General features: G+C 37.4%; 1 protein-coding gene and 1 pseudogene across 1 annotated transcript; one reads left to right on the top strand and one right to left on the bottom strand.

The window, feature by feature from the left end:
• Positions 1-38722: 38722 nt before the first annotated feature.
• LOC142348281 (UDP-N-acetylglucosamine transporter pseudogene) lies at positions 38723-40050 on the top strand (annotated as a pseudogene).
• A 12337-nt stretch (positions 40051-52387) lies between these two features.
• Positions 52388-57486, bottom strand: LOC142339108 (uncharacterized). Its single transcript, XM_075388884.1, has 2 exons — positions 57327-57486; positions 52388-53640 (listed from the first exon to the last, which is right to left on the bottom strand). The coding sequence occupies exons 1-2, from the start codon at positions 57484-57486 to the stop codon at positions 52388-52390; spliced, it is 1413 nt and encodes a 470-aa protein (XP_075244999.1).
• Between the last annotated feature and the right edge of the window lie 3462 nt (positions 57487-60948).

Consider the following 60948-nt stretch of genomic DNA (forward strand, 5'->3'; position numbering starts at 1 on the left):
GCGCTATGAGCGTTTGTTTGCAGCGTTTTTTTTGTTTAGGTCAGCGTAGCACTACAAAAAATATTTTGTTGCTATTTTATTTCTTGAAGTTAATTACAGCTCTTGTTTCATTATTTTCTGTTGTTTTCTTCCTCTTCTACGCTTTTATTTTCTTAGCTGGATATGATTATTCTATCCGATTATCAATTGTTTCATCGAACTCAGTTGATAATTAATTATATCGAACACAATTTCTTATGTTTCATAGAACTTAGCGCAATACGCTAACACTCTGTCAAGAAATTGTGCGTCAGTTGGTTCGAATCCCATCCTGTTCCAGCCATTTTTTTGCAAAACTCCTCGCTCAACCAGAAAATGGGTTCGTGCCCCAGCCATGTACATCCATTCAATATTTTTTTTTAAATTTTCATCTGTATCTCTTAATCATCTAAAGAAATGGGAAAATGTCAATCACATCTGGAGTAAGTGTAATTTGGATACGCCAAGACCGGACAGTAGAAGTCCTTCATGGTACTTGGAAGGCCTGAGTGCACCTGAATTTTTCAGTTAAACCAAACTAGCAAGTTTTATAAAAAAAACATGGCAAAAATTTTGATAATTAAAAGTTGAAAATTATTCCCTGACCAATAAAACTTTTCAGTAACTTAATATTCAGCCCTAAAGGAGGTTTTCTGACTCCTGAAGCTGAAAAAACCTGAATACTGACAATGACGGTTAAAAAAACCAAGTTTTGAAAAAAAAACGCTAAAATTCATGATGCAAAAATGTTGAAAAACAATCCCTTCACACTAGACAATATGCAGTAACCTACTATGAAACCCTAGAGGACGTTACTTGGGACTGGAGAAACCTAAAAACTGAAAAAAAAATTAAATTGAATAAAATTGCAAAAATGGAAAAAAATTGAATAATAAAAATTTAAAACTGTTTTGTCAAAAATTGCAAATACTGTTTGCAAATGTTTACATCAACTCCAATGCCACTAGAAAAGTTGCACTAACCTATTATGGAACCTTAGAGGAAGCTCTTGACAGCTGAAAAACTAGGGCTGCAATTTTCAAAAACCTTAAACAAAATGTAAAAATTAAAAGTTTGCATGTTCTTGTTTGGAGTACCTCCACAGATTAAAAAATACTTATGTCATGCAAAAGACCATTACCAGCCCCAAGTTGAGACTGGTCCGACAGAAATTCAAAAAAAATGACAAACACGAAAAATTTCAACATTTTCGGCTCCATAACTATCAAAAGAATTTTTCCTTACCAGTGATTGGACCACACGGGGCACTTGTAGGACTACAAAACCCGATTAAGTGCCTCTAATGAAACTTAATGCCCGCTGGGCGCCAACTGTTTATCTGTTTTTAAGGGCGAAAAATCAGATGGTTATAGAAAAGTCGTCCACGCGAAAAATCGTAAAAAACAAACAAGACTAATGTGATTGATACAAACTTCATCTCAGAGCAATTAAATAGAGTAGTTTCACCTGATAAGTTCGCAACTCATGTTTCTTCAACGAAATAAATCAAATAACGGCCAAAAATAGCAATACCCTCTTTTTGGATCTATTTCTTAGACATTTTTTCGGTGAATGACTTTTCTTGCATACCTATATTTTTGCGGCGCATGAACTTTTTGGCAGCTGGATTATCATTCATTGACTCTTTTTGCATTTAAGTTAATGACATTTTGTAGTCTGCGCTTTTGTAGACAATTGACTTTTTAAGAGAGTAATTTTTTTGGTCATTGACCACTCGCAATCTGTCCTCTTAACCATGCTTCTCGAGAAATCTTAAACATGCTCTTTGATAGTCCTTACTTGACATGCTCTTCAGAGGCCTCTTCAGCATGCATTTTCGTCTTTTGTTAAACACGTTCCCTTTAAACTCATGCGTTTAATGTCATGCATTGAGTCCCAATAATAATTTGGTATGTATACGATCGCAAAATGTATACGATCGCAAAAATCCGGCAAAAAGGAGAATGAGCGCAATCGTCTCAAATGTTAAGATTAAGCAGGACTGTTAAAGCTTTATTTAGAAAAGTTTTGTGTTCTGTTCTGAGGACAATGAAACATCCGACTACTATCCACAGAAACACTCTCGAAAAGAAGTAGGTTGCTAAATCCAACCTGCGTTGGCGGTAAACTAAATTTTTCTTCGAGCGTCTTAGAGCATTATCAGAACTTCTGATAAACTTTAAATAATAATAACTTGGTGCACATTCCACCTCACTTTTGAATGAAAAAATGGTGCTGGAAAATATGAAAATAGTGAATAAAAAGGCAAACCAGTAAAAACATTGCTTGAAAAAATTTGATTTAAAGGAATTAACGGGTACATTATTCGACCGCGAGCGAAAAATCTTAACTCCCTATGCCAACAAAACCTACTTCGCAAAAGTTGCAGAATAACCAACTAACGTCTGGCGAATAGCTCTCAAACGACCGGCGAGCCGTTGGCTCCGTCAGTAGCTAACCCGGTTTCGTGAGGCTAGCTTTAGCTTATTGAAGGGGCGTGATGTGAGTTGGGGGTGCACCGCAGCGGAGGGGGGCAACAGTGGGGGTGGGGGAATGATGTGAGGGGGTTTTTGGCTGCATGGGGCCCTGAACGGCCCGAGCAATGTGAAGGGTTGGGGATTGATGGGGGGCTGAAGTTAAGGGCGTGGTGGGGGATCAATTTAAAAGAATCGCCCCCTTCATGACAAACATAAGTCTCCCAAACAATTTGTGATTCGCACAGTTGAGAAAAACGAGCTCAAAAAGAACCTAATACTCACTGGGCGCTACTTGTTTATCCTGTTTCGGAGGACGAAAGTCAAATGGGTCTGAAGAAGAATCGGCGCGGCGAAAACAAATAAAAAGAATAGGATTAATATAATTGCTAGAAACTTCGTTTGAGATAGTGTGAGAGATAACACGTGAACGAGAAAGAGAACGAAAGATAACTCAACCCTCAGAGAGAGAGAGAGAGAAAGAGAGAGAGAGAGAGAGAGAGAGAGAGAGAGACAGCTTGAATATTTTCCATGATGAGATTCGACTCCGCAATTTCTAGTTTAGCTTTGACTCCGAAAAGCAAATTTTTTAACAAGCAAACATCAAATCTTGCTAAAATTTTTGATATCAAAATCTTCAGAAACTTTTTATTGTCTCATGAGACTATCCAGTATCCCTATTTAAAGCTTTAAATAGTTTCAGCGGATCATAAAGATCCATAACCTTGGAACATAATAATTTTCTGAAAACATGACTTTTTTCCGAAAAAAGTTTTAATTTTATCAGAAATTAGTAAAACTCGAGTCAATAAAGTATTTATAACCCTTCCATTAACTCCAGAAACTATGCAGTAGCTTATTGTCAAACCTTAGGTCCCTGGGATCCGAAAAATTCGAAACGATTCAAAAAACTTGATATCTAGAAATTTTACAGTAAGCTATTAACAAATCCTAGATGAGGTTTCTTGGCTCTTGAGGTTGAAAAAACTAAGAAAAATTAAAGATTTTCAAAAAACTTGAACAAAAAAGTACTAAGTAAGTCTAATATTAAAAAGTTGAAAACTATTCCATGGCCAAAAAAACTTTCCAATAATTTTTTATTAAACCAAAAAGGAAGTTTTTTGACCCTTGAAGCTGAACAAAACCTGAAAAATGACAAAAGTTAAAATTAGATTTGCAAGTTTTATCAAAAAATTGACGAAATTCGTGATTAAAATCTTGAAAAACATTCCAATACATCTTGAAACTATGCAGTAACCTATTATCAATTACCAGAGGAGGTTCCTGCGCTGTTGAGGCTGAATAAACCTAAAATTTGAAAAACAAGAAAGCTCGGGGAAAAAAGCAAGTTTTATGCTAGAATTTGTGATATTTTAAAGTTGAAAACTTTTCCCTGGTGAATAAAAATTTTCGGTAAATTATTATTAAACACTAGAGGTTTTGAAAAAATAAAAATGCTAAAATGTTGAAAAACATTCCCTTCACACTAGAAACTATGCAATAACCCTTTTCAAACCTAGAGGAGGTTACTTGGCTCTGGTAAACCTAACAATTGAAAAATATCAAAACTTGAATAAAATTGCAAAAATTGATTAACTTGAATAATGGCAATGTTAAAAAATTGTAGATACTACAAGTTTTGTTAGAAAAATGCAACAGTTCGTGATGTAAAAATGTTTACCTCAATTCCAATGCCACTAGAAACGTTGCACTAACCTATTATGAAACGCAAGAGGAGGCTCGTTGACAGCTACGGCTGAAAAACTCTGGGGCTGCAATTATCAAATTTCTTGAAAAGAATTAAAATTATTATAAATTTGCGTGTTTTTGTTTGGAGCACCAACACAGTTAGCTGTTGAAATGGTCGTAAAAGGTACTTATGTCTCGCAAAAGACAATTACCAGCCTCAGGTTGAGACTGGTTCAACAAAAATTCGAAAATGACAAGATATTTAACATTTTGGGCTCCAAAAATCTCAAAGTCATTCTGCCTTCCCAGTGGCTGCACAACACGGGGCACTTGAAGCACTACAAATCGCGACTAAGGGCTTCTAACGAAACTTAATTACTGCTAGGCGCTACCTGTTTTTCCGGTTATTCAGGACGAAAAGTCAGATGAGTTAGACAGAAACTCGGCCCAGCGAAAAATCGCAAAAAACCAACAGGAATAATATGATTGATACAAACTTCATTTCAGAGCAATTAAAAAGAGCAGTTGAACCTGATATGTTCGCAACTCACATATTGTCAACAAAATATAAAGAAATCAAATAAGGGCCAAAAATAGCAATATTTTTGGATCTATCTTATTGACATTTTTTTGATGACTTTTCTTGCATCCCTGTATTTTTTGCGGCGCGTGAACTTTTTGGCAGCTGAATTATCGATCAATGACTTCTTGCATTTTTCTCAATGACTATTTTGTAGATTGCGCTTTTTCGGACATTGACTTTTTACAAGTGTAATTTTTTCGGTCATTGACTTCTCGCAGTCTGTCTTCGACTTTTTACAAGTGTAATTTTTTCGGTCATTGACTTCTCGCAGTCTGTCCTCGACTTTTTACAAGTGTAATTTTTTCGGTCATTGACTTCTCGCAGTCTGTCTTCTTAACCATGCTTCTTAAGAACTCTTAAACATGCTCTTCAGAGGCCTCTGAAACATGCATTTTTGCCTTTCGTTAAACACTGTGCCTTATAAACTGTCATGCATTTAATGTGTGGGATATTGGTTTGTTAACGGATATGGACGGATGGATGTAATATGTTGTTTATATGTTAATAGGTTTCTTTTATTCGAAAAAATTTGTAGACCGGTATACTCAAATAATCCAAAAAGCAAATTTTGCGGAATCTTTTTGTATTGTCATTGAGAAGGATTGCTTTTTAGCAACCTTTATTAGCGTTACAGTGATGCTCCAAATAGCGCAACAACTATAAAGTGGGAGTTCAAAGTTTGGATCTATGAAGCCAGGCAACCGTTAGATAAATTGAATCTATTCTGTTTTGTCCTTTCCAGTGTTATTTTTATTAACCCCAAATACAAATTGTGTTGTTATATAGCACTTTACTATTTTAAAATAATGGTTTAGAAATTTTCGGTTTTTAAACCGAAGAAACTGTCGGTATTGTCGTTTTTCGGCCAAAAACGACTAACTTTCCGATGATTTTTTTCGCTGGTCTCGTCGTTGTTCAGTATTTAACATAAGGTTCGGTATCGTCGTTTTCAAACGTACGAAGTCAAACTCAAACACAAGCTTCGGTATCGTAGTTGTTAAGATTCGGTACCGTTGTTTTAAAGATTCTGTATCGTTTAAAGAAACACCAGGTTTTTTTAAATATGGTCTAAAATCAGATTAGCCCAGCAGAACGAACACTAAAAACAATCGGCAATAGACGTTTTGAAAGGCAACCAACCGTCAAAAATTTTGCTCGCAAATTACAATAAAATATGTAAAAATTCAGCGAATGCGAATTAATCAACAGAATTTTCTTCAATGTTCAAGAATAATAAATTTTTACTCGTTCATGTGTGAATGAGTTGAAGAATTTTCAAAAAACGTTTGAAAGTCAAATTTTCTAATGGAAAAACCGACAATTTCTGGTGTCTAAAACCAAACATAACGGTCTCTTACGTTTAAATACGGAACATACCGAATCTTCTAAAACCGTCGTCTCTTCTAAAACCGAGTCCAAAATGACCATAACGAATCTCTCGAAACCGACGTTCGAAAATGACAATACCTAACAAACCGAACATACCGAAACTTTCATACGTTTGAAACCGAAGCTACCGATGATTTCGTACAAATTTTTGTCGTTTTTGTTCGGTCTTCAACTAGGGTCGGCATGCTCATTCCAGGTGTACCGTTTATGATGTTACAGTTGACGAAGGGATGTGGCTAAATCTTCAACATTTTATTTCGCTTCGCCTCTAGCAACTGTCGTCCTGTTTGTTTAATGAGGTACGCAATCAGATGTTAAGCAAGTTAACAATCGTTCCATGAAAAAGAACTGTCTGCCAATTAGGGCTACCTCGTATCTTCATAGCATAACCTGCTGCCTAAACCCCCCCCCCCCCCCCCTCACTCGCTCTCCAGTCTCTATTTGTTTTCAGACACTTCCTTTAAGGATCGTTCAATTGGGTCACATTTCAATACAAAGAGTCACGCTTGGAGTCAAGGGCACGATTGGCTTTCATGTAAGTAACAAGACCGACAGATGTGCGCCAAAACAATACTATATACTTCCAACATCAAAATTACGCTCTGGCCTGTTTTGGACAAGCATGTTGGTTTATTTTTTGCTCTAAGTCCAAAATATATAAAATATCAAATATAGATTCAGTTGCTACACAAGTGTCATTGTTACCTCTTTTTGAACTGAACGCCAATTCAGCACATTCTGTCCAACGTCTTTAGTGCGACAAACATTTGACAGGCTTGTCATGACACGGTACAAAAGTCTGCTTCAGTTGCCACCCGCCCATCTTAAATCTGCAAATTCCTTTCCAGATAGCACATTGCGCTGAGATTCACGCATCTTCGTCAGCTGTCTTGCTGCTCCCTGAATCTAGTGACCCGCATTTGCTCAGTCAGCCCGGCACTACTGTCAATCTGCAAACCTGAAATGTTCCTCCACGGTATATCAAAACCCCTGGATACCCAGGATGCTTACGATCTTGTCTTATACACTGCAGGGGAGGTATATACTTCTGTAAGTTTGTGTACTTGCCAGCCCTTTTTGTTGCGATCAATTGCGGATATTCTAGAATGGCATCAACGTTGTGTTCTATTTCAGTTAATCTTTCTGTTTTGGAATTTTAAATTAGGACCTTATTGTTTTAATTGCCCAATGAGAAGTTAATATCGCAAAATTCCTGTAAGACTTTAGCAAGACTAATTTTGTCTCGCAAGATCTTGCAAGCTTAGATTAACTTGATTTTTCTCGACTAGGGAGTACATTGAGAGGGCATTTGAAGTTAATTATATTGGTGCTTGAACTTAATCAGTTAATGACTCGCCTTAGTTTCAGAATGGGTAACTGGTGACAGCCATGGCTAAGGCAGATAAGTTCTCACCGATCCTCGAACATTCTCCTTGCGTTCAAGATGAAGATTACGGGTTACTTCGTGAGATTGAAATTTGCTTGGATGAAATGTTGGATATGGGGATAGCTCTCTAGACGTGATAACATCAAAGAAGACAGGAAGCGGTACCCCAAAAGGATTGTTTCGCGCATGATCACGAGTATTATCAATCCCCAATCAACTATAAACTGTCCCGTAAAGTTGCAACGTTAAGTGAACGGTAAAAACTCCAAACTTTATATATAGCGTGTCCCATAAAGTTGAAATAAGCGAACGTTTCAAAAGCCACAGGTTAGAGTTCAAAGTTCAATTTTAAAACATGTAGAAACAATTGATAAATGAAATCCTAATGGAAAACACGTTGACATTCAAATGACCACATTGATGCTCAATTGCACGTTTTTGGAGCTTTTCGAACGTTCGCTTATTTCAACTTTATGGGACAGACTATAGTAAGTCCCATAAAGTTGCAACGCAAGCGAACGTTCGAAAAACTCGAGGCATGCGAATGAGCATCTTTTGGCCAGATATCTGCATGTTTTAAAATTGAACTCGAATCAAAAGCTCTGGGCATGCAAATGGACAGTGTTTTGCTAGATATATGCACGTTTTAAGTTTGAATTTTGACCTTTGAAACGTTCGATAACGATGCAACTTTATGGGACTGACTATAGTGTCCCACAAAGTTGAAATAATCGAACGTTTCAAAAGCCACTGGACTGATTTCAACGGTCAAATTTCAAATTTAAAACATGTAGAAAAAATTGATGAATAGAAGCTTGATGGAAAAAACATTGACATTCAAATTACCAATTTGATGCTCAATTGCCTGTTTTTGACGTTTTCGAACGTTCGCTTATTTCAACTTTATGGGACAGACTATAGTCAGCCCCATAAAGTTGCAACGCTATCGAACGTTTCAAAGGTCAAAGTTCAATTTTAAAACATGCAGATATCTGGCCAAAAGATGCTCATTCGCATGCCTCGAGTTTTTCGAACGTTCGCTTGCGTTGCAACTTTATGGGACTTACTATACTGCACTAACGCCCAAATGTGCACTTTAATGCTCGTTGGCATGTTGAAACTAGTGTTTAAAAATGATCAAACGTTTATTCAAATTTTATGGGACCTAATAGTATCTTTCCCATTAAACTGAAATAATCAACTTTGCCATATGCTTCCATCTATCTAATTTAAATATGCTATGACATTACTATGACATTAGCAATTTTATGCTACCAGCTATAAAAACCTGAAGTCTGATGCTGAAACAAAAATCGATCACATGCAAATGACATTGGATTCGGTTTTTATACATCGTTCACTTATAAATTTTAACTTTATAAGACAGACTTGTAATGTTGCACTTCGCAAATTGAACAGAATGGGATAGGTGAACAGAAAGATATGACCATTCGAAAGAAGAGAGAACAACAGCATCTGTTACCACAATGAGGCGCTGAAAAGTGTTTTCATTAGATCAGCAAGAAATTAAATGCAAGAGCAATAAACTTTTCGATACGAATGACAAAGAAGTTTTTTGAGCAAACTATTGGTCAGCTCCACTCCATTTATAGTAGGCCCAAAGTTGCGACGCAGCCGAACAATCTAGAACCGTTTAGCTGTCAAAAAGAAGATGAACGTGCTCATATGGACGTCAGTAAAATATATAGCATGTCCCATACGTTCAAACAATCGAACGTTTGAATACTTCAAAAACATGCTATTGAGCATCCATGTGGCCAATTGAATCTCATGGCATTTCTTTCCAAAATTTTCAAAATGGAACTTAACCTTATAAAATTGTCAGTGGTTTTTGAAATGGTAACCTATTTACTGTGTAGGAAACGCTGTATAGTTAGTTCCTTAATGATCCTCTACTTGGCCTTAGAGCATTTCAACGCCTAACCAACCTTTTTTCAATTGCCTAACCAAAACTCAGTTCGCAAACTTAGCGTATCAAGTGACTTTGACGCGTCTTTATGCGCAGTTTGTCTTCATTGTGGTTAAATTGAGGTCAATGAGTTCACACAGGCTAAGTTCACCATATGTATAGTTTGCAAGATTACACATGCACGGCCGTTAAATCACCAGCATCATTTTTTGGTAAGAAAACAATTTGGCATGACTCACGCAATGAGTGGGGAGCCCAAATTTTATGAATTATCATACTAGTTGTACCTCAGTGGCGGGTGAAATGTGATTGCCCAGAACAGGAAGTTTTACCTCAAACATTTTTTCCAATAAGGAAACTATTGTGATTGCATGGGTGATTGCATGGGTTGAACTGATAACGATGATCGTTTATGAACCAAGATTTTCTTATTGTAAATTTTAATTATAAAAAAAATTGTTTCAGCAAATCTGTAAAACTATGGGGGTTCAATTTATTCTTGTTATGTAAAAAAAAATTTGAAATTGGCATGAAGACAAATTATTCAATTATAACTGCAAGTTGTTGCCTATTGAAATTTCAAATTGATGTGCAACTGTTTTTAAACTAGTACTACTTAACCCAACGTTTCATAATTCTGGTCAATGTAACGATATAACCGTATGCAATTTTCAATGAAAAATGCTTGTTTCTGCAATTGTGAGGAAAGAATTATTAACAACTTTTGTCTGAAACTGATCAAAGAGTCTTCAAAAATTGTCTGAGAACTAAATAACATAGCAGCACAAATCTTGGCGCATCTCAAAAAACTATCTGTGACCTAAAAGAAAAACAATACCTAGATTGGACTGTGAATAGAATGGGTAAAGCATTTAGTAAAAAAAATAAAATCGAAAGAATTAAAAAAAATAGTAAGCATCAGTCTCAAAGTGTCACATATGAAAAGAAAAATGTATATGAACAGACAAAAATGTGAAATGTTCTCAGAATTAAAAAATATAGCAGGGCAATTCTTGAGGCAAATCAAATAACATCTGTGACTTATTAGAAAAACGATACCAAGAGCTGACTATGAATTGTATGGGAAAACCAATAAGAAAAAAAAATTCAAACAAAAGATGTGAAAAAAATAGTAAGAATCAATCTCAAAATGTGACATATAACCAGAAAATTATAATTTGAGAAAGCGATGTTTTGTCCAAACCCATTTTGTTTCTGCTTTAAAATTAGAGCAAAAACATTTCACGCCGGAAGACCACTTGTTTACTTGTTCCACTTCCTGTTTTGGCGTGACCAAAATCATCTCCTCAATTTGACTTCAAAAATAATGAAAATGTTTGTAAAATCTTCACAAAAATACAGACGCTCAATTCAATTAAATTTTTTTGAATTGCAGCAAAACACTGCTCCTTAGAATTAGTAACAACGCAGCACTGTAAAAATGATTGCGCGTTTTTAAAAAGCAGAAATCATTTCTCAACAAGAGAATCAGCGAACCGTTTTGCTGGCATTTATTAACAAGAGGATCAGCAAACGGTTCTTGTGGTAATCTCTAACAAAAAAAATAGTTCTCGCCTATTATGAAGGTTTCATTATCTTACTTCCTGGATACGAAATGAAAGTTTATGCAAAAAAAAATTACAATAGAAAATGCAATATCACAGTTCGACAATTTGTCATTATATTGATGGATGTTTTTTGCTCTCCGTCCTTGATTTCTTTTTTTTCTACTTTATTTTCATTTTTTTATCAATTGTTTTTTGTTTTTCTTTGTTTTTACTCAGATGGTTTCTCCGTGAATAATCATTTCTTATTTTTGGTAAATTGGGTTTCTTAGCACTGTCTTTTCTTTTTCGGACGTACTTGTTGGTATTAACATTGCGTTCATGTGCTTGCATGGAACTACACGGAACAATAAAATTTAGTAGCATTGCTGAAAAAAAACATTTCAGTGGTCGTCCAAACCTGGAAATTTGTATTACTTTAAAATTTTGCAAACACAATAGTGGTGACGGTGCTAATCAATGATTCTCCTGGCACTATCACTACACCAATAGACAGTTATAGAACCAGCAGCATGTGCAAAAGAGTTTTCGGCCTATTTTGTTTCTAATAATCAAGAGTTCATTAAACATCATCCAATATTAGTTGTTTCTATGGGCACCATTGTTTTTTAATGTGCTAAATTTTGGCGCTTTACCTCAGTGAAGTTTTGCTGAAGTAGGTCACAGCCCGTTCAAGGGAAATTAAAACTAAAAAAAAGTGAATCAAGAACGTCTAAATTGAGAATAACAGTCACAGTTCACTTCCTGAAAATGCAGAATGAAATAATGTACTTTAATTTAAACGCGTAAAAATTAACGTTGACAACGAAAGACTTACTTTTCTGTTTATTTTCAAGTCAAGCGTTTTTGAACTTTAATTTGCTTTGCATGTTTACGGGACTTACAGTAATTATTAAGACAAAAAAGATATGCAAAACTTCGGCCCAAAGTTGAACCACAAAGTTGCAACACAAAGTTGCAATTGCCCAACCAAAATTCAGTTCCAAAATTCTGCTCATCAGGTGTATAGTTTGAAAGATTACTCATGCACGGACATTAAGTTAGCAGCAAAACTTTGGGTGAAAAAAAACTGTGCATGAAAAATAATATGCAATTGTAATTGCAAGTTGTTGCCTATTGAATTTTCAAATCGACATGCAACTGTTTTTAAATTATTAACTACTTAATACAACATTTCATATTTCTGGTCATCGTAACCATATAATTGTAGGCAATTTTCAATGAAAAACGCTTGTGCAATTGTGAGGAAAGAAATGTCAGCTGCTGTCTCAGAGTTAAAAATCATAATAAGACAAATTTTGACGCCAACCAAAAATTTATCTATGACATCTCAAAAAAACATTACCCAGAACGTAAGATGAATAGAATGGGGAAAACCTTTAGGAAAAAATCAAACAAAAGATGTGAAAAAAATAGTAAGAATCAATCTCAAAATGTGACATATAAACAGAAAATTGTAATTTGAGAAAGCGATATTTTGTCCAAACCCCAATTTGTTTCTGCTGTAAATTCAGAGCGAAATTTTTTGACGCCGGAAAACCACTTGTTTGTTTGTTCAACTTCCTGTTTTGGCGTGATCAAAATCATCATCTCAATTTGACTTCAAAAATGATGAAAATGTGTGTACAATCTTCACAAAAAGACAGAGGCCCCATGCAATTAAATTTCTTTGAATTGCAGCAAAACACTGCTCATTAGAAATAGCAACAAAGCACCACTGTAAAATTGATTGCACGTTTTCAAAAATCAGAAGTTATTTTTCCACTAGAGAATCAGCAAACCGTTTTGCTGGCAATCTCTAGCTTTAGATAAGAAATAGTTCTCGCCTATTATGAAGGTTTCATTAGTTTTTTCCGGTATACGAAATGAAAAATTTTGCAAAAATACTTTAAACAAAAAATGCAATATCACAGTTCAACAATTTTTTATTATATTGTTGGACGTTTCCTGCTCTCTTTCCTGATTTAAATTTGACTTCTTTCTATTTTTTTCTACTTCATTTTCATTTTTTTCTTACTTGTTTTTTTTTCTTTTTTTTACAGAGACCGCTTTTCCGAAAAATTAACGTTGACAACGAAAAACTCAATTTCGTGTTTACTTTCAAGTCAAGCATTTTCGAAGGTTAACTGGATTTGCATGTTTACGGGACTTACAGTAATTATTAAGATAAAAAAGATATGCGAAATTTCGGCCCAAAGTTGAACCACAAAGTTGCAACACGTTTTTCAATTACCTAACCAAAATTCAGTTCCAAAAATTTGCATATCAAGTGTTTAGTATGAAAGATTACTCATGCACGGACGTTAAATCAGCAGCAAAACTTTGTGTGAAAAAAAAACTGCGCATGAAAATAAACTATGAAATTGTAACCGCAAGTTGCTGCCTATTGAAATTTCAAATTGACATGCAACTGTTTTTAAACTAGTAACTACTTAATCCAACATTTCATATTTCTGGTTATCGTAACGATATAATCGTAGCCAATTTTCAATGAAAAACGCTTCCGCAATTGTGAGGAAAGAATAATTAACAATTTTTGTCTGAAACTGATCAAAGAGTCTTCAAAAAATTGTCTGAGTACTAAATAACATAGCAGCACAAATCTTGAAGCAACTCAAAAAACTATCTGTTACTTAAAAGAAAAACAATACCTAGATTGGACTGTGAATAGAATGGGTAAAACATTTAGTAAAAAAAATAAAATCGAAAGAATTAAAAAAAAATTTAGGCATCAGTATCAAGGTGTCACATATGAAAAGAAAATTGTATATGAACAGACAAAAAATTGGCTCAGATTTAAAAAAAACATAGCAGGACAAATCTTGACCTAAATTTAAAAATTATCAGCGACTTAACAGAAAAACCATACCTAGAGCTGACTATGAATTGGATGGGAAAACCAATTAGAAAAAAAATTTAAAAAATTGAAAACTTAGTAAGCATTAATCTCAAAATGTTGCATATGAACAGAAAATTTTATTTTAAGAAACCGATATTTTGTTCTAACACCACTTTGTTACTGCTTTAAATTTAGAGCAAAAACATTTCACGCCGGAAGACCACTTGTTTACTTGTTCCACTTCCTGTTTTGGCGTGATCAAAAACATCACCTCAATTTGACTTCAAAAATGATGAAAATGTTTGTAAAATCTTCACAAAAATACAGACAACCAATTTAATAAAAAATTTTTTAATTGCAGCAAAACAATGCTCCTTAGAATTAGTAAAAACGCACCACTGTAAAAATGATTGCGCGTTTTTAAAAAGCAGAAATCATTTCTCAACAAGAAAATCAGCGAACCGTTTTGCTGGCATTTATTAACAAGAGAATCAGCAAACGGTTCTTGTGGTAATCTCTAACTTAAAAAAATAGTTCTCGCCTATTATGAAGGTTTCATTATCTTACTTCCTGGATACGAAATGAAAGTTTTTGCAAAAAAAAAAATCAAATAGAAAATGCAATATCACAGTCCGACAATTTTTTATAATATTGTTGGATGTTTCCTGCTCTCCGTCCTTGATTTCTTTTTTTTCTAATTTATTTTCATTTTTTTAATCAATTGTTTTCTGTTTTTCTTTGTTTTCACTCAGATGGTTTCTCCGTGAATAATCATTTCTTATTTATGGTAAATTGGGTTTTTTAGCACTGTCTTTTCTTTTTCGGACGTACTTGTCGGTATTAACATTGCGTTCATGTGCTTGCATGGTACTACACGGAACAAAAAAAAATTAGTAGCATTGCTGAAAAAAAAAACATTTCAGTGGTCGTCCATAACCTAAAAATTTGTATTTCTTCAAAATTTTGCAAACACAATGGTGGTGATGGTGCTAACCAATGATTCTCCTGGCACTATCACTACAACAATAGGCAGTTACAGAACCAGCAGCATGTACAAAAGAGTTTTCGGGCTCATTTGTTTCTAATAATCAAGAGTTCATTAAACATCATCCAATATTAGTTGTTTCTATGGGCGCCATTGTTTTTTAATCTGCTAAATTTTAGCGCTTTACCTCAGTGAAGTTTTGCTGAAGTAGGTCACAGCCCGTTCAAGGGTATTAAAACTAAAAAAAATTGAATCAAGAACGTCTAAATTGAGAATAACAGTCAAAGTTCACTTCCTGAAAATGCAAAATGAAATGTTGTAATTTAATTTAAACGCGGAAAAATTAACGTTGACAACGAAAGACTCATTTTTGTGTTTATTTTCAAGTCAAGCGTTTTTGAAGGTTAATTTGTTTTGCATAATTACGGGACTTACAGTAAGACAAAAAAAGATATGCAAAATTTCGGCCCAAAGTTGAACCACAAAGTTGCAACACGTTTTTCAATTGCCCAACCAAAATTCAGTTCCAAAATTCTGCGCATCAGGTGTATAGTTTGAAAGATTACTCATGCACGGACATTAAGTTAGCAGCAAAACTTTAGGTGAAAAAAAACTGTGCATGAAAAATAATATGCAATTGTAATTGCAAGTTACTGCCTATTGAATTTTCAAATCGACATGCAACTGTTTTTAAATTATTAACTACTTAATACAACATTTCATATTTCTGGTCATCGTAAACATATAATTGTAGGCAATTTTCAATGAAAAACGCTTGTGCAATTGTGAGGAAAGAAATGTCAGCTGCTGTCTCAGAGTTAGAAAACATAATAGGACAAATTTTGACGCCAACCAAAAATTTATCTATGACATCTCAGAAAAACAATACCCAGAACGTAAGATGAATAGAATGGGGAAAACCTTTAGGAAAAAATCAAACAAAAGATGTGAAAAAAAAATAGTAAGAATCAATCTCAAAATGTGACATATAAACAGAAAATTGTAATTTGAGAAAGCGATATTTTGTCCAAACCCCAATTTGTTTCTGCTGTAAATTCAGAGCGAAATTGTTTGACGCCGGAAAACCACTTGTTTACTTGTTCGACTTGCTGTTTTGGCGTGATCAAAATGATCATCTCAATTTGACTTCAAAAATGATGAAAATGTGCGTACAATCTTCACAAAAAGACAGAGGCCCCATGCAATTAAATTTCTTTGAATTGCAGCAAAACACTGCTCATTATAATTAGCAACAAAGCACCACTGTAAAATTGATTGCACGTTTTTAAAAAATCAGAAATTATTTTTCCACAAGAGAATCAGCAAACCGTTTTGCTGGCAATCTCTAGCTTTAGAAGAGAAATAGTTTTCGCCTATTATGAAGGTTTCATTAGTTTTTTCCTGGATACGAAATGAAAAATTTTGCAAAAATACTTCAGACAAAAAATGCAATAGCACAGTTCAACAATTTTTAATTATAATGTCGGACGTTTCCTGCTCTCTTTCCTGATTTAAATTTGACTTCTTTCTATTTTTTTCTACTTCATTTTCAATTTTTTCTCACTTCTTTTTTGTTTTCATTTTTTTACACAGACCGCTTTTCCGAAAAATTAACGTTGACAACGAAAGACTCAATTTTGTGTTTACTTTCAGGTCAAGCATTTTTGAAGGTTAACTTGATTTGCATGTTTACGGGACTTACAGTAATTATTAAGATAAAAAAGATATGCAAAATTTCGGCCCAAAGTTGAACCACAAAGTTGTAACACGTTTTTCAATTACCTAACCAAAATTCAGTTCCAAAACTTTGCGTATCAAGTGTTTAGTTTGAAAGATTACTCATGCACGGACGTTAAATCAGCAGCAAACTTTTGGGTGAAAAAAACTGGGCATGAAAAAAACTATGCAATTATAACTTCAAGTTGTTGCCTATTGAAATTTCAAATTGACGTGCAACTGTTTTAAAACTGGTAACTACTTGACCCAACAATTCACATTTGTAGTCTCGCAACAAAAAAATTGTATGCAATTTTAAATGAAAACCGCTTTTGCAATTGTGAGGAAAGAAATATTAGCTACGGATATTTATTCTCAAAAATTGTCTCAGAATTAAAAAACAGAGCAGGACAAACTTTGACGCAATTCATAAAATTATCTATGCTTAGCAGAAAACAATACCTAGAACGTAATAAGAAGGGAATGGGGAAACCCCTTTAGAAAAAAAATCAAATAAAAAACTTGAAAAAAAATAGTAAGCATCAATCTCAAGATTTGACAAATAAAGAGAAAACGATATATGAGCAGATAACAATGTGAGATTAATATATGAACACAAAATCTGACATATGAACAGACAAAAAAGTGGCTCAGATTAAAAAAACATAGCAGGACAAATCTTGACGCAAATTTAAAAATTACCTGCTTCTTAACAGAAAAACCATACTTAGAATGGACTATGAATTGAATGGGGGAACCATTTAGAAAAAAAATGAACAAAATAGTAAGCATCAATCTCAAAATGTGGCATAGAAACAGAAAATTGAGAGAGCGATATTTTGTCCAAACCCCATTTTTTACTGCTTTAAATTTAGAGCGAAAACATTTGACGCCGGAAAACCACTTGTTTACTTGTTCCACTTCCTGTTTTGGCGTGATCAAAATCATCATCTCAATTTGACTTCAAAAATGATGAAAGTGTGTGTACAATCTTCACAAAAAGACACAGGCCCAAGGGAAGTGAAACTCTTTGAATTGCAGCAAAAACACTGCTCATCAGAATTAGTAACAAAGCACCACTGTAAAATTGATTGCGTGTTTTCAAAAATCAGAAACCATTTCTCCACGAGAGAATCAGCGAAACGTTTTGATTGGCATTTTAAACAAGAAAATCAGCAAACGGTTCTGCTTGCATTCTCCAACTTGCCTATTATGAAGGTTTCCTTATCTTACTTCCTGGATACGAAATGAAAGTTTTCGCAAAAAAAATTCAAATAAAAAATGCAATATCACAGTTCGACAATTTTATATTATCTTGCTGGACATTTCCTGCTCTCTGTCTTGAATCAATTTTGATTTCTTTCTCCTTTTTTTCTATTTAATTGTCATTTTTTTATCAATTGTTTTTTGTTTTTCTTTGTTTTTACTCAGATCGTTTTTTGTTTTTGGTAGCTTGGGTTTCTTAGCATTGTCTTTTCTTTTTCGGACGTACTTGTCAGTATTAACATTGAGTTCATGTGCTTGCACGGAACTACACGGAACAATAGAATTTAGTAGCATTGCTGGAACCAAGTTTTCAGTGGGCATTCAAACCAAACCCAATTTTTTATTAACGTTAATATTTTGCAAATACACTCGTGTTGACGATGCTAAAATTTGATTCTCTTTGTACTCTGGTTACAACAATAGGCAGTTTTAAAACCATGAGCATGTACAAAATAGTTTTCGGCCATATTTGTTTCTAATATTTATTCGGTCAATAAATACCATCCAGTGTTGGTTGTTTCTCTGGGCCCCATTGTTTTTAACTGTTCTATATTTTAGTGCTATATACGTCAGTCCAATAATGCTGAAGTAGGTCACAATTCGTTCAAGGGAAATTATAACCGACAAAGAGTATCAAGAACGTCTAAATTGAGAATAACAGTCAAAGTTCACTTCCTAAATATGCAGAGTGCAATGTAGTACTTTTATTTAAATGATGCGGAAAAATTAACATTGACTCATTTTCGTGTTTATTTTCAAATCAGGAGTTTTTTGAACGTTACCCAGGTTGAGGTCCAGATCAAAATGGCTTCTGATCAGACCGTCCCAGACAAAAGAAAGAGACCTCTGATCAGACCGACTCAGACTGAAGTGTCCTCAGATTAGACTATCGTGCGCTCGAAGCCCCGTGTACGCTTAAAGCGCGCTCGAAAACCTCTTCTGATCAGACTATTGTGCGCTCGAAAGCAATGCACTAATCAGTCTGAGTGCGCTCGAAATAGCCTCTGATGAGACGCAAATGCGCTCGAAAATGACCATGATTAGACTAAAGTGCGCTCGAAATCACCTCTGATCAGACAAAAGTGCGCTCGAAGTTGCCTCTGTTTAGACTAAAGTGCGTTCAAAATATTCTGATCAGAGAATTATTTTGAACATGAACAAATCTCTCAATATCGTTATAATATATTGATTTCATGAAAATCGATGTTATCATTCTTATAATCACCTAACGAAAAGCCACTCCTAAAATTATTGCTAATGAAAAAAAAACCAAAAAAAAATGCTCAAAAAAATTTATTATGTATGCTATTTATTTATGCTTTTAACCGAATAAATCAACTTAGACAGCTTTGCATAAAAACGTCTCGATCTACTTTGATTCAAAATGTTTTCTTGAGGGGACCGGAACTTGACATCAGTTGGACCCCTTGCTTCTCAAAAAACCCATCAGATTTTCAGATGGAGTTCTAATCAGAATGCTGTTTTACTGTTGACTCTAACCAGAGACAACAAATGTCAGTAAGAAAAACAAAAAAAACTTGTAAAAAAAAGTACTCGATTTGGTCTCTGAGCAGACTAGTGTGCGCTTGAAACTGCCTCTGATCAGACCGTCCCAGACCAAAGTGACCTCTGATCAGAACGTCCTAGACCAAAGTGGCCTCTGATAAGGCAGGTTCCAGACCCTTGTCCCGACAAAAGTGCGCTCGAAGCCTTTTACAGACCATGTAATTCGAACGCACCGAGAACATGTGTGCGCTCAAAGATGGTCTGATCAGAGCTCAATTCGGTCTAGCCACCTCGACCTGGGTAGCGTGTTCTGAATGTTTACGGGACTTGCTACAATTATTAACATAAAGAAGATATGCGAAACTTCAAGCTCAAAGGTGAAACACAAAGAAACTCAAAGCAGATTTGACGTAAAAAAAAGTTGAACCTTGATCACATGATTCATTTTTAAGGTGAGCCTTTGAAATTTGACTACTTTTTGAAATTTTTGTTTACATTTCAGTGTTGTGGGTTGCTTTAGAAGCTACACAGATATCAGCATTTTGACGCATATTTGCATGCCTGAGGTTTTTCGAACGTTTAGATTGCATTAGGACGTCTGAGACTAACTATAGTTGATTTCGCTATAACATGAGTCATTGCACAGTGCTGAGAGATTTAAATTAAATTTAAAACTTGTGACTATAGTTAGCCCCATAAAATTGCAACCCTATCGATCGTTTGAAGGGTCTAAGTTTTAATTGAAAACAATCAGACATCGGGGCATTTTAATTATGTGCATTTTTGCTTGCGTTGCAACTGCATTAGACCAACTATAACAGCAAATGAATAAAAGCTAAAATAAAGAAGCGTTGGCATTCAAATGCCCATAACGGTATGTCTTTTTCATCGATGCTAATTTAATTTTTTGGCGCTTTTTGAATGTTCTGTTTTTGCAACTTTATGGCACAGAGCATACTGAGTACGATAAAATTGCAACAATCTTTTAGAATTTAAAATTCAGCAACGGTGGTTCGGGGCCTTAGCCTCTAAATTCCAACAACAAGTTTTAAAAACAATTCATACGTATTGTTTTTCACTAAGTTAGCTCTCCAGCCGACTTTATTTCTCTTGAAGACTTTCTGCCCTAACTAACTTATGAAGAAAAACAGGCAGAACCTCATATTTAGAAAAAGTTACTAGTGCATATGCCTACTAAGAAAACTATATCAAAACCTGCAAAAATGAAGATAATTAAACCCGCAAAAACCCGAAAAAGCCTGCAAAAACCCGCAAAAACCCGAAAAACTTCTAGTGCATATGCCTACTAAGAAAACCATATCAAAACCCGCAAAAATGTAGATAGTTACTCTCTGTCCAATCAAAAGAAATGAAAGACTTCACTTACGAAATTAAACTGGAAAAAAGCTCTGAAAATACACAAAACTCAGGTATATACTCAAATAAATAATAGATATATAATTGTGCGATTTCTTTCAATAAACTAATCTTATGCAAAACTCGTAAAATTCACATGCACACAAGGTTAAAACAAGTTTAACCCAATTTAGTAAGTAACCTCCAAATTGTGCTGAGAAACCTAACTTCTTTGAAAGATTCTCAATCCGTTCAGTTTAGACAAAGTCAGGACTGCCATTACTTATCAAGATCAATATTTTTTGAATAAACTGCTTTTAAAGTCTTGACTTAATTAGCCCTTATTATTTCCATCTAATATAACTCTAAACTTCTGAGAAATAACCCAAGGTTAGTACTTTGCTATAATTTCTCAAGATTTCTTAAATTTCCTGAGATAGCTGATAGTAGAAATGCCATTTCTACAGCACCGACTTGGAATTAACTATTCTCCTGAATAACTTGAAAAATATAAAGTAAAAGAACTAGATAAGCACAAAATTTACACTGTACTTTAATTTGAATGGTTTGGAGAACAGTTATCTCAATAGTTCTCTCATCTTGTGTTGGTACTTATTCCAGCGATCAACAATCAACAGAACTCAAAATGTCAAGCATTGCTCAATTAAAGTTCCAAACTGTTCATAGAATCATATGGTTGATCTAGCTTCATATTTCGGCGAGGAAATTCAACTCCAATGATTCACAACCCTCCATAAGGAAATCTCCAAATGTGTATATGAGAGCTTTGAATTCCCACCTTAGTTGTTTTTGACGGTTATACTGGCTTTTGAATAAAAATGAATTTTAAAGTGTTAGTTTGACATAGTGTTCAAAGAGCCATCGTAAACACTTGCCCTGCATTGCGTTAGCCCACATGGCAAAGTTGTGTCTCGTCTTTCACTTGAAGCGACCAAAGCTTCTGTCGGCGAAATGAATGGAGTTAGCGGCGCACCACCGTTTTTTTATTTTGTTTTATGTGTGATCAACATGAGAAAAAAAATTCATTGCGAAAACATAGCAGGGTTAACGTACACGGAAAACAAAACTTGATTTGCTTCCTTAAACAGTTATCACTAAAAACTGTTTCTGGCTCACAAAAAGGTACAGTTTTTGAAATATATCTAGGTAAGGAACTATTGCTTGTTGATTGATCTCTCTGTAGTCACCTAAATTTTCCTGATTAGCTCATGCCTAACTCTAACGTCAAAAAACTTATTTAACAATTAAAAGATTGCGAACTTACTACAGACCTGCTTCCAATTAAAATCATAATTAGAAGCAATCAAAGTAAACTGTAGAGAGAGTCTCTTAGCTATATTCCATTTCCCTATTCAATCTGAGTTTACACCGACTCTATCAAATAATCTTTAGAGCTTTGAAGAATCGAATCTCAGAAAAGCCTATTACCAAAAAAACAACAAAAATTGTAAACAGTTAGGTGATATTAGAATCAATGAATTGGGTCGAAAACTACTCTAAAGAAAATGTTCATAACAAAAGCCGTCAACAATTTGCCCTTTGGTTAATTGTGCCCGGACATCTATCATTTTAACCGATTATATCAATCGACGACTGATATAAACAGGAATCTAGGGTTTTGCTATGATGAAACATTCTAATAATAAACTGGTAAATAAAGATTGAGAAAAGAATGAAAAATTAACGCTTCGCTACGAGAAATCATAAACTGTAAAAAAATCTTTTCAAAAAAAATTATTTCTTGAACACCTCACGAAGTGTTCACAAAGCTCTGAAACTTTATCAGCAAATAATAATATCCTTAAAAATGATTCGGATAAAAATTTCTTGAATCCCTATATAGTTGCCACTCAAAAACTTAAAATTCAGCAAAGGTAGTTCAGAGCCTTAGCCTCTAAATAAAAACGGTTTTAAAATCAATTCTTAATCATTGTTTTTCACAAAGTCAGCCCTCTAGCCGACTTTAATTCTCCTGAAGACTTTCTGCCCTAACTAATTTATGAAGAAAAACGGGTACAGTCCAATACCAGTTAATTTACACCACTGCTTATGCCTACTAAGGAAACTGTATCAAAAACACGCTTAAATATAGAAGTTACTCTCTGACTTAGCAACAGAAAGTAGATGCTTCACTTACAAAATTATATTGGAAAGAAGTTCTGAAAAAAAAACAAAACTCAAGCGGTATATACTCTCTGGTAAAGAAAGAGGTATAATCAGGTCCAATTTTTTTCCTATAACTAATATTATCCGAAAAGTCCGCAAAAACCACATGGTTAAAACAAGTTCATCCCACATTTAGAGAGTGACCTCTAATTTGAGCTGCAAAATCTAAATTTCAAGAAAGGCTCTAAATCTGTTCAGTTTAGTCAAATTCAGAACTGCCATTACTTATCAAGATCAATATTTGTTGAATTAACTGCTTTTGAAGTCCTAACTCACTTAGTCGTTAATCTTTCATTCTAATTTAATTCCAAGCTTTGTAGAAATAGCCCAAGGTTAGTACTTTGCAATAATTTTTTAAGTTTTCTAAAATTTCCTGAGATAGTTTAAGGTAGAAGCTGAAGGTAGAAAAAAAGCGTTGGCATTCAAACACCCCTAACGGTATGTCTTTTTCATCAATGCTAGATTAAATTTCTGGTGCTTTATGAACGCTCTGTTATTGCAACTTAACGGCAAAGAGTATAGTGAGTTTGATAAAAATGCAACGCTCTTTTAGAATTAAAAAATCAAGAACACGCCAACACGTAGATAGTTACTCTTTGTCTTACCAACAGAAAGGAGAGATTCCCCCTACAGATTTAAATTGGAAAAAAGTTCCGAAAATATACAAAAATCAAACGGTATATATACTCCGCAAAGATAAATAGAAAAATATTCAAGTCCGATTTCTTTTTATAAAATAATCTCATGCCAAAAGTCCCAGAAAAACACATGGTTTAAAACAGTTTCTCCCACATCTTGTAACCTCTATTTTGAGCTGAAAAATCAATTTTATGACAGGTTCTAAATCTGTTCAGTTTGGTCAAATTCAGAACTGCCATTACTAATCAAGATAAAAATTTGTTGAATAAACTGCTTTGAACGTCCTAACTTAATTAGCCATTAATCTTTCATTCCAATTTAATTCCAAACTTTGTAGAAATAACCCAAGGTTAATACTTTGCTATAATTTTTCAAGTTTTCTTAAATTTCCTGAGATAGTTTAAGGTAGAAACTTAAGGTAGAAAGAAGCGTTGGCATTCAAATGCTCATAACGGTATGTCTTTTTAATTGATGCTAAGTTATTTTGTCGCTTTTCGATTGCTCTGTTATTGCAACTTTACGGTACAGAGTATACTGAGTACGATAAAATTGCAACCCTATTGCACATCTCAAAGGTCAATGTTTGATTTTTAATCATGCATATATTAGAACTTCCGTGTTCATTTGCAGTTCCGTTATTTTTGCTGCGTTGCAACTTTCTGGGACTACCAAATAAAAGCTGAACTTCGCTTCGATTGCTCATGAACAGGATTTATGAAGAACGGGATTTAAAGTGGAAACAGTACAGAGAATCAGCGGGTATCAAAGTTGAAATAAATGAGCATTAGAAAAACTCAGTATTGTTTGTCTCAAAGTTTCAATGCAAATGAACGTTCGAAAAACTCCTGACATGCAAACGAACATGAAGTGCGGTATTTAAAAGCCTTGATTTTGAACTATGACCATCGAAATGTCGGATAGCGTTTCAACTATATGAGACTAACTGTAGCATAAAATTGAATTGTACCATATTGAAGGTCTCATGGGTCCATGTTCTTTCTAAATTTAAAACAAGCAGGTATTCAAATATTGGTCTTCATATGCACGTCTCGAGTTTTTCAAACACCGTTCACTTAATGAAACTCACCGTAGCACTATATTGCATGTTTTTAATTTGAGCTTTGATCGTCGAAGTGTTCGATAGCGCTGCAATTTTATGGAAATGATAATATGAAACTCTTGGACAAAAAACAATGAATTGGACTTGAAGGGAAAAGGCGTTGGCAATCAAATTACCGTATTGATGCTGTTGCGTTGCCTGTGGTTGATTTTCGAAAGTTCGCTTATTTATGCTGTGGTTATTAACATAAAGTTGCAAAGCAATCGAACGTTCGACAAATGGACGTTCAAAAACAGCAAGTGATCAAAAACAAACAACTCAATTTCTTTACAGAGAGCTAAAACTCCGTGGTACAAAAAAGATCGAAATTTATGTCGTGCGTATTTTTAGTGAGTTAAGTAAAGTTGAAGCGCATGCGTACGTTTTAAAGGCTCCAGCCATGCAAAAAAAATGAAATATTGAGTTTTAAAATTTGACCTTTGAAACGTTCGCTAGCGTTTCAGTCCCATAAAGTTGCAACGCTATCGAACGTTTCAAACGTCAAAGTTCAATATTAAAACATGCGGATATCTAGCAAAACACTGCCCATTTGCATGCCATTAGCTTTTCGAACGTTCGCTTGCGTTGCAACTTTATGGGACTTACTATATAACTTGAAAGATTCTACAACCTCGTGGACACGGGATGTGAATCAGAACTTCAAAACTTCCCTCCCATTCCCTCCCTCTCAGGTAGATTAGGATCGAGGATGGCATTCATTGCATGCATCATCGCCATTGTAATTATTAATGGCAGAGCGCTTCTGTCCATTTATAAGACCGCTTGTGAATGAGGCTCTCAGACAAGGTTGTGTGAGTTAATTTGGGATCAGCTTCTAGCCCCCTAAATTGGTATGAGGGATTGATTGGGGTTAAACTACCGCTGTCCAAAAGCTGACAGCTGTCTAGGGCTGAGCAGACCAGCATCAAAATGCACTTAAACTTTTATGCGTACATGTTTAAAAAGGGGCATAAATTGCTGTCAATTTGGGAACCCAGAAAATTCTGAAAAATTACATAACATTTATAGGCAAACAGTGGGATCCGTTTGTGCCCCCCCCCCCCCCCCAGTACGTTATGTGCCCCCCGCAGTTACAGAGCACGTGCAATTACATAGTAAATCATTATGTAAAAATATGGCACGTGCGTCTGGGGAGTGCAAATAATATGCACCCACTAAACGGGGGGGGGGGCACAAACGGAAAAGATCCCAAAACTTAGATCTATTCTGCTTCAAAATTTGGGGGTATTTACAGCTGCTGCTCTGCCAATTGTTTCCAAGTCGAAAACACTTGCAAAATATGAAAATATGGCAAGAATTATTCGAGATTACGCATGGATCTTTTCAGTTTACGAACTGAATTTTCGTAAACTGAAAAGATCCATGCGTAATCTCGAATAATTCTTGCCATATTTTCATATTTTGCAAGTGTTTTCGACTTGGAAACAATTGGCAGAGCAGCAGCTGTAAATACCCCCAAATTTTGAAGCAGAATAGATCTAAGTTTTGGGATCTTTTCCGTTTGTGCCCCCCCCCCCCAGTTTGGTAACAAGGAGATTTTCCATTGTAAATTTACATTGAGTAATATAACTAATGGAAGCTAGAAGCAGTGACGCTGAACAGCCTTTGGGGAGCCAAGATGACATAGGAGCAAGAACTCCTCTGAGCTATGAAGGTGCCGGAACACCAAGAAATGAGGAAGAGCAGGCCTCTACGCCAATTTGGGCAAGAGAAGACGTGGATGTCGACACCGAGCCGAGGAGAGCACGGTCACCTCCCTCTGAGGCTCCCACAACACCAACGGGGCGGTTTCCCACTGGATCTCCCGCAACTCCAACAGTTGGAGCACGGACGCGTCAACCCCTTCGACCGCTGAACGGGCGCAACCTGTTCAACAATGCGCCAGTTTCGAGGACTCGGACTCCGCGGAGCCAAACTAGAGGAGTTAAGTAAGTGTTAGATGTGAAGTACTACTGTATTTCTGAGATGTCTTTATATATTGGTGTGAGTTTAGACCACGACGTAGTCAAACGAAGAAGAGGTTGAGGAGGCCCAAGGTCAGCCATACTGCACAGAACATGGGTGTGAAATGGAAATTCTTCGAGAGGAAGGCGACTAATGAAAACGATGAGAATTAATTGCTGCTTAACTAATTAGAAACAAATTTTAGTAAATTAAGTCTTAACTGAAAACAATTTTCCTCTGACAGCTTAGTATAAGATGTCAACTTGTATCAATAACCAACGGCCTCGAGAACTTAAAAAAATCGGTACCAAAAAATGATTTTGACATTTTGGATCACACCTAAAATTGATTGAACTTGCGGTCCTTCACTATTATATCCTTCCACAAGAAATTCTAGCCCCCAACTATGATATAATGAATATTACCACACGGTTGTTATCGCCACCGAGAAGTTATCAAACTCCGAGGCGAAGCCGAGGTTTTGTTTAATAGCCGCACAGCGATAGCTGAGGCTATTATTGGCCTTCTCTTGGTTTTTTACAATTCAAAGAATTTGAATTGTATTGGGGCGCTGTCTTTTTTTTTAAGATCTGTTCACACATTTTCATGATTTTTGAAGTCATATTGGAGTAGTGATTTTGGTCACGCCGAAACAGGAAGTGGAGCGAAAAAGCGAGTGGTTTTGCGGCGTGAAATTTTTTCGCTCTAAATTTAAAGTAGAGTGAGAAAACGGGGTTTGAACAAAAATTCGCTTTCTCGCTAGTGGTTTTTTGTTCACATGCGGCAATTTCACTTTGATTTTTACTGTTTTTTCGATTTTTTGGATCGGATTTTTTCTAAATGGTTTTTCCAATCCATTCATAGTCCGTTCTAGGTCTAGTTTTCTGTTTAGTCAATGAAAACTTTTTGAATTGTACGTCAGGACTTGTCCTGCTATGTTTTTTTATTTCGTCGTCATGATTTTTGTTGCGACCATATGACGTCACAGCCACTTTTTCATTCGTTCATGCAATTTCAACTGAATTGCATGTGTGACGTCATTTTTCGCTCTTAGTGGAGCGAGTTGTTTTGTTCATGCGCGTGATTAAATATTTGGTCACACTTGACTTACCTCACTCTCAAAAATGACTTCCTCAATTTGAAATTGACTTTTATTTACTTTAATTCAAAGAGATAAGGTCAGATGGGTGTGTGTCACTCTAAATGAAGGTTATTCGAGATCAGCTAATAGAGGCAGCAATAACTTATACAGATTTTTAATCATAATATAACAGATCAGCCTTCAATGAAAAGACGAAATTTTTTGGTCTGTCTTTTCTACTGTTTTTTTAGACTGCCGATCTACGAATCAATTGCGGCTTTTTGCTGGCAATCTGCCAGCTATGTTTTATGATAACTTCGAGGGTGAAAACAACCGCGTGGTAATTTTTTAATCAACACCTGTTGCGATCATTTCAAAATTGGACAGTTTTATTGGTTTCATTTCAATTTTCACATTACACACACACACACACGCACATTACACACAACACACACACACACACACACACACACACACACACGCACCACATACACAACACACAACACCAAACACACACACACACCACACGCTCCACACATCACACCCACACACCAAGTACACAACACACACACGCCGCACACACACGCGAACACATAGGTCCACGCTCACACACAAACACACTTACACACACACTCACAAACACACGAGCACACGCACGCGCGCACACACACACGCACACACAAATCACACACACAACACACACACACACACATTACACACACCACACACGCGCGCGCGCACACACACACGCACCCACACACAGACGCGCACGCACGCAAGCACACACACGCACAAACACACACACACACACACACGTACACACACATCACACCCACACACCAAGTACACACCACACTCACGCCGCACACACACGCGAACACATAGGTCCACGCTCACACACAAACACACTTACACTCACACTAACAAACACACGAGCACACGCACGCGCGCGCACACACACACACGCACACACAAATCACACACACAACACACATACACACACACATTACACACACCACACACGCGTGCACGCACACACCCAAAAGCACGCACACACACACACCACACACACACACGCCCCCACACACAGACGCGCACGCACGCAAGCACACACACGCACAAACACACACACACGCGTACACACACACCACACACACACACCACATACACAACACACAAACACCACACACTCACTTTACACATAAATATTACACACCACACACACACACACACACACACACACCAAGTACACACCACACACACACACACACTTAAACACACGCGCGCGCGCGCACACACAAACACTTCCACACACACCCACACACACACGCACGCACAAACACACATCACGCACACCACACACACCACATCACAGATTTTTTTAGACTACAAATTTATCAAACTGTTTCCATCATTAGACTACGAGTTTAGCACCACTCTTTTATCGCCACCGTTTACTTAGTAAGAGTGGCGATAAAAGAGTGTGATAAACTCGTAGTCTAATGCTGAAGTGTTCTTCCAGTGTCGATCGGGCATTAAAATTTATTACACTGGCAGTTTATTTAACTGCTGTTATCGCAACAGGTGTTGATTAAATACCATGAGAGGGGGGTACAGTTTAATTGACCGCTAAGCTGGAGGGGAGATAATGGGAAAGGCCTGTTCGGAATTTGGCTGGCATCTAACAGAGAAGGGTTTGAATACAAAACTTGCTTGGAAACCCTAAAGCAAACCTGTTTATGGCATGACCTCTAAAACAAAGATGAACTTATATTTGGGTCTCTCACATTGTGCCCCTTCGAATATGCTCATGCAAACAGGAAAAACGGGAAAATGCACCCGAATTTTCTTAGCAAGCCATGATGCGCTGGATAATATTTTAAAATAATTGGATCTTTTCCGTTTGTACCACCCCCCCCCCCCCCCCAGTACGTTATGCTCACGTGCCATTACATAGTAAATCATTATGTAAAAATATTGGGATCTATTCTGTTCCAAGTGTTTTTTATGACCCCCAGTTACAAATTATATATATAAGATGCACAAACCACTGAGCTTGGGGCTCAAATAGAAAAGATCCAAATAATCTTTATAATAATCTTAGGATCTTTGTTGCTCCCCAACTTTTTGTAGGGGGGGGGGGGGGGGGTTGAACTTAGTATAAGCGCACCCACGAGCACGTACTAAATTTCATGCAATTTTACAATGCTGATCGCTCATCACTTGGAGAGGAGGGGGAATAACAGGGGAGCAAAAACGAGTTAAATAAAATTGAATTTGCCGATTTTTCAAAATTTTGCTGTGTCGCGCACACAGGCAAAAGTAATTGAGTACGTTGCCATTTGTAATCTATGCACTCAGACCGCCCGCCCAACCGTAAAAAACCACACCAAAAATTTTAAGCTCTTGAAAAACTGTTCGAAGGTGATTCTTAATTTTAAAGGGCTCTCAAATGTAAACACGAGCCGTTCACAAAAAGTAAAGTGGATCTTGCATTTGTGCCCAACTCCGCTCAGTACACTATGCATCATCCTCCCGTTACAGGGCGTGCAATGACAGAGTAAATCATATTAAAAGAACAGTTGGGGTCACATAACCTGCACACTAAGCGGGCACAAATGGAAAAGATCGCAACCGAAAAAAATTTGTGGAATAGGAAACATTTTTCAGTTTGTCATTTGAAGCTTGTGGCGCATATAACAACATCCAATGCCCCCCAAAGCAAATTATTTGCAACCCTTTACAGTGGAAGAATGATTGTAACTGACCGTATCAGGGGGGGGGGGGCATTAACTGAAAAAAATTGCCAATATTTTGTCATAGCGCTTAAACTCTTCGGCCTAAGTCTTGGTTACAAGCATTATAATTTCTGCGAGTCGCACTTATATAGAACTTGATTTGCTATCATAAGTGCGACTCTCAGAAATTATAATACTGGTAACCAAGACTTAGGCCGAAGAGTTTAAGAGCTATGACAAAATATTGGCAATTTCAACCCAAACCTTCATAATTTTCCGTCCCCTAACCTTCATTTTTGAAACTTTTTTATTGATGCTGGTCTTGTTGAAGACAGAAGGAACTTCCCGTATTCGACAAGAAATTGTTTCCCCATAGCGCGAATAGTAAGTTATGATAGCAAATCAAGCTCAATATAACTTACAATTCGCGCTATGGTGAAACAATTTCTTGTTGAAAACTGGAAGTTCCTTCTGTCTTCAACAAGACCAGCATCAATAAAAAAAGTTTCAAAATGAAGGTTTGGGGACGGAAAAGCAAAAAGTAACACAAATAAAAAATAGCAGAAAAATGAAAAATTCAAATCTTGAGGTGGAATTTTTTTGTTTCCATGAACTTGTTTCAGTGACCCTCCGGAGCACCTTACAAACGTGGGAATACACCGCTGAGGGTCACTGCTGATCTTTGGACTATTCCTGTAATCCAAGTTTACAAGGAGTTTTAAACATGTGTGGTCTGCAAATGAAGTGATTAGGAGTAAATGGTTCCTCATCTGAGCTGCCACAGCCCAAACCGTGTTAATGTTGAGCCAATTGCAGTCTGGTGTACTCGTTGTCTGGCTTGTAGTTTCTCTCGAACTTAAATTTCATTGCCTGGTTGGCTCCAAAGAAATTTTTGCCATTGTCACTCACAATGAGGTCAGGGTATCCACGTTGTGATACAAATCTGCAGATGGACATAAGACAAACGGTTGAGAGGCCAAGGCATGCTTCTAAGTGAACAGCTCTGATGACCAAGCATGTGAACAAGCAGACGTAGTACATCTGAGTGCCCTCTCCTTTGCCTTTAATATAGAAAGGTCAAAACAAGTCCATTCCTGTATTGGAGAAAGGGTACTGCTTGTTTACATTTGGAAAACTGAATTCAGGCAGATCAGCCATCTTCGGTCTCACGTTGTATGCCCCCAATGGTCTACAAATGAAACAGTATTTCCCCCAGAGTTCACAGCACTTTTCTCAGCCCAATCATGAGGAAAAAATGTTGCAGGTGATCCTTCACGTTCCACGCCCTGATGGCCACAGTCATGGTGCGCTTTTTCAATCAGCAGTCTTGATGTAATTTTGTTCCTAAGAAGAACCAAGCGATGCTTCCCACTGTTGGTTAGTGATGCCTTGCTGATTCTGCCTCCCACCCTCAAAGTCTGTCGCTGTCTAGAAATAGCGTAAAAGGCATGAGCTTGTCTCCTTTTTAGGTTTGCTTCTTTTCATCAGTAAGGAAATGGTTCCTGAGAAACTTTTTGGGATATCGTGATGTAGAAGCTCATTGCGCTGGTCTCATCTGACGCAAATTCCTGAGTGTGGGAGGTTTCAGGTAATTCGTTTTGCCTTCTCCTTTGCAGTTTTGCCTTGCAGCGTCTTAGTTGTGTTGATGTAAGCTCATACGTTGTAAACTGCCTGAAGTTGTTTTGTTTGTAAAGCTCATACGTGGGATAATTGTCCCCGGAGAAGTTCTACGAATCTGGAGGTGTGCTCAGACAGTCGGGAGGTTCCGGCAACAGCTGTCTGATAAGGTGAGGCCACGTCTGCCGTGGTAAGCGGGGTTGATCTCTCCAGGGACGTGTCTCCAGTTGTCTGAGCTGAAACTCTCCCGAATTTTGGTCAGAATACTGACAAAATACGTCTTCTGTCTCTGCTCGGATTGCATCTATCTACGTGTAGCAGTGCTGTCTGTCCAAAAACGATTTGAAATGATGGTTATTGCAACCTTGGTCTAATAAAATCCCTTTAATTCTGCTTTAGCTGATCCAGTTTTGGAATGCTTAACTAGTTGATCGGTGCCAATTATTATGCTGGTCACATATCGTGATTTGGAAAATCAATCGACGTTGGTTCTCAAAAAAAACTATGGCAGCAGTTGCAGTCATCGAGGCGTTAGTGAACGTGTGAAGCTGATGAGTTCCGTTGATGTGAATCAAGCATCTAAGAATTTGGAATAAAAGCATGCTGTCAGAGTCTTGCATCCACTCTTGCTGTTCTACTCGGTAGCTTCTGACACTGGCTGATCGTAGTTTCCTCCTTTTTCGTTGATTTTCTTGAGAACGCTTCTAATTCCAATGGCAAACGGAGAAATCAGCCCAACTGGATCAAACAGAGATTCAGGCATTAATAGCACCTTCCGAGTCACCTGCTAACCTGTGTAGAGAAGCGTGGGTTTCACAAACGTCAGCTTGCACGTCTTCTGGTACCACGTTGGACCAAGGTTCGTTCGAGTAATCAATCCTTCCTTTTCTTCCAGTAGGTTTTCTAATGTGGTTCGTTTGTTGTTTAGGAGTTCTGTCAAATTGAATCCTCCTATCTGCAGAACAGTTTTCATCTCCTCTGCATTGTTGTGGGCCTCCACTTCAGAAAGAAGGCAAGTCTGCAAGAAATTGTCAATGTACAATTCTGCGGCATTTATGTGCTTTTGGATGTTCTTGTTTGTGCTCAGTTGAAAATCTTTCCAGAATAAACATAGCGCATGAAGGTGATTATGTGGCTCCAAAAATGAGTCGATTTTATTTGAAGATCTGCAGTGCCGTCCTCGATCCACAGAAAACGCAAATTGTCCTCGTCTTTTGGTTGTATGCCAGCCTGCGCAAAACTGACTGGACGTCCCGCTGTGACTGCTACTGAGTACACTCTGAAATGACATCCATGGAAATCCAATCTGGTATCTATCACAGGGTGTTTTTTGGTATCGTTGAGGGTGTACCCAGCTTCTTTGTCATCTGAACACTCTTCCTTGGAAGAGCACTATTGAAATTCTTTACCTGAATTATCCGGAAAAGCTGGCAAAGGTCTTCGTCGGGATTGTCTCGATGTCTCTTAATATGACTGAAAAGTGTTATGTTTGTGTTAGATGATTAGCCAACCCTCTTCGCTGTATACCTCTGGGGAACAGGTCCTGTCAGTGTCCGTCCAAGTGGAGTGTTAATTCCATATCGGGTGTCAACTGGTCCAGTTGTGAAGTGTCTGAGAATTTTGCTAAGAATGCAACTGTTCCAATCAGTATATTTACCAGGTTGTCCCTGATTGTTGGAAAACTTGTGTTCAGGAGATAAGAATGTTCTCTGCAGATTCATTCATATTTACATTTTGAACTTTTGGCATCCGGAACGCCTCCCTTGTACACAGGGATTCTGATCACATAATTGTTCTACAAAAGTCCTATGCGATAATGACATCTGCTGTTTTAATGGAGCGTTCACCATGAAGTGAAGCTAGGGGTAGGGGATTGTGAGCTATTGAATTTACAGTGCGACGCAACCTTCTGAGTTATTTAAGTGCTGTCAATGCGCTGTCCAGCAATACGTAGGTCTCGATGCGAAGATCTGTTGAATAGTGTTAATGGTATCGCTTTCAATTGTATCTGAGTTTGATCAAAAAATTTTCCTGTTGATTTCTGCAAGTGCAGTTTTTTTTGCGAAGTAGTTGCTTGCTGTTTGGCTAAAGTGCGGTGATTATTTTCCGCTGCTTTTTGTTTTTCTGAAGATTCATATGCTCATGGTGAAAACCATTTTGATTGCAGTTGCCCATGTGTGCAATACTGCTGTTGATCCACATTGTCTGTTCTGGTTTCCAAAATTCTTGTTGATTGTAGTTCGAACTTGACTGTTGCTTTTGGTTTTCATTATTAAATTTACGTCCATGGTTTGACTGGTTTTGGTTTGCATGGCTTCTGAAGTTATTTTTTTGTAAAATTTAATTTCAGTTCGCACTTGGTTGTGCATTTTGTAGTTGCTGCCTGCATCTGTCCTATGTAGTGTAAAGTGCTGGCAGCCACGTCATCTGTCCACCAGACACCTTGTTTTTGTTTTGCAGAGACCCCATTCGTTGAGCTCTTAAGCAGCTAATGCAGAGGTTGAACCCTTCGCACAACCCTGCCGGTCATACACTGATTTTTCTAAGTAAGTGGTACATCGACCAATGTTGTGATTTTGTGAGCTTTGTTGACATGGCACATCCGTTGGCCACTTCTAGAAGAAATGTTCACTCTTTTTCCTGATTCCATTGTGGGCAGATGTCTTCGCACGCTTCACTTCTGTATTTGAGTCAATACAAACAGCAAAGTAGTTAATGCTAGGTTACGACAAAGCATGGCTTACTGTGCGTTGATTACATCTGACTATCATGTTAGCCTTCAGTTTCTCTCTCACCATTCTCAAAACTGCTGCAGACTTGAGATCAGCTTCAAAGCTTTGAAACAAGAAGGTTTGTACAAATGTCGTCAAGAAAGATGCGAACCTGAAAGAAGTGTTTGGTTCGTCTAATCGGTGCTTAGTTCTCCTCGCCAACTGACCCGGGTATCCAGCAAACATTGTGTGGTTAACCAAATTTTTTAATGAAATCAACCATGGACTCATGGTAGTACTCCCATTGTAGGAGTATCCACTTGTATAATCTCTTGCTCTGTATAGAAATTTGAGGATGTCATTTTTTGGGCATTTGAGAGGCCACTCAGAACGTTGTGAGTTGTTGCTTTGAGGAGCTTGAAACAATTATTCAAATTCATAGGTTCACTTAGGCAAACTCAGTGTGTTCTAAAAGATCACTGCGTTTTGTTGCATCTAGTCTGGTGGAGAATTCGGGAACTGCGAGAAGCCACTGAAAAAGTTGTTGTTGTCACCATTGCCTAAGTGTTCACCAGGTCCTGGACAACTGTCAGTGGCTATTGATTTTCTTGGTTTTGTACTGTTGGCTCATTGCCAGATCAGCTGTGTTATCGTTCTGGTGAAAAGAACCTGGTTGTTGGGATTGCCCTGCTCTGTTATTTTAACTCGCATGTGGCCTCCGTCCACTTAATTGGTTCTCTACCCTCAATGCACTTGAATTTTGCCAGACATTGTTTTGTGCCCCTGAGAAAAACTCTCTTCTGTTTCTCTATGTTTGCTGTTCAGAAGGGGTTGAGAACTCTCGGTCTTCTGAGTGCGGTTGGATAGCAGTGTTAGTCTTCTGATTAGTGCCGCTTTGGGATTTCATTTCTCTATTGTGTAAGGGGTACTGTTTTTTCTGTAGATTAGGGGAACGCGCTGTTGGTGTGTTGAGAGCAGATTAGGTATCACTTGCGTCCGTTCTGGTTGCGTTTGCTCTCTGTTTACAATTCAGCATGATTGTATCGTTCAGCAGATTCATTAGCAAGAGTTTTCAACTCTACACTTGTTAGCTTTAGCTTCATGTGTTCACCGCAATTTCTGTCCCAGTTATTTTTCTGTGACTTCAAGAGTTCCAAAGTTTTGCGTAGCATGCTTTGACCTCCATTTCTAGTGCTTTGCTTTTCGAAGATTTCTTTTACTGCGTTCCACTGTCACCTTCAGCTGAATTTTTTTCTAGGGCTGTTCTTTGCTATTGGTGAAAGTTTGGACTTGTTTGGCATGTTGAATGTCTTAGAAAAGAGTCGCAGTTTTTAATTTTCAAACTTCTCTATTACAGCACTAATTTTCATTTTAGCCGCGCTACTCTTTTTTGTTCTTTTAAATTTTTTATTTTAATGAGGCTGCTGTCTACTGTACTTGCCTAAGGCTTTTGCTTAATTATTGTTTGCTATGATTTTGCTTGTTGCTATCACTAATCATTGATGTTTGATATAGATCTGATGCTTCGCTAATCGAGATAAACGTTTTCACTGACCAGTGAATATCATTTAAACTTTCAAAATTTTTATCAGTGATGTTTGGCTGGCTGTTTGTTCTTGAGCACGACAGAGGGAACCCTAACCTGTGCTGGCGAAATTTTGATTAATATATGTAGGTAGCGACACTGGTGTGGGATAAAGACAAATTCACGTTCCTATTATCTTTGCTGTAGCGAGGGCAATTAATCCTAAGTCAATTAGTCTTAGCGGTGCTTTGATTTGGATCCCGGACGAGGACCCACTCCTCGCAGAACTTGTGCGGAATTGAATATATTTTTATCCAACGATACCTAAACACCGAATAAAGCCCGTGCTTTGAAATGAGACATTTAAATCTGAGAATGAAGCTAGCCCATATTTCGTATCCAGCCATTCCACGCAAGCATCCTTTCAGGACAACTCATCGCAGTCTCACTTCTAGGGACAAATAAAAAATCAATTAGATCGTTTGTGAATATTGTTTTTACACAAAATTTGCAAAGTTACCATCAAAATCAGAGTTTAAATGTGCTAAAGTGTCAAATGTCTAACTAACATCTGTAAAAAATCAAAAACTCCTAAATCTCAGTCGAGCAAATTTCAAAGCCCTTTTTTGACCCGAAAACACGCCAGGAATCTAACCTCCTTGTCCGAAGTCTTGCATGCCAAGAAAACACGCAACAATATTTTAACTTCTGGGAGATGCACTCATGGTAACAATTAGATACATTTCACCTCAATAGATACATTACAAATTGCGCCATGAGCAAACAAGTTCTGTTCAAAAAAACGAAACCGCTTACTATAAATAATATTGGAAGTGATGGTCGATCAATTCTGAATTCTTCAATAAAAATCAAGGTTGATCGGGAATTAAAGCACTGAGCAAGAAAAACGAAAAGGTTTGGGGGACTGAAAAGTATAAAGGAACTTGGTTCCTTTTCAACATCTTCAAATCACAGATTTCAAATTTCTAAGAGCTATGATCTTTGACAGCTTTTTAATGGATACTTTTTCACAAAACGAACAGCAAGGGAGAATAGCAATCCAAGTACCCGGGTCAAGGATTTTTCTCAAACATAACGGAGAATAGAAGGTACAGATTGTAAAAATAATAAAAATTACACTCCTATTTCTCTTCTCAATTGTGGAAGAGTTTAACTATGACGTAATTTTTCAAAATAAGAGTGCAAGGGTGTAAAACTATTTTACTCTAATAATTACACTTTAAATTTTTACCTTGCATTACTATTCCAGTGTTTATTTTTTCTCTCATGGAATACATTTTTTCATTTTCATAGTTTTTCTGCCAAATTTTTCACTGAATCAAAATTTCCATATGTTTCATCTACACTTTGTAAAATAGTTATCCTCAATCGATTATATTATACTATTGCACCCTTAAAAATTGGAGCGATAGGCAAAAGCAAAAGGAAACAGCCCTTATCCTAACTTTTTGGCCAATTTTAATGTCTCGCGCCTCATCCAGCAAAGTTGCGCGTTTCGTTTGAACCAAGTAAAGTTTGGTTTGAATCAAAAGTTTGGTTTAAGTTATAACCAGCTTGAAAAGCAGTTTTGTTTGCTAGTTCGTTGCCTTAATTATCGACGGCTTTTTTAAGCAGGCCTCAGAGTTGTACAATCGTATAGTTAATGAACGGAGGAGTTAAATTTTAGTTTTGATTGCAACGCAAAAACAGTTAGCGGTCAACCTTGTCTAGATTAAAAGTTTGTCTATTAGTTGTTGGTGGCGTATAGTTGGAGTCAGTCTTCTTTCTTGTGTACACTTATAAAGAAACAACAAGGTTGGAAGAGTTTAAAAAATGATACTAAGCATAAGGATGGAAAAAAGTGTAATCTTTTATCAGTCCACTCTAAATAACACTGAGTGGAATATGCATTACAAACTAATATTTTGCTAATTAGGGGTGGATCAAAGCTAAAACCTCGGCCCTGGGTTGAAGTTTTGATGTGTTAGTTGTCTTCTCGCTGTTTGACATGCGAACTGTTGTTCAATTTTTGTTTGCAACCGAATCAGATTTTAAGTTCTTTTCATTTCTGACTTCGTGATAATAGCTGTTGCACATCATTCAGGATCGCTCGAGAGTTTTGTTAGTTCTTATAACAAAAATTGACATTAAAACATATCCGGCTCCATTTAATTAAACACAAAAATGTTTACTTAGTTCGAAGAAAATCGGAAAAAATTACCGCGCTGCTGCACAGTAGAAAAAAACATATCTCAATGCCCAATATTGAGCTGAAGAAAACCGATGCAACCTTGGCCATTACAAAGCCGAACAGAAAATATATTCAGCTTTGATCAACTAAAGGTTAAAATTGTTTGTGTCATCAAATAACAATTTTAAAGAGTTTTTGTTGAAAATATCTAACAAGTTGAAACTTATCAATGCATTTACAAAACTGATGTGTATCTTGATTATCAAACTTTCGATAAAAGGCGAATTACTTTTACTGACTAAAATGCACATGTTATTGATCGTTAGCCTCGTGTTTTACAAATAAACCATCTAGTACAGAAACTGCATGCATAATAGACTATATACAGAACTGTCAGTTATGAGTAAACAACAGAATACAGATGACAAAAGTGACTGGGTTGTTTTTATTGACGCCGACGGCGATGCTCAACAAATACAAACAGAAAAATCTTCATCTAAAGATGAAGACCGAAAAGAACTTCCCACAATTTCAGTTGATCAATCGTCACAGCGCAAGCGTTACATGTCTTTGATCATCCTAGCTGGTCAAAACGCCATTTTGGTTTTGGTCACACGGTACTCGCGAATCCTGCCCGGAGATCGCTACTTCTCAACAACTGCTGTTTGCATGCAAGAACTGGTGAAACTGATTGCCAGCATGTTGATGATCATATTATATGAGGGCGGGCTAAGGGGGTTGACTGCACAGATAAACAACCACATAATTAATGACCCCTGGGACAATTTGAGAGTGTCGGTGCCCGCAGTTCTTTACGTCGTTCAGAACAACCTGTTCTACATTGCAGTGTCAAATCTACCCGCGGCAACATTTCAAGTACTTTTTCAGACCAGGATTCTCACGACAGCACTGTTCGCGACATTAATTATGCAGCAAAAGCTCTCGGCCAAAAAATGGATCTCTCTTTTTATTTTGACATCCGGGATCGCTGCTGTGCAGTTAGAAGGAACTGTGTCCAGCGAACCAGCAGCAGAGGGGAATTCGGGAAATCATAATGCAATGATTGGATTTGGAGCAATTCTGGTCATGTGTTTAACGTCTGGATTTTCTGGCGTCTACTTAGAAAAGATCTTGAAAAGGAGTGAAGGTTCACTGTGGCTTCGAAACATACAGCTTGCACTATTCGGTCTTATACTTGGTATGGGTGGTGTATTAATCAATGATGGGCGTCAAATAATGGAACTTGGCTTCTTTTACGGCTATAACCGATGGACAATAGCTGTCATCTTTAATCAAGCTCTGGGGGGACTAATAATTGCATGTGTTGTGAAATATGCTGATAATATCCTTAAAGGGTTCGCAACTTCAATGGCTGTAATTATTTCATGTCTTGTTTCGGTATATTTGTTCGATTTTCAACTCACTCCAATATTTCTCGTTGGTGCTGCTATGGTCGTTGGTTCCGCTTGCTTGTATAATGTTTCCAAGTGAAGAGCAGATACGTTAACGTTGTAAATTGTCACATTTGTAAAGAATATTTTGAATTATGGTAAATCGACCTTTTAGTGTTCAAATACCAGCACTTTTGTCTGAACGGTTGAACTCAGGAACCGTAGATATGTTCGAGGAAATTAAGTACGTGACGGCTTATGATTCGCAAGGTGTTTCCTGCATCATTTCAGTATCCAAATGATTCCACCGATGTTTAGTCTTTTATCGCTATGTCTCGCCATGCGATTATAGTTGGCACTGCTTGTCAATCGTTCACATATTTGTCCAAAATGAATAATATGAGCACGTAGATGCGTGTTTCCGGAAAATATTTCCGTTGTTCTAAACGCTACTAAGAAACTGATCAGAAAAACACTAATTCGATTTAGCCAAATTCAGCTAAATTTTTTTTCCAATTTTTAGCTTCATAACAAGCCACCTACCATGGCTTCAATAATATGACTTGTTGTGCAACAATCAAGTCAGGAGTGAAACTTGAAAAAACATTGACTTTTGTCCTTATCGCAACCAAAACGAGTTGGTTGTTCCCGCAAATTAAAACTGATATAAAAAAGACTTAACAAACTGTCTAGAACAATGTAATTGAATCCCTATCTACATTCTCTTACATTTTATGGTTTACCCCTCGTTCAAAGAAGAAAACCTTCTTTCCCCAAAACAATTTTGAGGACAAAAGTCTCCCCTGTTACTGGCAAATAGTTTCTTTGTTCCACAACTTGTGCGACGCACTGAAGAAAGCATCAGCGGTCAGTGCAACCATCAAGTGCCGAGCACAGTAAACGGAACCCGAAAGCTGGCAGCCGGTCAAGACAAAGAAAAGACACAGAAAAGACACAAAAAAAGACAAGCAATTTTTTCAGCGACTAAGCCAAGTTTGGGCTACCCCGACGAGAGAATCTATTTTTTTACTGGTTTAAGACTACACCAGCAGAAGTCCGCCCGAGGTCTCAGACGTTACCTCTGATGTCCTGTTCCCCGGTTAGAGCCATCCAAAATTTCTATTTTTTTAGACAAAAAGCCTCCAAAAAATTAATATTTGTCCCCCGAAAAAACCTTTTTTGTTACTATAACACCGCGATTCATGAACCCTGACTAGTTTCATTATTTTCAAAGCGAGTAAAGGCAATTTTATTGCTTTTAAAGAAAAATCTGCGGAAAAACAACACAAAAATCAGAGAAATGTTCCTTATATCAGAAAATTCAAAAGACACAATTTGGTTTTCTGACTACATATCCGTTTGAAATGCGGAAAAAACTATTAAACCACTCTTCTGAATTTGTTTTCGATCAAACAAAAGCCACTTTGATCGATATATCACATCGGTATCATATCAATAAGAAATGCCAGAAAAAATTTTTTGAATTCAGAAAATTCAAAAAACTCAATTTAGTTTTCTGACTACATATCCGCTTGAATTGCGGAAAAAACTATCAAACCACTCTTCTGAATTGATTTTCGATCAAACAAAAAGCCACTTTGATCGATATATCACATCAGCGTCATATCAATAAGAAAGGTCAGAAAAAATTTTTTGAATTCAGAAAATTCAAAAAACACAATTTAATTTTCTGACTAGAAATCCGTTTGAATTGCGGAAAAAACTATTAAACCACTCTTCTGAATTAGATTTCGATCAAACAATAAGCCACTTTGATCGAATATTACATCGGTATCATATCAATAAGAAATATCAGAAAAAAATTTTAATTCAGAAAGTTCAAAAAACACAATTTAGTTTTCTCAATCCATATCCGTTTCAATTGCGGAATAAACCAATAAAACACGCTCTTGAAGTCATTTGCAGTCAAACAGAAAGCCATTTCCATCGATTTATCCAATCAGTATCATATAAATGAGAAATGTCAGAAAAAATTTTTTGAACTCAGAAAATTCAAAAACACAAGTTAGTTTTCTGACGACATATTCATTTGAATTGCCAATTAAACCACTAAACAAACCCCTAAAACAAGTCGTTTTAAGTCGGTTTGATAGTTTCACCTGTATAGGGAAGTAAATAGAAAGTCTTTAGGCGCCACACCAAATATCAAAACTTTCATTTGACGAAAATAAATAACATTTTAATTTTTATTTTGGAAAAAATCTCCGAAACTTGATTTTTTGCAGAAGTCCTCGGTCTCAGACGTAGCCGTCTGCAAAGTCCTTTTATCCTTATTGGTTTCAGACGTTACCATAAGCAGAAGAGGAGTTTTCGAAGAAAATTGGTTCCAGTAGTCACCAGGAAATTTGATATTTTTTTCCTATTCTCAGTTATTTTGAAACGCAGATCTCAGACGTTATCTGTCGGAAAGAGCTTTGAAAGTTTAGTACAGTCAATGCATATTAAAGATAACGAAGAAAAAGTGAAAAATAACAGATAAAGTCACACAGTTTTAAAGAAAACGAAAAAGTTTTTGCAAAACCCGAAAAAAGACAATACACTAAAGAGTTCTAAAGATTTCCACAATATGACTCGTCTCTCCAATTTTCTAACATTGAGTAGCCCTTCTGTAACTCTTGTTGCCTAAACGTATCGCATTTTTACAAATTTCTTTTCTTTAGCCGTCACAACAACAATAAACTCCTAAAAAAAGAACTGGTTTCAAAGTTATAAATTCGGAAAAAAACTGTGAGATGTATTTATTAATCATAGTGCTCGGTTAGGGTTAAAGAGCTAAGAAAAGTTTCTTGGGTAGCTTTATAAGCTTTCTGGTAGGTAATTTATTCGTATTTGAGAGAAACAGACGAGTTTATTGAAGTTTTCAAGAAAAAGGAGTTTAATGTAACATTTATTCGAGTTCGGGTCTAATATTGGTTCAACTGCATAATTGTAGCAAGGCACAGTTTTCCTGTAAACCACAGTAGCCACACACACACACACTAGTTCAAACAGTTCCCAGCTATTGAAGCGAAACTTGTGTTACTTCAACAAAAAACAAGCAATTATTTAGGTCTTGAACGAAAAACGGTTAAAACGCTCGAACGTTCGGAAAAGCTTTTAGTTTTTTTTTAGAGCAAAAAGCTAGATTTAGCACATAAAACACATCCTAGGACATAACTTTTGAGCAAAGTAGCGGCGCTGGTCTTTTGAACAAGAAAAAACTAGGATCATTAGCATTCAAACCTTAGACAACCATTTTCAAATCAAAAATTTGCGTCGCTCCGGTTCTCAAAGCCGTTTTTCACCTTCAGTAACGAGCTTCTTCACCAACAGCATCAATAATCAGCTTCAACAAAGCAACAGCCACCAAGATGTTGAAGCAGAACAGCGCTGAATGTCAGTTTGCCATCAATATGTTCAAAGCGACAGAAATGTCAATGAAGAAACTGCTCGATCTCCTTGAAAAAACTGTGGAGCAGAAAAGGAGTTTCCGATCATTGTCCTTGATGATCAACAAGATCAAAGGCCAGAAAGCGGAGCTCAGGAAACTCTCAGTGGAAGTGATGAGACAGCAGCCCCATCAAAGCACTGCATCATCAATTTTGAATAGGCAAACGAAATTAATAACTCGACTCAATGAATTGGAACTGCAAGTCGATCTGTTGAACAATGATGGCCAGCTCAGTCAGTCTTCTAGTCGCATTAGAGATGATGTCAGCACAATCTCCAGCAGAATAAACTTGTCTCGGCAATCAACACCTGCGCCCAGTGACGACAAGGAACGAATCCAGCATCAGCGCGATTTAGAAGAAAAGCAGACCAGCAGAAACATCATCAATCAGCCGCCCCCAATACCACCACGGCCAAGACAACCATCATTGTTTCTACAAACATCTAATGAACCAGGACTTCCAATACAACATGTGTTTGAAGCCCACCAAAGAAGTCCTAAAAAGGAAGTTCGTGAAAGTCTTCTAAAATCGAAAAATAACCTTGAAAACCAAACAAATGCTCGCAATCCTTTTCTCTACTTTGACAAATATACCAGCCAGGAATTCACATCTCCGAAAAGATTAGGGAAACTCGAAATTTCCTCCAATCTGGTAAATAGAGATGTCCTCGAAATCGAAACGGCTCAAATCAACTTGAGTGACAACTTTAACACGTCGCAGAACCTTTTGCCTCCAATCCAAAATTTGAACCTTTCAAGTAATCACTCACTTTCAAACCCCTTCAATTTGGCAGATCCAACTATTCAATTACGTGCAAATGGTCTATTTGACCAAAACTGGGCATTGGAGGAAACCTTTAATTTGCCAAAGCAAAGAACAATCAGGATTCAAATGCCAACAGAAATCCTCAATGTCGTAATTTTCCCAATCTGCAACAGAATTTTGGACCTTCTCGAGTTCAAAGAGGAACAAATGGATACCTCGATAGTCAACTGTTGAACTGTGATCTGCAAAAACTCCCCTGCTTACCCACAGTGGCAAACAGAACCTCACATCTTCCAAGTAAAACTGATAAAATAGTCGCAGAAAACAATTGCCTACAATCCACTCAATGTATTAATCCTATAACTGGGGTACACTCCAAAAGTGTCCCTCCAATTACCCTGCAACTCATGGAACAACCGCATCAAATTACCGTCCTAAATCCTGCAGCTCCTAATTTTCTGCCAAACCAGGTAGCTTCACAATCAAACGTAATTGCAGCTCCTCTGCAATTTCCACAAACTATGAACAGTCAACACGGCCTCGTCAGCAGAGGCCTCTCAGTTTATCAAAATATGGCACAACCCAGTCAGTTGTGTACCAACCAGTTTGTTCCTGGCTCTCAAATTCAATCAAACCTTCAAGCCCCAGTAACTTCCACGATCCATGGCCCAATGTGAATTAATCAACAGCTAAATCCTGTTGGACAAAATCAGCTCAGCCAGCCTTTAATCAACCAGAGTTTACTCCCACTGTCAATAAACATATTAGCTCAGTGCACTCGAACACTAATGTAACACGGGAAAGAGGAAATATTGATTTCAAACATTCAATCAAATTGCCACCTCTGAAACTTCAGAATTTCAATGGTAACCCTATCCACTTTCACGAGTGGATCAATAACTTCAACACAATGATTCACAACAACACTTCCATTACAGACATGCATCGTATAACCTACATGCAGAATTCTGTAAGTGGGAAAGCAAAGGACTTGATTCATGCTTACTCCTGCGATCCATCTTATTATCAGACAGCACTGAATGAACTAATCCGAAATTTCGGTGATCGTACTATAGTTGTCATTGCGTTCATTAACCAGCGCGAAAACTGGCAAATGAACTTCCAAAACAAGCAAAGCTTCATTGCCTTTTCCTCATTTTTGAAAAGACTTGTGCAAGTCTTCCAATACCTTGGCTTTACAGCAGACCTCCAGTCTACAACACTCATTAAGAAAGCCAAAGAGAAAACACCACATCATTTGGTTCTGAAATGAACTGAACATTGTCTTACCGAGCTCAGCTCAGACCCGACTCTTATGGATTTTCAAAAATGGTTAGAGCTCCAAGCTCAAATCTACGACAAAGTGGGTCGAGAACGCAATCAAAGAACCATCAGTTCTCAAGCCTCAAAGTTTGTCAACCCGAACAACCTGCAAACCAAGCCATACAATAGCAACCTCCCATTTTCAGTCAACAACGCATCAGCGGGAAACAGTAAAAAAAAACATTGGAACTTTGCGCCTCAGCAAAAACAACCGTCAACATCACAAAAAGTTCCGATTAAAACTTTTAACACAAAACGATCTTGTGAGAAGTGCAAACAAGAAGACAGCATTGCCACATGCCCTGAGTATCAGTTGTGCTCACCAGGTGATCGATACAACCTTGTCAGCCAAAACAATTTGAGTACAAACTGCTTGCGCAACAAACACCACAAACAATCGTGCCCATCGCAAAAACGATGTCAGGTTTGCCGTGGATTCCACCACACAACTCTTCATGATCCTGCCAAGCAAAAATCAAACGCCCTACAGCAGCCTTTTCTACTGAAGTTGTTTCTGGTAGCAACCCAACAGCTTCGTCTAGTAGTAAAGATTCAAGTCAAAATCCAAATACATCTTCTCAACAGAAAAGTCAAACAAACAAAGCCCCCAACAGCCGTTATGGCCAAACTTTCAACAACCAAAGCCATCAAAACGTACAACAACGTAATTTAAACGGCAATGCAATTAACCAATCGTTCAGCATTAACCAGTGCTCAGAAACACCGAAAAATTAGTATGAGCAATTGCGGCTTATTCCGGTTTCATTCCTCAAGGGGGATAAAGCATTCGATACCTACGCCCTCATAGATCCCGGTAGCCAATTCAGCTTAGTATTGGACGCCAGAGCTGAATTTCTTGAGCTTCCCTGTGAAACTCAACAGTCAGTACCACTACAATTTCTCAATACAGAGAACAGCATGTCCCTCTCAAAAATTGTTGAGCCAGTCACAATAACTCCATATAAGTCAATTGAAATATCGTTTGAACTCTCTCGAACGTTCAGCACGCCGTCCCTGAACGTCACAGCTGCAAAAATGTTTAAACTTAATCAAATTTGTGATGCCTTCAACAGTTTGCGCCACATACATTTCCCTAATATTGCAAATTTCCCGATGGCAAAATCGGCGCCCTCCTCGGTGTTAATGCATTCGCATTCACCTACCCTACTCATGTTATACCTGGCAATCAAAATCAACCGTTTAGTGTGAAAACTAAACTTGGTTGGACACTCGCCGGTGAATATGAGAACTGTATCTCAGCCACCACTCAGCAGCCCGCAAGTCAGCGTAAGAAGAAATTTTTTTTCCATGTGTCAAGAAACAGAAGAGATGAACCCAGACTTGACGAACTTGTTCAACAGTTCTGGAGTATTGAAGCCGATGGCATTCAGAAGGACCGTGAACAAGTTCACACAAAACAAGAAGTACAGTTTCTTGATATTTTGAAGAACTCTATCAATCACAATGGTGAGAGATATTAAATCAAACTGCCCTGGAAATCAGAAATAAATTTGGAAAACAACTTCCATTCTGCACTGAAACAAGTCAAAAGCCTCAACACACGCATTCAACGTAAACCTTTGTTGCAAGAAGAAAACAGTAAGACTCTCTTGACATTGACAGACCTTGAGAAAAACTATGTCAAACCGGTGGAAACGCAAGATCCTCAACCAGACAGAATTTGGTACCAGCCACACCATCCTGCGGAAAATATCAATAAGCCCGGAAAAGTCCGCCGAGTTGCAAATGCCACTTCAAAATTCCGCGGCCAATCGCTTAATTCAAACCTCCTTAAAGGACCCGATCTCCTTAATAACCTTTTAGGTGTCCTGATGAGATTTCGAGAACATCCCGTTGCAGTCCTTGCGGACATCGAAGGCATGTATATGTAAATCGCCATAAATCAGATTGATCAATCCGCTCATCGATTTCTCTGGTTAGCAGACAATCAGATACAACAATACCAATTTACCAGACTCATCTTTGAAGCAAATTACTCGCCTTCGTGCGCAATATACGTTCTTAACCAGTGTGCCAAAGAGAACATTCAACATTTCCCAGAGGCCCTCGAAGCCGTCAGAAAGCTTTTTTACATGGATGACTACATTCAATCACATGCAACAGAAAAAGACGCTTGTAAGGCAGTTCTTGAAACAAAACATTGTCTAAAAACAGGTGGGTTTCGACTCATAAAATTTGTTTCAAACAGCTCTATAGTCCTAAACCAAATCCCTCCAGAAGACAAAGACTACCAGACATATATTGGTCGAGTTCTTGGTGTTAAATTGAAGCTTAAGAAAGACTGCTTTCTTATGAAACCCCTCACTGATTTCCCAAAAGATGCCTTAGCGTACACTCAACGTAAGATCTTTAGTCTTGTCTCCTCGATCTTCGACCCAATAGGGATAATGTCGCCATCAACGATCCGTTTCAAAATAGTTCTTCAAGAACTGTGGAAACTTGGGAAAAAATGGGATGAACAAATTGCCCCTCAAGTAGTTAAACCACTTCAAAAGAATTTGGACTTATACTTTTCTTCACAAGAAGTGACATTAAACAGAACTCTCAATAAGAGTTGCCATTCACCAGAAAGTGAAAATGAAATCCATATATTTGTCGACGCCTCAGCTGTAGCAGTTGCAGCCGTTGCATACTTGAAAACAGTTCCTAACTTAGCCACCGATGTTGAAACTTGTTACTTAATAGGCAAATGCAAAGTTGCTCCAATTAAACAAATCAGCATACCCAAATTAGAGTTAAAAGCCGCAGTCATCGGAGTGCGCATTCTTGCAACCATCATGAAAGAGTCATCGTTTCACATTACTCGTTCTACAATCTGGACAGAGAGTCAAGTAGTACTTGACTGGTCATCCACAACCAAGAAGCAACCTGTTTTTGTTGCGAATCGCCTCAAAGAAATTCTTGCACCAACTGATGCTTACCAATGGAAACACGTTACCACCAAAGAAAATCCAGCTGACCACGGACCCGTGGTCTCAATCCAGACAAAATACCAGCCACGCCTCTAACAGCGCCAGCATTTCTTTCCGCAAGACAGCTCAGTGCTCCTGAAAACTCCAAAGCATGTGTTAGCAACGCATGAAATTTCACGCAATTTGTCGGAGCAAATAATCGACCCGACACGGTTCTCAACTTGGAACAAGTTGCTCCTGACTTCAGCAACAGTCTTCAGTTTGGTCTTTCGGATCAGAAAACAAAGGCCTAAAGATTAGCAGTATATAACAGAGGACGTCATTCTTGCAAGAAATCGGCTGATCAAAATGTCGCAGCAAAATTTCTTCTTCTCAACAATCCAAGCCCTGAAACGTGGTTCCAGGATAGATTTAAAGTGCAAAATCCGTTCGCTCAACCCAATGTTGGACAACAATGGAATCCTTCGGTCATGCGGAAGATTGCAATTTGCGCCAGATAACCTCGAAGTCGAGAAATTTCCGATTTTACTGCACCCAAAAGACAAGATAGCGAGACTCTATATAGAGCATGCACACAAAATTTGCGTTCACTAAGGAACAGAGCCAGTGAAAGCTTTTGTGCAGCAAAGATACCACACCATTGGACTCAGAAAAACACTTTTTATTATAAAGTACCGATGTTTTCTCTGCAGACGATTTGCCGCTCAAAACATTCAACCCGTCATGGCTCCCCTTCCTGCCTGCCGTTTTCCGACATACTCTATCCAGTATCCTTTCGCTAAAAGCGGAGCCGAATGTTTTGGACCCTTTTATATGGAAGATGCTAAAGGACAGATTGAAAAACATTACGGCCTCTTCTTCACTTGCCTGGTTACTAGGTGTGTTCATCTAGAAGCTTGTCTTGATCTCAACACTGACACTTTTTTCAACGCTTATCGACGTTTTGTAAGCCGCAGATGTCAGCCAACAACAATGCTCAGTAACAATGGCAAGAAATTGATTGTAGCATCTGAGGAACTAAAAAGATCTGTGAAACGTCTCGACAACGACAAAATCTACAAAGCAATGGCAGCAACGAACACAACCTGGAAGTTCAATCCTCCCTATGGACCTCATTTTGGCGGTATTTGGGAGCGCTTGATCCAGACCGCCAAACGCACTCTATTGATCATTCTAGGCTCCAGAAGATTGTCGCTTGATGTGTTCAGGACTATGTTGGTCGAGACCGAAGCTATATTGAACTTCAGACCACTAACGATTGTCGCTGACCTTCCGGAAAAAGAAATGCCTCTCACGCCAAACCATTTTCTGATCAACAGACCGTTCAATTCTCTCCCACCAGAAAAGTTCGACAGCCAAGAACCCGCCAGTTTCAAGTCTTGGAAGAATGTGCAGCAAAAGGTCAACCATTTCTGGAAACGACTCGTCAAGGAGTATCTATTGACACTGTTAAAGAGGTCCAAATGGAGCGATAGTGAACAAACAACACTGAGAGTCAACGACATCCTTTGGATTCTGAAAGATATGACTCCACGTGGAATTTGGCCCCTTGGACGTGTTCTCGAAGTCTACCCTGGACGAGATGGACAACACCGTGTGGTGAAGGTGAAAACGGCTTACGGCACGTACGTTCGCCCGGTCTCCGCGCTCGTACGCGTTTTGGCTGATTAGCCCATTTTTCTCGACCGTTTTTTGAAACAGTTCTCTAGGCAACTTGGGTTACACCCTCTTCGACGATCTGGTCGACCGTCTGTGATGAGTTAGTTGGTCTCCTCTTTCCCCATGGAGCATGTTGTGCAACAATCAAGTCAGAAGTGAAACTTGAAAAAACATTGACTTTTGTCCTTATCGCAACCAAAACGAGTTGGTTGTTCCCGCAAATTAAAACTGATATAAAAAAACATAACAAACTGTCTAGAACAATGTAATTGAATCCTTATCTACATTCTCTTACATAACTCTATTTTTTGCAATTTTGGACAAACGACAGACATTGTACATTACCAACTAGTATGTCGAAATCGTTCATTTGTTGACATATACCAGGCATTTGCTAGGCGAAAAGAAAGTTCCGTTCACGTGCGAAATTTTAAAACTGTTTGGAAACTATGTGTCTTTCTGGGCAAACAGTGATGTGTCTTTCTGGGCAAACTACGGGGGGCATAAGTGTCTTCCGTGAACACTACGGGGGGACAAAAGTGTCTTCCTGGGCAAACTACAGGGTGGGACACTTGGAAGTCTTTCTCACTATTTCCCTATGCCATGCATGAAACTAATCTTAGGAAACAATTTTCCCTCCACTTGCATGTTTGGTTGCCGCTTTCGGCTTGAAGCCATTTTAACTACCACCGCTTTTGCTTTGAAAGTTAATTCGTCTTATGTTCTCGCCAGGGTACTTTAATCTCGTTTTGGTCTGGGCCCATTTTAACATTTTATCCACAGTTATAAACAACCTACACACCCAGTACAAGATTTTGAATTCCAAATGCCACCAAGGCGAAAACGTTCTTTGTTGGACTGCTTTCCGTGACACTCCAAACTTCTGTGTCACTCTAAACGCCGAAAATTTTGGCGTTTAGTTGACACACGATAACACCAGTGTGAAAATTCACCAATTATTGCGTCCCCTATATTTACCCAAAACCCTGTTTAAGGGCGTAAAATTTGCTTCAAAATTTTTACCATGCAAAATGGTTTGACTAATCATATTAAAAGTCAATCCCGCGTGGAAATTATTCTTAGTCGTCGCGGAATCCCGATAAAACGACGTTAGAGAAACTTTTTATTTGTCTTCTTTTTATAATAAAATTTTCATTTTTACATTAATTTGTATTTAGTTTATATGAATGCTTTTTATAATTTTTCCAAGCACTTCAACTACCACTAAATGTAAGTTATCAGTTATCTTCACTGCTTGAATTTTAAAATACTAGAAGTCTGCGTTTTGGTGTTGGTTATATTATAAGACAAATCAGATAAATGAGTTAAAATGGCTTCAAGCCGAAAGCGTCAAATCAGGCATGCAAGTGGGGGAAAATGGTTTCCTAAGATTAGTCAGACATCTCACTTGTAGATAAATCAGACATATCACCATTTTTGCTTGCTTCGCTTTCAACTGCTTCCAATTCTAGAAACGAATTGGCAAGGGCTGGCGAAGAACTTGCTTAGAGTTCATTACAGTCAACAATATCTTGATCAAGCTCACTTTCTGAATAATCTGGCTGATTGAATCCTGGATCGGGGGAGAAACACTATTGTTTTCAGATATCACATTCCTGGGTTGGTTGTGAAATTGAATCCAAGTGGCTTTCGTTTTCTGATTCCCAATCCCAATCATTTAATATAAAATTGTGAAAAGCAAATTCTCTAATATTTTTATGTCCAAATGATAGGGAATTTATTGGGTCAAGGTAAAACCGCTTGTCACAGTAGGCCGAAAGCGCAACTTTGTTTTGTTCGAGTGTCATAAACTCAGGTTTCACTGATTTGATGGTCACATTTTTTACGCGGATAATTTCCCGGCTGTTCAATACTCTCTTGTTTGCTTTAGTTGCTTTCGCCCCTCTTGTGTTATTCCCTTTGCATTTTTCTCCTGACAGTCTGCAAGAACAATACAAAAAATCCATTTTCTATTTTAATCTATTTGCTTTCCTAATCTAGGTTTCAAAGTTCCTGTTATATTAAAGAGACGCTTTCATGAATTTGGTTAGTTTCCAAACTGGAATTTGTTTTAATAAGATATATTGTTACACATACCCTTCGTTTGTATTGAATACATTTTGGTTTTCAAGCCACAGAACTCTTCCATTACCAACCCTGCCAGTTCGTTGTTAAATTTGAAGAGTTACCATATGATTTTCTGTGTTATACAGTGCGTTATCAGAAGGGTACTTGGAGAAATCGAATTTTGTGTTCCCTTCTGCTCGTGCCAGCTCCTCATTCAAGTCATCAAAATCAACAGCATAGGTAAGTGAATCCGTATCCGAGAATAAAATTTCACACCTGAACCACTGTTTCATAATCTCGTCGTGAAATCGAACCATGAATGCTTTAGGAAGATCCAGAATTTAACCACCAACTATTGTAGGTTTCACCCAGTTTATTTTCGTTTTTCTTGTTGTCACGACTGCCATGTTTCCATCAAAAATTTTAAAGGATTCCATTTTAAACTTATCTTTGTGGTTGAGGAGAAATCGTTCATCTCGGACCCGGAAAGCGTTAACTCGGTTTCGCGTGCTTTCACGACACTTTCCAAAAGCAGAGTTGTTCATGAGTTTGAAATTTTCAGCAATTTTGCTGGTCGCTGCTTGCCGCAATCTTGTTTTCAGTTCGATATACTTTGCCATCCACTTTGATTGTCTGAACTTGAGCACCTTGCGGAGTTTTGAGACCTTAAGGCTGTTGCGATCATAATTATTCAACGTTACATAGTGTAGTGTATAATCCTTCTCATCATAGAGTGTTTGAAGCAGTTTGTTGCAATTTGAAACTTTTGGGAGATGACGTTCTTCCAGAAGGTCCAACTGGTAACTGCTCAACCACATGCTGTCCACAGGTTCTCGGGTAGGTGCCAATGGAAAATCTTCGTGAGCATCGTAAATTGAGTCGGGGTAGTCCACGTCGACGCAGACAATATATCCAAATTCAGCGTCGTCTGGAGTTTGCAAAACTTGTTCAATCGTCACTTCTGTGTCCGTCTGGAAGGAACTGAGTGGCAAGCGGAAATCTTTCATGAACCCACCATAGAGGTTATTAGCATGTATGGTGAGACCACATGTTGATTTCTGCGTGTCATCAAAACGTTCCAGATATTTTTTGTTTGGCGTGCACAGTCTTTTTGTGTATAGTGAAGACATACCCCCTCGGAACCATTCTTCTGCAAGATCAAGATGGTTGCGATCTGTGAGAAGTTCCAGGTCGTAGTGACATATCTTCAGAAAGGCATCGCCCGCTAAGTGTGGTGCTGATAGGTATTGAGCACAGTCCAAGCTGTACGAGTCCAGACAGACTGCTCGTAGCCACGCAAACCAATAGGCGAGCTGGAGGGTGTTGTCTGTCAAGTACAGAAAGTGATAGTCACCCATGTTTCTACAATACAAATTTTCGAAGATCAGCTTTGCTTTTTCGTAGTCACCTTCGGTTATTGTGACTTTTCCTGATTTGATCTTGTCGACCCAGAACTTCTTAGGCGGCAATTTTTTCAACTTGAACTTTCTGAAGGTGTCCATGCAGGAGTAGGGGTAGAATCCTTTACCGTGCAGTAGTTTCACATTATTTTGGTCACAGTATACAAAATGGTTGTCGAGTATATCGAAACTATCTTCAGGCAAACACTGAACTAGTTTATCCAAAGACGAATGCATGAAACGAAGAGAATCGATAAAGCGAAGTTCTTCGTATATGGGTATGACGTTTCGGTTTTTGTTAAAAATATCTTTGATCCAAACTTTAAAGCTAAAACTTATATAATTCTCATCAGTTTGAGGAATTATTGAAAATTCATTGTAAGGGTTGCAGTGATGAAGACTTTTTACAACATGATGCAAATCATATCCTGACAAGTTGTGTGCGATTATGGGGACGATGCTCTGTGTTCTGCGCTGTAGGTTGCACTTTGTGTGAGCCCAGCCAAGAAACTGATTCGAGAAATGGCAGTGATCCAGGCCTTTTTCGATGTGCTCAGAAAAAGTAGTTTCACATTTCCAACACTGAGTCGCAAGCTCTTTTGCTTGTCCAATTGCTCCTGTGAAGTACCTGTGTTTTTAATTTTTTTCGTAGATATCTTTTGCTAGTGTCTCCATTTGATTCACAAAAACTTGCATGCAATCTTCTTCTCTGTACAGATGAAAGAACTTCAAATTTGGACTTCCATGTGAAATGGCTACATAACAGTAACCACTCGAAATGTGTGTGTCCAAAACACGAGTTCCTGAAGTCTGCGGATTCTGTTCATTTGATGATACCGGAACAATGATTGACGCTAGGTCAAAAAAGACAACCAGTGGAAGAGCTATTTTTGCTTGAAAATTTTTGAAAGCAAGACTGTTGCTGTCTGGCTCAGGTAGCAGAGCTTGACATGTTTCGAATTGATAGCAAAGTTTTTTGTATTTTTGAAGCGTTTCGTTGTTCGAACAAACATGAAAACAGTTGCGAAACATTTTCACGCGTTCATTGATCTGCCGCCCTTGCACTTTTTGAAGTTTACCAGGTCTGTTATTAGCACGTAGTGATAACGTTCACCATCAGTTATCAGTAGGAGAAAAACGACAAAATCAGAGCCGGGCTTTGAAAGCGGAAAGGATACAAACTTTTCTTTTCGTATCGAAAAGTGTTCACTTTTACTTTATTACATCTTTCAAACGCGCTGATTTTGTCAATTGGCATCGGCATCAGGAAATCTTCTTCTGCTTGATGAGTTAGAGGGTTTGAGCGACAGTATGTTGCGGGTTTTGTTTCTTTTGCAGTACCGATCCTCAGGTTTCGTGAGGGGGCAACCTTTCCCCTGCAAATGGTATGCAGCCGTGATACAATACAAGAAACAGTTTGGATCGTTAAAATCTCTGATTTTGAGCAGGCATTTTAGAGCACTAAGTTCAGTTGGAAGTGTGATATAGGTTGATCCCCGAATAGGATTGAACTTTGCAAAAAGAATTTCGAGTTTTTCTACCTTTTAAAAAATCCAACCACTTCTACTTGTGGCATACATTGAAACCACGTTTACAATATGCTGCACGGACTCAAAGAACTGCACTTCGGAGATCATCCGTGTACACAAGTTGCAATTCACCGTTAGCGTAAATTGTAACGTATTTTTCTTCTTCATTAATCCCCTAAGTGAGTGTAATGCTTAGAGAAAGTTGAACTTTCTGAGGACCTTCAAGGGTCTTTTGACCTATAAGTTCATTGATTCATTAATTTGATATCTCTATAAGTTCAAGAAAGACAAAACGACAGTGTGATCATTACCTTCAATCTCGTACATCTCCAGGGCACCTCGAGTTGCCGACTGTACTGGTACTGCTTGATTATTGCTTTGGCCTCGGTTCCAAACAGGCAATCAGTGAGCATTATTCAGATGTTGATGAAAGTTACTCTGGTTGTTGGAAACCAGAAGGCAGTAGGCACACTGATTTTGAACTTTTCCACCGTGCTACCGTCGGTTGTGTTGGTTCATAATCAGAAAGTTGTGAGTCTCAAAACCACAAGTGCCAAACTCCAACGCTGGAAATTCCGTTTGAACTCCATGAACGCTCTGTTTGTGTCTTTTTGTGTCTTCGAAAGCTTCTTTTGTCGGCCAGTTCCTTTGCGCAAATTTCACACGGTTGCGTCATTTGAGTTTATCAAATTTTATTTCGAAATTTCGACTGACTGTTTTACTGAGAAATAAACTGAGCAAATGAAGTCAAATTGTAACAACAGTTTACTGGTACAATTATAGGGAGTGTTAGTTGGTTGAAAGTTGTGTTTTACACGAGAACAACTTCCCTATAAGGGTGTGCTTGAATTTTGACACAAATTTCCAAGTTTGAAACGCAACTATTGGTAGGAGTGTAGGTCAACTTTAACCCATGTTGAATTTTTACCAATAAGCGGTGTGTTCCTGCTCAGATTTACTCATTTCCATTATTTCCACATGCGGGGTAAAAGGTTATCGTGTAGTTGTAGTTATATAATTCATCTACCAAATGAAAGATAGCTGACGCAGAATAATTACAATACACACTTCTCTGTCGAGAAAGGGTTCAAGTGTTCAAAATACTCTTCAAAACTTTGTTTCAGATTTTCTCTACACTTCGAGGGGTGTATCGAAATTCCGTTGTTTTTTCAACCGTATTATCAGTTTTCACTTTTAGTTTTCCGGAATACTTGGCAGCATTCTTATACTATTGACTAAAATTGTTCTAATCTTCTATTATCAGCTTGTTTGTGTGGTCACAAAGTAATTCTTTGGAATACTAAACATTCTATCTTATCATTGTGCAAAAGCAAAATTGCAGCTATATAGATAGATAGGTAGCAAGCAATTGAAAATAAGGATTTGATATTTACCACTAATACTGGTAACACATTTAACAAATGTCATTTGGTGAAAATCATAAGTGTGGTTGTGGAATAACAAAATGCACTCTATTTAAAGAATGATTTTTTTAATGTTCAAAAATCTCTTTCTACTAAATGACGAATAAAATAAGTTTTTTTATAACTATTTAAGTGGTGAGAATTTTGCACTTTTACGGAATTCCTGCATATGAAAATTTATTTTTTACCATTTAAAACCTTTTATTTACTATATGGTAATTAAAATAATAAAACATTTTATAGCTACTTAAGTAGTGAGAATTTTGCACTTTTACAGACTTCCTACATAAGAAAATTGACTTTTTACCATTTAGAAACCTTTTTTTACTATATGGTAAATAAAATAAAAGTTTTTATAACTACTTAAGTAGAGAGAATTTTACACATTTACAGAATTCCTACATATGAAAATTGACTTTCTACAATTTAAAAACCTTCTTTACTTTTTACTATATAGTGAACAAAAAAAAGTTTTTTATATTAGGTAGTGATATTTTTGCACTTTTACAGAATTCCTACAAAAATTGACTTCTTACCATTTCAAACCCTCTCCTTCTTCATTATGTGTTTCAAACAGAACTTTGCTTGCATTTTTTTAATGCTATAACATGTGATATTGATTTCTGTCAACGCTCACTAACTAACAATTTGACGGAATACTTTTTGATTCTGCCTTCCCTTTCCCATTTTATTCTCTAAACAAAAAGAGACATTATGATGTTCAATTAAATTTACCATTGCAACTTGAAATTTTTTACATAATCACACACAAAAAAATTATTACAGCACACACAATTTAATTGTTTAGAGGTTCATTAAAATGGTAACTATTTGGAAATGTTTCAGTTCTTAGAGTTTAGTTCAGTCCTCAAAAATATCTATAATTGGTGTTCGATTGGCACGTTTTTTCTGTGGAGCATTGCATACCTTGGGAGTCTATGAAATCAAAGGTGTTGTGTTGGTTGAGGTTCTGTACGTTTCGAAGGATACTGTAGCATTCGCTGCAGTCTGCGTTGGGTGTCACAAAAGTTGTCTCTGAAAGAAGAGAACTATCGAAATTTGGTTCGAACTGCTCGGTTGACCCCATATTCCATGGCAACTTGTCCATGATTGAAGCGATGACGGCTTATTGTTTTGTATCTCTTGTTACCGGCGTAACAATGGGGCTTGGGTCGTTTGTTGCCGGTGATCCAATTGGTGAAGTAGCTGGTGAGGTTGGCAAAGGTTGAATTCCCCAAATTGAGCCAGTTCTTCAATTGCCTGGAAGTGGCAGAGTTGGTTCCCAAAAACAGACAAACAGTCACATTCTTATCGGTACAAAAGTCTCTTTGTGCCTGGAGAAAGTGTGTCAATGTCATAGGGGAGAAGTAGGGGCATTTTTCGAGGAACACTGTATCCTCCAGCTGTTAGCACAGTTTTCGTGCCATTGTAGTCTGTAGATACGTATTTATCTGGTAGTGTTGCAACAAAATTCACGAACATTTTTGGTATGATGCAATGTTCAATTGATCTCCAACAGCCTTTTTCGCTATTCTTCTTTTGCTATATAAAAACGATATAGTTTTCGTATTGAGTGTGACAGACAATACTGCGCACCCAAGAATCGTCAGACTTGCAAAGAATGTGGTAAGACATTATTTATAAAGTGCTTTTACAATTTGTTCTCTTGAAACTGGAGCAGAACTTAACAACTATAGTCTTGAGTGTAAAACAAACAAATAAAATCTGGCAAATACCAACATTAGCAACATTTGTGTGTGAAATTTATTGAATATCTAACACACCCATGTCAAGGGTTGTAACTGCAAATGTGAATGTTTACTCTACATGAACTTGTCTGTTCAATAGTTTTGGTAACTAGTTGCAAAGTGTATAAGAATGTCTTATCTACACAGACTCAAACACAATGTCTTATCTACACAAACATTCAGTTTTATCATGTTGATATATTTAATAAAGTTTATAATGTATACAATAGCAAGAAATTTACAACCAGTTTTGTTTAGAATAGACTGTGTTATATCAAACGCCTAAGGCCCCCAAGTTTTTGCTGGCTGTGTAATTTTGAGTTCCTTGTTATCTATGGACACACCCAGAGGTCAAACTTGTTTTCCCCTAAATTGCACTAGGTCCTGCTCTATGTTGAGTAATATTGTTCAAATATAAACTTCATTACTTACGCAATAAAACAGTTTAAGTGAGGGTTTTGTCTTACAATTTGACGAAATTGCTAAGTTTTATAACCTAGATTTACATTCAAATTCAAATCAGAAGCAAGCATTTCAGAAGCAAGCATTTCAGAAGCGCTCTTATCAGTAGCAAGCATTTCAAGTGTTGTTTGTGTGTTGTGTGTTGAAGGCACTTGCAAATAAAATCATTTCTGAAAATTCTTTCAAAAATGGTAGTTTGACAGAATTTTACGTACACAATTCCTGAAAATGCCATTTAGTGCTAATAAGGACGCAGAGTTTGGAGAGGTGTATTTTGAAATCTCCAGAACAAAGAAAAGATTGATACGTTCAACAGTGAAGTCTTATGAAAATACGGGCACCTATGTATTTCTCAAGCTGTTTGAAAAAGTTGACAAAGAATGTGAAATTCAACAACGAATTACTCTAACTTTAGATGAGTTTGAGTCAAAAAGGTCAGCAAAAATACGGTCTGCTGCAGTAGGTAAAGCTACTGAAAACGATCAAGCTAACAAAGCTCCAGCAGCGAAAAGACGTAAAACTACAAAAGACAATTCAGACTAATTATAATATCTTTAAAAAATGGTGGAAGCAATGTATGAGCGTTTTCCGGGTTTCTTCAAGCAGTTTCAGAAAATCTTCAAATATTTTATAACGGAAGAAAAACCTAATTTTTCTTGTCTCAAGAACTCTGCTTCTTGCATGCCTTTTGAGAGTATCCACTGTGATTATAACCCCACTAATCATTACCATGTTCTTATCGACGTGTCGGAGTTCTCAGCAGACTTTCTCAAACAAACGAAACCATGTACAGTTCCGTGTCTTTTTACAACTTTCAAGTATCTGTTCTCATCTTCGGATACACTGGAGGCAAAGAGAGATGTTTTTCAAAAACTCTTCCTGGCAGTGGAGTACAAGAAAAGCAATTTCAACGGATACTCAAAAGCAGACACTACTGTTTCCGTACAAAAGCGTTTGCCAATGTTTACGAAAAATCTCACAAACAACCAAACTTCAACCAGAATGCTTACAACGAAACTTTGCTGCACACACAAATTTGGAAGTAAATACATCGAAGCAGAAAATTCAACCAATTCAAACTGATCAACTAACAACTGAAACTCTGAAAAAATTTCAATCGATTCTCTCTGGACCGCATATTGTCAAATAATAGATATTTTTATTAGCTGATATGGAAAGTTAGAAATTGAGTCTGATGTTGTGTATGTTCGCTTATCTGAAAAAATTAAATTTTGAAAAAAAAATTATTTTCAATATACGTTGGTAATGTTAGAACATCATATGGAGCGCAAAACGAAGCAAATCAATATCACTCATTTTTACAAGTTTGTGTCCACTGAAAATAATATGAGCAATATAAATACAAAATAAGCCACACAAAATTGAGTTTTATTTCTGTATAGTTTGGTTTCTCAGTAACTCATATACGGTATTAACATTAAAGTCTGAAGCAATTCTCAGCCGCATGAACGAATTTTGTATTTTAGTTCCGAACATCTCTGAATCAGAGTGTTCAAATTGTCTTCGTCCATTAAATTGTTAAAATATGATTCTTTGAAACTTTCTGCGCCGAAACAATATAAATGGGACTTGCTTTTTCACCAATAATGAATATTATTACATTATGAGCTAAGGCAGCAGAAAACTTTAGTTCAATTGATATAGAACAATTTATCAGTTCAGGGTGAATAATATCATGAGACGCCTGCTGAGTATTCGTCAGATCGAAAACCATAATAAAATGACTTGGAAGCCTTCTAGACTGATTCCATATCCATTGTCGATATAGGCTAGATCTGACATAGTGTTAAAGTAAACACGTTTTGAATCATCAGTTGAAAACAAAAAGGACTTTCAGCAAAAAGGAGATCATTACGGTAAATGCAAATTTGTTCCAAATTGCACTTTCTATAGTGAAATGAGTTAAGCAGCTTGCTTCCGAGAAAAGCTTCGTTCGTGTTTAAGCAAATGGCGAGTCGTCTAATTGGTTTTCTACCAAAAACATTTTCTTGCTTCCAGCTCTGCAAACCGGCAGAAGCTAGAAAATTTTTAGTAATCGTTTCTAGTTAAGGATAGGATGCTGGACTGGACAGCAGGGTTTTTTCTATTGCTGACACAACATCATCGTTCAGCGTCATTTTCCGTAAATAAAAACTAGCTTCTGTAATTTTTATTTTGTAGGATTTTCCAACGTCACCTGAAATTAGAAAATCGTCAATTGATCGCCGAAACGAGATTCGAAGTGTTACGCCATGGAGATGTCGCTCACAGGTAAAGAAGTCAACCGCCATCTTTCCATTAACTGTACACTCAGCAGATCCTCTGACTAGAGCTTTTCG

The sequence above is a fragment of the Convolutriloba macropyga genome, chromosome 1 (assembly GCF_964194025.1).
Source record: "Convolutriloba macropyga chromosome 1, txConMacr16.3, whole genome shotgun sequence".
Taxonomy (NCBI): Eukaryota; Metazoa; Xenacoelomorpha; order Acoela; family Convolutidae; genus Convolutriloba; species Convolutriloba macropyga.

Excerpts from the sequence above, each read along its gene's own strand:
- LOC142339108 (XM_075388884.1), bottom strand. The coding sequence starts at position 57,486 with ATGGGGTCAACCGAGCAGTTCGAACCAAATTTCGATAGTTCTCTTCTT. Across the intron at positions 53,641-57,326 it reads TGATTTCATAGACTCCCAAG|ATAGTTTCGATATACTCGAC; the intron begins GTATGCAATGCT and ends GTTTGCCTGAAG.